General features: G+C 48.4%; 1 protein-coding gene across 1 annotated transcript; it reads right to left on the bottom strand.

Annotated features, from left to right (window-relative positions):
* Positions 1–9,650: 9,650 nt before the first annotated feature.
* CXCL14 (C-X-C motif chemokine ligand 14) lies at positions 9,651–17,577 on the bottom strand. Its single transcript, XM_021701894.2, has 4 exons — positions 17,320–17,577; positions 17,047–17,152; positions 13,326–13,439; positions 9,651–10,806 (listed from the first exon to the last, which is right to left on the bottom strand). Exons 1-4 carry the CDS (start codon positions 17,381–17,383, stop codon positions 10,791–10,793), a joined length of 300 nt encoding a protein of 99 aa, XP_021557569.1. The 5' UTR covers positions 17,384–17,577; the 3' UTR covers positions 9,651–10,790.
* Positions 17,578–70,996: the final 53,419 nt, after the last annotated feature.

Consider the following 70,996-nt stretch of genomic DNA (forward strand, 5'->3'; position numbering starts at 1 on the left):
CCTCTCCTACCTGGGGAGGGTGTGTTTGCAGAACCCAAGCACCTAAACCTGCCTTTGGCTTTTTTTTTTTTTTTTAAAGATTTTATTTATTTGCGAGAGAGACAATGAGAGAGAGACAGAGAGCATGAGAGGGAGGAGGGTCAGAGGGAGCAGCAGACTCCCTGCCGAGCAGGGAGCCCGATGCGGGACTCGATCCCGGGACTCCAGGATCATGACCCGAGCCGAAGGCAGTCGCTTAACCAACTGAGCCACCCAGGCGCCCTGGCTTTTTTTTTAAGGATATGTATGCTTTTTTAGGACAAGCACATTCAGCCAGCTTCCCCTGCCTGGCACCTTATTTTGAAGGAATGCAGTTGAGGCTTGTTTGTGAAACTACAATGCATATATTTCTTTGTATTTAGAAACTTGAGATATATCTATCTATATATATATAAATGTATTGATGTTTTTCAAAAAGGAAGGTTTCAAGGTTCTGAAAACCAAACCGGTTCTATCAGAATGGGGAACAAAGTGAGAACTGCCCAACTTCTGAAAATCTTCCACTGACAGTTTGTGAACTTGCAAGAACAACGTTGGGATGTGGAGGAGAAAAGGGATCCAACATTTCTTCCGGGGATTAAAAGTGAGTCCAAAATTGCAAGGACTTGGGAGAAAAAGGCTCTTGTTGAGTTCCCCTTTGAATAACCGAGCCCCTTTCTCTCTGAGCGCTAAGTGTTGAGATGCAGCGTCCTTACTGCCTAGAAACCCAACAAAGACTGGCTTGGTGGCTGCTTTGAGGTTTCTGTTCTATGTAGAATTTTAACCATGAAAAGACACAAAGATTGGTTTCTTCTGAGTCCTTCACTGAACACCACAAAGAGGGACAATTAGTGGGGAGCTGGGCTGCTGTCTCCCACCAGCTATGCTGCTGCCGTTCGGAACCCCTCCCGGAGCCATGTGAGGTATGCCACCCAGCCCCTCTCTATCTCTCATGTTTGGAAATGTGCCACAGGCTCAACCGTCCAGGTGTGGAGATTGCTGGGCTCCAGAAAGGCCATGTGCTGTGGTGTCGAGAGACTGGGTCTTTATCTGTAGCCTGGTTGTACTACTTGCTGCAAGTCCTAATCTGTAAAATGGGATAATAATGCTGGATTGAAGGCCTGCTCTTAGGATGAGGTGAGAAATCATGGATAGTGTTGGCTTGGAGTAAGAGCCCTATAATGGTAGTCATTTATACAGTATTGTTCTCCCCATTCCAGGCATTATGGCACAGATATCCTTCTGCCTGGCTTTCAGAGCCCTCCAGACCTTTCCCTGCTCCTTATCCTCTGCTGTGACTGAGCAGGTCTCCATAATTTCTCCCATTCATCTTTTTGTTACACATGTGGATAAGAGGCCATGCCCCCGACGAGGAACAAACCTCTGGATCTCTCTTGGCTTCTGTAGAAATGAAGGTTTTGTGAGGTCTCCCCCCACCCCACCTCACCCCGGGAATCATTACAAGGGTTAATGTAGACAGTAGAAACAAAGAACCTGGCTCAGTGCCTGACCCCTGGCAGATGCCGATAAAGGCTCTTTCCTTTGCCTCCACCTGGAACATGAGCTGGAAAGGCTAAAAATACAGAGCACCTCCCACAGAGGTCATGTGCTGCCTATACATGTAACTCAGGTGACCTCATTGCCTCACCTGCTTCATGGCAAGTAGCATGTGTGTGGAGTTTGTATTAGGACTCCTGGATTCAAATCCTTTGTCACTCTAACCAGAAAGGTATAAACTCCTCCAAGCCTTAGATTACGCACTTATAGAAGGGTTTATAAAGAAGTCCGTAACATTTAAATTGTTGCAGGGTGAAATGACCTGAAGGATGGAAAGTACATTGACCACAATAAGAACTCAGTAAATTATTGCTGGTATTCAGCAAGTGTTTGAGTAAATATTTTTCTTTTCTTTCTTTCTTTTTTTTTTTTTTAGAGAGAGCGAGGTGACTGGGGAGAGGGGCAGAGGGAGAGGGAGAGAGAGAATCCTAAGTGGGCTCCACGCTCAGATGCAGGGCTCGATCTCAAGATCCTGAGATCATGACCTGAGCCAAAATCAAGAGTCCAATGCCTAACCGACTGAACTACCCAGGTGCCCCTGAATAAATATTTCTGTAGTTGGTGTATGAATAGGTTGCCTGGTTATGTATATGTAATGAAATTGATGTTACATAACATTCATGTATCCTAACCTTTTGAGTTTGCTGATTTATTTATTTATACCTGTTGTAAATAATGCTGCAGTGAACATCTCCATGCAAGTATCATTTTCCTTGATTGGGATTCTTTTCTCAGGATGGACTCCTAAAAATGACTTTATTGGCTGAAAAGGGTTTATCCAACAGTTCCTGAGGATATTTCCATATTGCCACACATGCTGCAAAGAGAGATTTGACAATACAAAATACTCAGAAAAGGTTCTTTTATACTCAGCAATCACTTCTTGTTGACCTGTTGGTGGAGATCTTTCTTCCCCACTAACTTTATATTTTAATCTATTAGATCAAGATCCATGGCTTTAGGATTTATTGTATCATGTAATTATTTCATTTGAATTTAGTAGAGCTGGTATTAATAGTTATTTGCTTTTAAAAGCCTTATTATAAAGTTAATGTACGCATTATTTATTTTCTGCAACTGGGCTTAATTTTTTTCTTTTACTTTTATAGATGTGTAATGTCTCTTGATTACAAGTGACAGAGACTTGATTCTTGCTTAAGCAAAACCAGAACGAGTTGGCTCCTATACCTGAGGAGCGTGGGTATAAGTTCAGGAAGAGTTTGATCTAGGGGCTAACCCATGTGGTTGTAGTCCCGGCCCTCCATTTCTCTGCCCCGATTCCTTCTGTGTTGGCTTTGTGCTCGGGCAGGTTTTCTTCAAACGATCCCAAATACGACCCGCGATGCCCTGAGTCCATATCCTTATTGCTTGTGATCATAGGAAAGAGAAGCCTGTTGCTCCAGCTTCTCTTAGTAAATCTTGTGTGAAGTCCCTGATTGGCTTTCTTGGGTCATGTGTCCTCGCCTCAGCCAATCAGCGTGCTGGGGGCGTCGGTGCTGGGCTCTGACTGGCCATCCTGGGTCAGGGATGGTCTCTACCGCTGGGCGTGGACACCGTGGTTCACAGTGCCCCTTAGGCTTCACAGGCTGGGGAAGGGGCTTCCCAAGTGAAGAGGGAGAGGCCGGGATGGTGTTACCGCGGAAGGGGTAAGTTAGGCTTGCAAGTTGTGAAGTCACCACAAGATGGCGCCCCCGCTCTTTCTCCTTCACGTGAGCGCCGGGTCTTCCCTGGGTCTGTCTTTCCGTCTGTTAACCCATGTGGGTATCTTCAGTGGGACTCCTGCTTGATAGTTCTCAGAAGAATTAAGACCTTGCAGCCCGTAGTAGAAGGAACAGGCCGTGGTAGGGGTTGTATGCCACGAGAGGGGTGTGTTTGGAAACGTGGTGCTGTGTGGACGGAACCGGTTCGGCACACAGACCGTGGTTTGACACCAGCGGGGCGCTGTTCGGTCATTGTCTTAAGCCTGTTCCCTCGGCCTGATTCCTCGGAATGAAAGTTCTGGGAGTTCGTTCCAGAGTCCATTTCATGAAAAGGAGTGTTTTGAGTTCGTCAGGAACATTTGAGAAGTCTCGAGCCGGAGGCTTCCTGAACCTTCTCTCTGCCACCACGGAGCCCCCTGTGCTGAGGAGGCCGGCTGTGGAGCGGGAGGAGTGGGGGGCGCGCTGGGAGAGCCCCCGGCTGGGCTCGGGTGCAGGGGGGTGTGGGAGGGATGCGAGGCCACTGTTCTGGGTCAGCTTTCCAACGACTGAGTGAATGGATGCCACAGCCCAGCGCGATCCTGGCGGCTGGGGACACGGAACCTTCTGGTCATGCGTGGACATCAACGTATCCTAATGTTCCACAGGGTAGACTAAATGCTCTAAGAGAAGAACCTGAACTTCAGGGCTCAGCCCTGTGACCCCTTTCCTTGCTTTCCTCTTAGTCATAAGACAACTATTCTGCACCAGGCACTCGCCAGGGGCTGGGAATCCGGAGACAAAACCTATTCACTGTTGTCAGAGATCCCACAGCCTTGGTGGAGAGACGGACATACCTCGGAAAAAATGTCATTCGGTGCGGAAAATAGTGTGACTCGGACGGGCCTGGGTCAAAATCCTGGCTTGGGTCTTGGGTACCTGGGTGGCCTTACACAAGTGATAGACTCTCCATCAGACTCAGTTGTGTTTTATGAAACGGGGATGATAGTACAGATGTCAATGCCTAATTCACAGAGTTGATGTGAAAATTTAATGACAACATGTGTAAGGCACTTTGCCTCGAGCTTAACACAGGGAGATGTGTAAGTCTTACTGATTGCCTTACCTTGGATGGGATTTGCAAACGTCTCAAAGCTGAGAGACAGAATTAATACACTGGGTGATAGAATGTGAATTCCAGACACTCCTGAAAGGTTTAGAGTGTCAGGGAAGAAATCAGCGAGACTAAATTTAATTGGGACAGATGTACAGTGGTGCACTTAGGTTCATAAGATCAGTTGGCCCAAAACAGGGTTGGAGAGGGGAGTGTGTGTAGCATGAAACTCTGCTCTTATATGATGAGGCCTTGGGGATCAGGTAGATGCCTGCCCTAATGGATGTGATAAGGTGGCTAAGAACAGTAGCTGGGACTTAGGAGGCGTTCATAAAAGCACAATATCCTAGATAGAGGAAAAGAACCACAGGCATGGCAGGAGGTGGTTTGGGCAGGGTGACCTGGATGGCAAAGGGCCTGGCAGTCGTCCCCTAGAATGGCTGAGAGGATGCACAGGGTTAGCCTGGAGAGGATCAGACGTGTCACGGCCTGGGTCCTGCCTTCCACAAATGCCAAGGGCTGGCACCTGGAAAAGGCATCCTTCTACCTCTGTGTTGCTCCAAAGATAGACCTCAGGAAGCATCTTTTAGTATCCTGGTTCAAGGAAGAATTGTACAACTTTTTAGCAGTTTTTCCAACAACAGAGTGAGCTGCTTTATGAATTGGGGGACTCCTGGTAGTAGAAGCATTCAAGCAGCCTCTTGATGCCCCATCTGGAATGGTCTAAGGCAGGAATTACTCACACAGAATCTAAGGACTCATAAGGATGACATTGGGGGAATCCCAGAATCTTCTGAAATTGTTTGTAAAATAGTCTATGCATTTTTTTTCAGGGAGAAGGAAGCATTGCATTTACCAGCTTTTCGGGGGGGGGGGGGTGCCCAGCATCCAAAAGCAGTTTAAAAATATATAACTTTAAAGAAACTTAGCTACTGGGTACAAGGTGTTTTTTCCCCCCAGATGTAAGAGTCTTTGCTAAATTGTTAAATACATTCTGTGACTAACATGAATTTATTGTTATTAGCTGCCAATTTACTGTGTGCCTATTATGTGCCGCACAAAGTTTTACATATTCTACTTAATTTTCTCATTTAGTGTTTTTCAAAAAATTCTTTGAGACTAAGCATTATTATTATTCCTATTTTATAAGTGATTAACTGAGGTATGGAAGTTCATTGAGGTTCCAATTTCTTTTCTTGGTAGATATGTGCCCCCACATCTGACCTTTTTATGCCTGATAAATGTCATGTTATGTTGGAAATTTTAAAGGTAGGATGGTAATAATAATAAGTAACTGTGTATTGAATTTTTACTTTCTGTCTTGAGACATTTAATGCTCAACTCTAAAGTTGGGCTTGGGAGAAATTAAGTTACTTGTCCATAGTCACTCAGCTTTTAAGGAGAGGAGCCAGGATTTGAATGGGCCCATCTGGCTCGAAGCCTGCATTCCCAGCTCTGCAGACACTTGGGGCTGGAACATGGAGCTGGGGCCCAGGCCCCTTCTGTGATCTATCCCATGAGGGGCGTTTGAATAGATGGGGAAGGGGAGAGGTACAGAGAACCCCTTACGGACCTGGGGCAGAGCAGGTCACGCAGAGCATCAGCTGGACATACCCTGCGGCCTCAGAAGCAGGATGCCAGCCCAAGGGCTAAACATGGAGAGGACAGCTGAGCTGAGTCAGTGAGACTGAAGGGCTTACGTGCACCACCGCTACCGCGCCCCGCCCCCCCCTGCCGCCAAGCTGCCACAGCTCCAGGTGGCTTAGCGAAGTGAGGCTCCAGCATACTCTGAGTCTTGGGGCTCTGCCCTGTCTCTCACCGCAGCTCCTTCCAGGCTCAGAGAAGGAAGCAAGTCAGCAGCCTGTGGTAGGAAAGGGCTCCAGACTTGACCAAAACCGGCGGCGGGCAGTTGGAGGGGAGATGTGCTCAGAACTGATGTGGAGAGAGGGAGTGCACCTTCGGGTCTACAGGGTTTCCCCTATCTTCCTGATATGCTTCAGCCCTCCCCAGGATCCGTGCATCGGAATAAGATGTCAGAGGCCCATATCCCATTACCACTCCTCTGAAGTAGCTAATCCCCCACTCGCAGTGCATGCCAACCACATCATCAAGGAACGATTTTCCTCAGTCCTCTGGGAAGTACAGCTGCTCCGCTGATTTTGTTCTCCTGAAACCAGAATCTGATACTCCCAATTGTCTGGGGAATCTCATGTGAACAGACACCGAGAGGGGGATAGGGATTTTGATTTGGGTCTTCATTGAACAGATGGGTCTCCAGAGTACCATGTGCCTGCTCCCCAGAGATCAGTCCACGGGCGCCAGCTCCAATTTTTATTTAGCAGAGGAGGCAGACCAGGGCAGAACAGGAGAAACCAGGAGATTGCCCAGGAAGATTCTGGGCTAGCTTAGGAGTAGGTTGTTCAAGGGGGGAAACTGACTAAACATTTCTCAGATACCACACAATCCCAAACCCTCTGTACATTCCTTCCAGGCCCTGTAAGTGGAGCAATCACAATTTTAGTCAATCACACTAGAACTCTTTTAAGAGAGCAAAAGGAAACACTTCATAATTACACTGGGACGACAATCAAAGACCAGGCTTGTCTCAGGCAAACCAGGACATTCGGTCATCCTACCTGGAAGTGTCCAAAGATTTAACACTGCTGAAGACCACTTGGACAAGTTACTCAGCTTTTCTAAGCCTTAAGTTCCCCATCTGTAAAATGGGACTACTAAAAGTGTTTGTTGAGAAAGCACTCAGTAAATACTGTCTGTGGTGGTGGTTACAGCTTTTTTTTTTTTTTTAATTTATTTGACAGAGAAAGACATAGCGAGAGAGGGAACACAAGCAGGGGGAGTGGGAGAGGGAGAAGCAGGCTTCCCACCAAGCAGGGAGCCTGATGTGGGGCTCGATCCCAGGACCCTGGGATCATGACCTGAGCCGAAGGCAGTCGCTTAACGCCTGAGCCACCCAGGCGCCCTGGTGGTTACAGCTTTTTATTAAACTTTGTTGCCCCTCAAAGTGCAGGGAATCAGAAGCATTGGTATCTTAGCAGTGATCAAGGAATTGAAGGTTATTCTTTCTCTTGTCATTTTCTCAGTTTATAAAATGTTTTTGACTGTACTAATGCGTGTACTTAACTCCAATCTGCCTTTGCAGACCATTATTTCAAAGGGACAAAAGCCTTTGTAATTTAGGAATGATTCTTGTTCGAGGGCTGCCTTTAACGAAACAATGGGTTGAAAGAAAGAGCCTGTTGCTTCACCTTCCCTTTTGCTCTGGGGAATAACTGACTATGAGATGAGAGTCTCATTTGTATCCAATTAGACATGCCTACTACTCATCCCACAATGTCAGCTCTCATTATGAAGCGGGGCTGATTCTTTTCAAATCCAGCTTTGAGTTAATTTTTGAAACCAAAAATGGTTTCACCTTGTTTCTAGCTAAAATGTTGAGTCTAACTGGATGCTGGCACAGTCATCTTGCTTGTTGAAGCGATTTGGTCGTGGCAGGTAAAGTCTCCAGCTGCTGCTTCTCAAGCAGAATTTGCGTCTACCAGGTGTGGGCCCAAGTAGCGATGGCATGGTGGTCGGGCCTGCTCTGTGGGGTCCATGCTGGAGAAGGGAGGAGCACATGGGGGGTGCGGTCTTCTGCCTCCAAAAGATGAATGAGGCACACTCAAGACAACCCTGGCTAAGGCTGGCTCTCTGTGTGGCGCATGTTGACTGGATGATTAATCTCTCTTCAGTAAACAGGAGGTAAGCCCCGGGTGAGGGCACGGCAGAGTCTCCTGCTGGCCCGAGGTCAACAGGAACGGTGAGACAGTGTGTACTTCAGGGAGCAAAAGCCTGGTTCAAATCCCGTGTGTGTACCGCCTGGTAGCTTTGTGAACGTGGGCAGTGTATCCACCTCACTGGGCCTCGGTTTTCTTATCCATAAAGTGGAGCTAATGATAGAATCCCCTGCTGTGGTTGTCAGCAGGATTCAGTGGGATAAGATGGGTAAGGTCCTCAGCACAGGGTCTGGCTCACAGGCCACACTGACCACTGGTTTACTGCTGTCACTGTGAGGGGGATCTTGAGAGCCCTGGGCGGCAGTGCACCCGCTCCTTGCTGCCCTCTGGTGGCACATATCAGAGCGGTCCGGTGAAGAGGAAGCTGGGAGAGGTTACCGTACAAGTAAGAAAATGTGGGTTTTATTGTTTTCTTGGTGACCTCTGGGAATATCTGTCCAACTTTTCAAAAAGAGGAGGACAGGAAAATACCCTAAGGTTCCTAAGAGCAGGCTGGTGTCTTCCGTGTATAGGAGGTTGCTTAGGAAAGCTGTGGCCGGCTTCCTTGCCCATGAGGTTGGGGAGGCTGGCCCCAGCCATGGCTCACTGGCAGGCCAGACGGCCCGGCAGAGACAAGGGAGAGGAAGAGACATGCATGAAACGGCGGGTAGAGTTTGGAGCTGTGGCTGGTTTCCCCGGATGTTCAGGTGGGGCGTGGCTGGTGTTCCTGATGCCCCTCTGAATTCCCTAAGCCTTCCCGACTTTTCCAGCTCTGGTGCTCCCTGTCTTTGCTGGCCTGTCTCATCACCAGTGGACACAGGAACCACAGGCCACGTCAGAGCCAGGATGGAGTCAGCACTTCCTATAGTTGCCTGAGAACGACTTGCAGTTTGCCATGAGCCCTCTCCAGGTTGAGAGAGGTCTTGGTCAGGGGTTGCTTCCTCCAAGGCTGGGTGAGGTATTTGCTGTGTGTCCCTGTAAGTGTTGGCCGAGGCAGCTGTGCATGTCAGGAAACCATCCTCAGAAGTGACATGCACATGGGTGTCTGGCTCCTGGTTCCTAGGGTAGTGCACAAAAAGTGCAGACAGGTGGAGGCTGCCCCTTTAGGCAGTTCTGTGGCATGTGGGGGACACAGGTGGGCACAGAGAGGCCTATTTCAGGGCCTGGCTGATTTGGGTACAGAGGGATGTGGGGCTGTGGGTGGTTTGTGCAAAGTATAGAGTGGCCTGCTCTTGTGACTATCAAGCGTGCTGACATTTACCAAGTGTTCGTCATGCCCTGGTGTCCTGAGTGCTTTATGTGAATTGCCTCCTGCTTTAGCACCGTAATGGTGTTCCACAAAGGTGACGGTATTTACAGGTATTTGGGAAATGCCAGTTTTCCTTCCTTCCCAATGCATTTGTCCCTGTTTATTCACATTGTGGTAAACATTTGATTGTCATCCTGGCCTCACTGAATAGAAAAAAAGTCAGTAGTCTAGAATTTTGGTACATTTCAAATATATTTTATTACTTTTGTTTTTGTCTTAGAAAGAATATGAAACCTGCATGCAAGGCTAATGGTTTCTGACGTGTGCATAGCATATGACACAGCCGTACAATGAGGCATGTACTGAAGGGGCAGTGTGTGGAGGGGGCGTTCTTAAGAGAATATTTACAGAGAAAAGGGCATGTGGCTGTTTCGGCCTTCAGAAGAGGACTGCACTGTTTAACATTGAAGAATTACGTGGGGAATCACAGATAGAATGCTTCTGTCCTGCCTGTTCTGTTGCAACGAGGGAAAGAAACATGCTCCGAAGGTTCTCCATCATTGATAGAATGTGTGTCTGTAGCTGTGCATTGTGTGTATCTGGGTAGATTTTTAAGTTTTCTTGTCAGGTTTTGCTAACAGTGTTGGGAACTTCACGGGCTTCCAGAGCATTCAGTACTGAAGCAGTGAACCTTTCACAAGAAGGAGAGAAGACCCAACCCCTTCCTTAAGGACCCTATGCTTTGCCATCCCAAAATCTTGGAGATGTTTCCTAGAGTATGTAAAAATAAACTGGGGGGGTGGGGTGGGGATGAAGCACATTTCTCTGGCAGCCAAACTCAAGTTCCTTAAAGAACAGATGCAGAGAGATCGGCTTCTGCTTGCCCAGTGACAGGGGCCACCGTGGAGTCCCCCTGAGGCTGTGACCAACCATGAGCCCAGGAGAGCTCATGGCAGCTGTGTGGAGGCGCCAGGACCTCTGAGCAGAAGCTTCCTGCATTAGCAACGGAGCAATGCTGCTATGAAATGTTTAAACCAAGCTCTGGGTTCCTCCCAGGCGCTTATAAAGCTCAGATGTAGTGATGTCTGGACAAATACAGAAAAAGCTTTTTTTTTTTTTTTTACAAAGGAAAGGCATAAGTTTCCCCCTTTTCGGTAGAAAGCAGTGTGTGATAAAGTCTGGAGCACGAGAGAAGGGTCTCACATCTGGAAGCCTTCCGCACACAGCTATAAAATGTAAAAACTGACCCTTGGTAAAAAGTGCTTTGTAACAATATATAATTTGTGTCTTATGCCTGTGAGAAAGAAAAGGTTTGTTTGTTTGTTTGTTTGTTTTTTTTATCTGCAGAGTCCTTTGCTCCTCTCCCAGCTGGTATGAAGTTTTCCCATGTGGGATTTTTCACCCTACTCTTCGTAGACCCTAGGAAGAGAAAATACCCATGTCAGTGGTTCAGGATGTGACACAGACGATCCACAGGCCAGTGGCTAAGCTGCTTCATCCTTGTCTTCAGGAGCGCCCCTCCCAGGGATTCCGGAGCTTGGGAGAAGTAGCAGTAGGAGTGGGGAACCCTTCAGAGGTCATCACACGGACCACAAAAGCTTACCCAAATCTGGCTTTGTGCATTCTCAACAGCCTCCACCTCCGCAATCCCCAAAGCCCTATGGAGCAAACCGTGTCTATATGTGAGGAAATTGAGGCACAGGGGACTTCAGATTTTCCCTATGAACACTGAATGTCAGTGGTGGGAACGAGGTCTGTTGGCAGCACGAGCAGGGATGCGACATGGGAGGACAGGTAGCCCCTCCTTCAATTTAGGATTGCATCTTTCTTTGTATTTTGCCCAGAGAATGCATGTCCTCCAGAAAAATGCTAGTTCTAGAAGCTGCTGCCTGAAGACTGAAGGGTGGTAGTAGGGCTGGGGCTAGGGCTGTCGGGGAGGCCTGTGGCTCAAGATCACTTCCTCTAGTGGTTGTGGCCCTGTGTGCATTCCCAAGCTGGTCTTTCCCCCTCACCTTCCAGACTGTCTCTCTTTAGGTACTTAAATCCCTTCTCTTCTGCCCCATGGCTGTTCCAGGGCCATGCTCAGATTCCTCTGCCTCCTTCCTGATTCCTGAGTAGGATCACCTAATTGTGCTCTGCCTGATGCGCTGCTTCCCGTGGCAGCCGGAAGCTGGGGGCTCTGAGATGCGGATCTGCTAGTCTGGCTCCATGGGCCTGGGCTGCCGGGCTGGCTTCTCCTTCCTCTACCCTATGTTTAGCATTCTCTCACTGTCTCTGCAAAGGGGACTTCGAGATAGTTCCTTTCTCTCCATTGTACATTCATGGAGACATTTTCAACCTTTTACAGGTGGATGGCAAGGAATTGCCCCCTTCTTCTCCCAGGATGCCTCAGCTTCCCCAGAAAGAGGACGAGCTCATTTTGTAATGAAGTGACGGGAGGCCTGGTAACGGAGATGCTCTCGTCATTGGAATTTGCCGAAATCAAAAGAGCAGGGCAGCATTGTCCCATGCCTGCCTCCTCTTCATCAGAGCTAGGGCCCAGGTGGAGGGCTGAGGGACAAAGTGTGCAAACCGCCACAGTGTCTGCCAGCAGTCTGGTGGAGATGTCCTCAACCCCCTCCACGGACTGGCCCCGAGGTTAGCCTCGTTCCACTTTGATGACGCAGGGCCTGGAGAGTGAGAGTGGAAGGGGCAGGTCCTGCTTCTGCCACGTGAGCCACCTGCCCTGACCAGAAAGAGGGCTTCATTCCCATCAGATTTATAGAAAATAATCTCTCACTCTCATCAGTTTCTATTTCAAGCAACTGCAAACAAGGCAGTTTTGGAGGCAGCACAGAAGGCTCAGGTATTGGGCTTGGGCCCAAGTGTCAGCCAGTGGAGAGCTGGTCCTGGGCTGAGCTTACAGTGCAAGGGCTGGGTGGGACAATGGGAAGGGTAGCTCAGGCACCCACTCTAGGCAGGGTGAAAGTGACCCTGCGAGGCCTGGCTTCCTGCCCTGTGCTCCCAGGGAAGTTACTCCCCACCTCCACTTAGCCTTGGTTTCCCCCTCTGCAGGATGAGGTGCTGGCAGCAGCTCTGGAGGAAGTCCCCTCTGTGTGTGTGCACGCAAGCGCTTCTCGGAACATGCTGGGTAGGTACAGGTGTAGACAGGCCCTGAGTGTGTGAGGAGTCGGTGTGCTCTGGGACAGGCTCTCTTGTATGTGGTATGAGGAAACCAGGAACTTGCCAAACATAGGACCCCAGGAGATTAGAGATAGAAAGTCATTTTCTGATTATGGAGAAACAGAGCCCAGAGAGGACAGGAGTCTGGTTCATGGCTATGGTCATCTGGCTGCTGCTGCCCTCTGAGATTAGGAGTAGCTCTGATTTTAAAGGGTCAAGCCCAAGGTCCCTCCCTGCACCTGCATGGGAGGGAATCTCTCATCTTTCCAGGCAGCAGGGAGCATGCAGCACTTTGAGGGGAGGGAATGTTGCTGGCGAGGCACTGTCCTCATCATCTTGTGTTGTTGTACCCGGTGTTACAGTTAATAAACCCTAGTTACTTGAGTGGTCGTGTTTTACCACACAAGAATCACAGAGAGCCACTCCAGGTGCTTGCTCATTCATTTGACAGAGGGAAACTGAGGATCGGAGACCTTAAGTTACTTTAAAAAGAAGAGGAATTAAGACTACAACTTAAAAAGTTAGCATGGTGCAAACTTTAGTTCACAAAAGGTTACATTTTCGATGCTTACAATTGTCCAAAAGAGGAATTGCCTGCTTTGGGAAGTGGTGAATTCCTTACCGCGTGGGGCTCGATAAGCAGGGCTGGCTATCTGCTTGCTGTGGCTACTGTGGTGGGTGTTCCCCCATTAGATGGGGCTTGATGAGCTAGATAGAGTCTAGGATCTGGAGCTGGGGGGAAGGTGGGAAGGAAGGGGCGAGGAGGTGGGCCGTACCTGCGCTTCTCGTTCCAGGCGTTGTACCATTTGATGAACCGCTTGGTGCTCTGCAGCTTGGGGTGCAGGCAGTGCTCCTGACCCCGGTACCTGGACACGCTCTTAGTGGTGATGCTGAAATGGAGCAGCATGGGGTGGAGGATTGAGGAACCTGAATGAAGCCCCTCAGTGTGGCCTGTGGGTGGCCCTGGTCTGTCCCAGTCAGGACACTGAGAGACTGTGGCCTCCTCCCTCCTTTCATGGGAGCGTGCCCATGTGCTCACTGCCTGGCTGGCTCTTTGGGAGTTTCTGGGTGTCCCCTTAGGCTCTCACTTTTCCCCTGGAGCCCTTAGAATCTGGGATAGTCCCCTTACCCCGTCCCTACCCCCATGAGGCTGTCGTTTACAGGGCTTATGCCTCCCTTAGAGAACAAAGCTCAGGGGACTCTTCCAGCTGCTCTGAACCTGGGATGGAGAGGTGGAGAGGTGGTCTCTGTCTGACCCTTCAAACCCCAGTTCCACTTGATCCTCTGAAGATTGTCCCTGGGCTAGGCATTACAGATCTTGAAGTTAAGTCTTGCTGGCCTTGAAGCCCCTTTTGATTCCTGAGCATGAAGTCCCTGTTGTCTCAGCCTCCGGCAAGAAAGTAAGACCTCCCTTCAGGCCTCCGTCAGCCAGTGTTCCAAGCCAGTGGAGGCCCTAGCCGTGTGGGAGGGAAGCAGGTGGAATCATACAGAGTATGAATCCCAGGTCTGTCTGTGGACCTTGGGTAAACTCTGAATGAGTTTGCCCATCTGTAAAATGGGTCTAATTATATGACATACCTCTTAGGATTATTGGGTGATGAGATGATATAATCTATGGAGAATGCCTAGCACCTGGTAGATGCACAGTGAAGAGTTACTGTCATTAGTATTTGTCATGGAAGATGGGATGGCCAGGGGGAAGGAGAAGCCTTAGTGTGTGAGCTCCAGCCTGGACGGGGAGGCAGGACTGCTGCCCAGAACCTCTACGCCCCTCTCAGCCAGGGCTGAGCTAGGGTGGCAGGATTTAGGAGGAAGCTTCTGGGTGGGTGAAGAAGGATGGTATTCCAGAATGAGGGACCACGTAGGGGACCTGAAAAAGTGGAAGGGGAGAGGGGCCATTCCCTGAGAGGTCACAGCACGAGCAAGGGATGTTCGTGGACTGGGTGCAGGGGAATGAGCTGTGGGGCCAAAGAGGGGCAGTTGGGGGCTGGAATGGGAAGAGCAAGAAGGGAAGGAGAGAGGTCAGCTAGGGCCCCACAGGTTCCCAAAGATAAAGTGCCAGGGCACATGTCAAGTTCTAGATGGGAGCAGGGCCACCATGAACCGACTGTCCCAGTTGACAGGGAGAAAAGAATCTTGCCACCAGTATAGGGGCAGAATATTTCTGGGCAACTTGTTCTCTTCCCTTCTCTGTGCTCTGAGTTTCCAAGGCCCCCACCACAGCCTCAGCTTCCTCGAGCAGGTGTGGATCTTCTGCTAGTGCCTGTGGACTGGGCTCTGCCTTCGCTGGCCTTCCCTGAGACCAGTCATTCCCCTGGTTCTGTCCCTCCTTCTAGGTGTCCAGCACAGGGCCAGGCTTCAGGGGAAGTGTGCTTCTTCTCCTCTCTGCGGTACCTGGTTGCTCTGCGGGAATTTAGCCCACTGCTCTCTGTCTACAATACTGCTTTTGCCCTCCGAAAGAAAGGATGTGGCCAAACCTGATGAAAAGCCCTTCCTCAGTTAGGTCACTGTACAGGCTGAGGATGCCCAGTCCTGAAGGGAGGGGCAGCAGGGGAGGGCACTCGACCCTCCCAGCACAGTCCTCAAATGCTTGTCACAATATTGGGCCTGTGAAAATTGGTTGCGGGGTGGAGACATGAGGATTTCTGTTCCCAGCAGTTACTCAGAAATTCTGGGTCCTGCGTCCTCTCTCCTCAGTGGTTCTGGGTGCCGAGAGTTTTGGCAAGAGTTCAGTGGACATATGACACAAATTGCCCTTTATAAGATCTGGAGTCTCCGGGTGCAAGAACTCCCACTTGCAAAGCTGACTGCCCTCCCCACCCCACCCCCAGCCTCATCAGAGATTTCTGGGTGACTCAGGGTGAGCTGCAAAACCTGCTTTTGTTCAGCTTTTGTGCTGAAAACCTGCTTTGGCAAAAAGTGCTGGCCCCTTGTCTGATCTAGAGACTCTTAGGAGCTTGGGACGGGAGAGGGTGTTTAGCCCTTCAGGGATGGGCGGGGACCTGGGTGTGAGTGAATCAGGTTTTGGAGACGCTGACTGTGTTCGGACCTCCAGAGGCCACTACAAGTTTTCACAAGGCTGCGTAAGGCCTTCCCGCATCTGCCCGCTGCTGTCAGTTTCTTCTCTATTCTAAAAAGTTTTGCCAGGAAAAGGAGTAAGCCTGTTTATTGAGGGTTCTGTCCTTTGGAGATGGCTCTGCACCCCATACCCTGCTTCTCCTTCCCTGAAAGGTCTTGACACCTTGCCTTGGGGGATGGGGTGGTTTTCAGCACTTAGAGGAGTGCAGACCCTGTCATCTCCAGCCCCCGAGCTGGGAACCATGGGGTGGGGGGCTTGTAACTCCTCTCTCAGCTTGTGTAACCCTGGACCTCACCAAAAAGGATTTTCTGGCAGTTTTTCGGGACTTGGGTTTGCAAGGCAAGGGGGCAGGGACAAGAGATTAATTTAAGTGCCTGGGTGGAAAGGCAGTGGGGTTCAGCTCAAGCCTGATGGCTTTGCAAATTCCCCTAACTTGAACCTGACTGTGCAGCCCCCAGGTGGCAGTGGGGGGTGGGGGCTGCCTTTGCATACAATGTGCGGAGGCCTTTGGGCCAGCAGGTCCAGCAGACAGAAGGCACTTGCCCAGACTGAGAATTAAGTGTGTCCTGTTGCTGGGGGAGGGGAAGAGGGGCCAACGGTCCGTGGCAGATATTTGGTAGCTGCTTTGCCAAGGGCTTCCTTCCTGGCCAAGTGCGTATTGATGGGGAAACAGTGGTACTGGACTCAAGTGGTTAATTGGGAAGGCAGAGGAGCAAGGAAACTCAGTGTTCTCTCACTCTGCCCCAGTTTTTAAAATATTCCTCGCATCCCCACTAAGCAGGGCTCCAGCCGCATGGCACGTTAACCCCAGCAGAACACTTTGCACAGCACTGCTCAGGCTCAGGGACCCACAAGAGTCCAGCCGGTGGGGAAGATCAAGGATCAGTCCCAAAATGAAATCGCTAGAAGCCAAAAACTGACCATCTGTGGTCCCCTGATCAGAAAAAGGCTCTGAAAGGAGGGTCTAAGGACTTAAAGACATTTGTTTTTATTCTCTCTCCAGTAACAGGAAGGCAGCACGCCTCCCAGTTTGGGTGCAAGTACAATAGTTCTGGGTGTGTTTTGAGTGCTTTCAATCCGGATTTTCTAAAGTTGGCACAACGGGAGCCACTTAACCCTTGATCATCCCAGAAAGGTGGGCAGTGCAAGCACCTAGGCTGCCCATTTGAATCTTAGCAAGGGTGAAATCCCAGAGGGCTGTTTCCAGAGCACCCGACAGTGACCCTCTTTCCAAACTCTCTTTCACACTGTCGCGCCAGCGTCCCAAGGACTCGCTGGGCAATTACAAAGGCTGGTCCAAGGCCTTGCCAGAGGCACAGAGGAATGTTTGTTAGCCCGCCCGATCCAGCCCCAAGCTGTGCCCCAGCACCGGGTTAAGAGCGGGGCGCACACGCTCACGGTGAGGAGCCAGAACTCACATAACCATCTTCTCCTCGCAGTGCGGGTACTTTGGCTTCATTTCCAGCTTCTTCACGTCGCTGTAGCGAATCTTGGGTCCCTTTCGCGAGCACTTGCATTTGGACCCTGCAAGAGAGAGCGCGGGGTGCCGTTCAGCCGCGCGCGGGATCTCCTGCCCCCGACCTCCCTCGGTGCCCACCCAGAACCTCCAGGGTCCCGGGAAGCCCAGCAGTTGGCGCCTGGGTGCCCCAGCACGGCACGGGGCGGCGACGAGGGACCTCCCGGGCACTCACCGTCCACGCGTGCGGCGCACAGCGCCAGGAGCAGCAGGAGCAGCGCAGCCGACAGGAGCCTCATGCTGGCCGGAGGGGCGCAGGGCGCGGGAACAGGGACTGGGGAGGGCGCCCGGCCGGCTCGGCTCTCTCTGCCCGGAGCGCGCCTCCCGGCTCCGCTCGCTCCCGCTGCGCCCGTCGGTGGGTGCCTCGGCTGCCGCGCTGCGCTTCTGCGCTCAGCTCCGCGCTCTCTCCGCAGCCTCCCTCCTCCCTCCCGGGCCCCTTTTTAAATCCGCTCCTGCCCTCGCCGCAGCGAGCTCATTAATATGCAGAACCACTCGGTGACTCACTGAGATTTCTCAGCGAGGTGGGGGGAGGAGACCTTCCCCGCCCCGGGACCGTGATCACAGCGGCTCTCCCTCGGAGCCACGCGTGCACAAGCACCCTCACACCGGCTGCCCTCTCACTTCTGCGCGCACGCTTGCACACCCGGACTCTAGCCCGCGCCCATCGCCGGTGCCCGGGCTGTACCGGACGCTTGAGAGGCTGCTTAAGGGTCCTGCTTTTCCGATTCGTGTGGTTCCCTCTGGCCAGTCGGGCCGGCTGAGAGCCCCAGGCCCGCGGCCCAGATCTTCTGAGACTGAAAGGGTTTTGGAGCAGGTGCTAGGTGTGGGTGCCAGCAGGCCTGACTCCTAGGGCGTGAGTTGTCCTTGCTGGGCCAGCAGCCTTGGTGGCCAGAGCACAAGGCCAGGTCTGGAGGGAGGTTGCCATAGGTTGTTCAGCAGCAAAGCCATTGCCTGTGGCGGCTGGGGCTGCCTGCAAGGGTGAGTGTGAGGGAGATTTGGTCGCTCTGACAGGAAGGCTTCCTAAAGTGGTGTGTGGCTGTGTGAGCTGCCTGGGGGGGGTGGGGGGGGGAAGGCAGGGGTTCCTCATTGTCATACCATTTTCTAAAGCCTCTGCCCAGTAGGCAGACATGGCAGTGGTAACCATCTGGACAAAGTCCATGTTCCCCACATATGCCAAGCTCTGTGGTGGAGTGGTGTGGGCCAAGGCATGGCAACAGAAAGTCCTGCTCCATTACTTAGAAGTGCAAGTGACTTCACTACTTTAAGGCTTCATTTTGCCTCCTGTGCCTGTCATCGGGTGGCTGTGAGAGCTGTGTAAGATCAGACTTATAAAGTGTTCAACAGAGTGCCTGTCCCATAGCTGGTGCCCAGGAAATGTTACTCATTGGTATCATTATAAGATGTATTTTAATATGTATTCTTTTGATTCTTATAAGTCCTTTTCTAAGTTGGTATTTTAATTCCTTATTTGATGGGTATGGACACAGACTCAGAAGAAGAAATAACGTGGGTAAGATCATGTGGCCAGGAAGCAGGTGGCTAGGCCAGGAGGGGCCCTGGTATATGTGGTTGCAGCTCTGGGACTCCAGTCTCTGGGCTGTCCTGCCTCCCTCAGGCACTTGGGGAAGTGCTTCCTTCTTAGACTCAGCGACAGGGGATGGAGAGTCTCAGGCTCCAAGGGTCCCTGGGCTTGGCTCCCAGGCCACAGCTGAAGCCAGGGCAGAAGCTGCCAGGTTCTTCCAGCTCACACAGCTCTGTGCTGTCAGCTCACTAACTCTCTGGGGGTGCAAATACCCAGAGAGGGTCCTGGGGGGATGGGGAGGGCAGGATGCTGGGGGCAGAGTAGGAAAATGTGTACTGTCTCTTCCCAGTTTGAAACTTTGGCTGCCTTGAGAGGATGCTTGGCCATGAAGAGCCTGCCAGAGCTCGTGAGCTGGCTTCAGGCCATTTCCTGAGTCCTATGCATGCAGTTGTATCTATACTTAAAGCAAGGCCAACAGCTGGACATTTGGGTTTATGCAGATGAGTGCAAGGGAGTGATTTTTTTGGCATTAGCATTAATTTTTAAAATTTCTAATCTTTTGAAATTTTTTCTTAGTACAAAACCAGAACATTTGTTACAGAAAAATCAGAAAACACAAGCAGAAGAAAACATAAAAAAAAAAACCACACACTTCCACCCACTCAGAGGTCTACACCAAGATGCCAACAGTGTTATCTTTTCAAACCCTGTGTCTTTGCTTGCATTCATTTGCACAAATGTGATCAGTGTGTGTGTCCTATTCAATAACCCGCTTGTTTTACCTATCACTGTATCATCAACATTCTCCCATATGACTGGTTTTGCTTCTCCAGTCTCTTTTTAATAGCGTCGTATGAAGTCATAGAGCATCATGCCTGAGAACTTGGTGTCTCCATGTCACACTGCCTGGGTGTGAATCCTGCTACTAGCTGTGTGACCTGGGGCAAATGATTTAATTCTTTTCAATATTGATTTTCTAATCTGTGAGGTGGTGATGACAATCGTACTTAACAGCTTAGGGAGAATTAAATGAGATGGTGTCTGTAAAGCTTTTAATGCAGTCCCTATCACGGAGTAAGTGCTCAATAAGTGCTGTGTATTGTTTTAGTATTTTGGATGCAGCATATTCCACTGTACAGATGTGTCATAATTACTTTAAGTAATTACTCTCTGCTAGACATGTAGATTGTTTTCCACCATATTATTTCAGAAGCAGTGCTGTGTGACAGATATTCTTGTAGCTCAATTTTGGGGCCCTTTAAAAATCGATCATGTCTCAGAATCACTGGGCCATGGATTATGTCCATTTTAAGGCTTTTAATACAAATTGCCCCTAAAAAAATATAATGCATTTTATTCTGCAAAAAGGATTTCTTAGCTACTAAGCTTTCTCAGAACATGTGAAAAAAAATTTTTTTAATTAACAGTGCTGATTAGTTAAGTAGGATCTAACAGCATCCGGGATCACGGGCACTGAGCTTTTATAGGAGAAAGTGGTTGGCCCTAAAAATACGGGCCAGTTTCCCAACTTCCAGGGTGAGACCAGAGGTCAGACAATCTAGTGTTTTGTCCCTAGTTGTATTCCTTAGTCTATGTATGCTCATCTTTGGTTTGCAAAATACAGCCATGTGTTTTGTTTTGTTTTGTTTTTACGATTTATTTATTTATTTATTTGAGAGAGAGAGAGAGAGAGACAGCACACGCAGGGGGGAGGGGGAGAGGGAGAGGAAGAGAGAGTCTTAAGCAGACTCTACACTGAGTGTGGACCCCAGTGCAGGGCTGGCTCTCAAGACCCTGAGATCACAACCTGAGCCAAAACCAAGAGTCGGATGCTTAACTGACTGTGCCACCCAGCTGCCCTAAAATATAGCCATGTGTTTCTGCAAGCAGAGCTCACTCCTGTTCTGTGAATTCTTTCAGGGTCACTGGTACAGGAGAGGATGGGGGCCTTCTGCTGCCAACCTGTCTGTGGGTGATGCCACTCAACTGAGACAGAGGGGGTTTCAACCTTTGACTTGCCTTTAGGGTGCAGACTCTACTGAGCTCATGTGGGGGGTCTTTGAGCAGGTGGATGAGGCAGGGTGAGGTGGATATGGGGAGGCAGTTCTATGCACAGCAACACTGCCTGATTGAAGGGGATCCCTGGAGTGCAGTGAAGGACCACACACATATCCTGCCCTTTGGAGCACAGTCTGGTGTGTGTGTGTGTGTGTGTGTGTAGGTGATTATGCTGGCCTCTGTGGAAGGGGTACATGCAAGGTGTGGGGGGCACAGAGGTGGGAGGAAATATAAGCAGAAAATCATTCCTCAAGGGAGTGGAAAAATTGGCTGAGATCCTAGGAATTTGCATATTTATTCTGTTCACAGTGATTGAGTACCCACAGTGTGCCAGTCTCGTGCAAGGTGCTGGGGATATAAGGTGAGCGGAGGAGGGGTGTACCTGTTCCCAAGGAGTTCAGAGTCTAGTGGGGAAGACAGACATTAATCAGACAACCAGAAATGCACATGAAATTACTGCAGAGCTAGATGTGATGAAGGGAAGCTAATGCTATGGGGCTCATCAAGGGATCTGAGCAGGTTGGGGGGTGGGGGTGGCTTCCCAGAGGAAATGCCCACTGGACTGCAGTCTGAAGGATGAGAAGGTGTTAACTGGGTGACAATGGGAGGAAACCACTCCCGCCCCCTTATAGTCTCTGCTCCTCACACAGTGATCTCCTGGGGTTAACCCCCTGCTCAATGCCTTGCTGGCTCCCGATCTCACTCAGAGTCAAAGCCAGTCCCCTCGTGAGCAGCATCCACCTTTCTCCCCGTGGCCATGCTCCACCAGAGTGCCTTGTCCTCTCCTTCAGACATGCTGAGCCTGTCCCTATCTCTGATCTTTGTCCTTGCGGGACTCTCTGCCCACACCACTGCTCTCCAGGTGTTGGCAGGTGGCCCTCTTCTCCCAAATAGTCACTCTTGAGACCCAGTCACACTGTCACTCTCCTCGTCCCTGTGCCTGCAGTCACTCTGTGCTGTTGACCTATTTTACTTCTTACTTTGTATGTGAAGCAACCTCACATGGTACCATGTTAATGTTATTTGAGAGTGTATTGTGGGCCATCCTCTGTTCTGCTGGTTCTGTGAAGGTAGAATCTGTGTCTTCCTTACTCATCTTCAACCTACTGCAGTGCTTGGCCACATCTTTGAATAAATAAAAGTGTGTTTTAGGCAAAAGCCCAGGGGTGTGATAGAGAATTGCTGAATCCAGGCTGTGTAGACTACATGGTCAGGTGAGAGAGGGAGAGGGTAGGGTAGAGAGTGTGTGTATGCGTGCATGCGTGCATGTAGGGGGTGGATAAGGGTGGCCATTGGCAAGACCATGTTCCCAGAAACGCCAGTTCTTCTCAGCACATTTGCTTCAGAAAAGTGTTTGCTGGGAGGAGGAGAAGGTGAATGAGCAGGAGTGTGGTTTTGCCAGGAAACCCTGCAGGTATCTGGGCGCCACCCCATAGGTCTGCTGAGCAGGTGGATGTTGACTGGTCAAGGCTGGTTTCCTGCCCAGGGAGCCCAGGGAGCCGAGAGACAACACTTCCCCATGGTGGAGGTCTGTGTACCTTTCGCCCAGCGTCACCCACAACCTGTGAGGCCCTGGGCAGCCAGTTGCCTCCTCTTTGCTGGCTTTCCTTTCACACAGCTCTGCATACTGACCCTTTCCCCAGGGCCTTGCTCTGAGGGAGAGAGGGATGCAGATTGAGGTTTCCCGAGGACAACTCTTGGTTTTGTTCTTTATACTTGGAATGTTTAGAGAGCCTGAGAAACTAAGCATAGAGGAAATGGTGCAGGGGCTAAGTAGGCAGTGTTGAATTAGGCTTCAGGCAGCCTTGTAGAGCAGAAGGGCTCTGCCACTCAGGTGGGTAACGGAGGATCCTGTGTGTTGCACCAAACATGCAACAGGATGCTTGCAGCAAATGTGACACACCCACCGTTAGCATTTATCTTGCCATTTGTTTATTCAACACCACCTCACTGCAGACAAACATCTTTACTATATCAAGAACACAAGCAAAGATATTTTCAAAGGGGGCCCTAACAAACGAGCAAAGGACATCAAAGGGCAATTCAGGGGGAACACAGAAAGAAAAGCAATTATTAACCAACTCATGAAAGAATGTGCATCCTCATTAGCAGTCAAGGAAAACCACATTAATGCTGCAGTATCATGCCATTTTGGTTTGGGTCCTACCTGATAATGAATATTTATATTAAAGAGTAACATCCAAAGCAGACAATGGTAAAGGGTGGAAGCATCACTGGTGGAACTATAAATTGGTACAAGATTTTGGGACATTATATTTATGGTATGTACCCGGACGGTTTGAAATAAACTATTTCACCCCATTAACACACTTCAGATCTATTTAAACAGTTGATAAGGGGGAAATGTCACATGCAAATAAGGAGTTAACGGGAATGCCCAGCAGTGGGACGTTGGTTAAGTAAACAACGAGAGCTCTGAATGAAATACTATACTGGTATGAAGACTCCTGATTACAGAATCTGTGGAATTTCGTGGAGTAAATGCTTATGCAGCGAGGACAGACAACACAAGGTCGTGTAAACACCATGATTGCAAGTATGTAAGACAGAAACCACTGTATACAACATGGCAAAGTGAGAGATACAAACAGCATGCTCTTTGAGTGACAGGACTTCGGGCATTCTTAAAAGGTTTTCCCCTTGCTTTCCAGTTTATTTGAACGTTCTTATTCTGAAAGGAACTCAAGAGCATTCAGTTGAGACAGTTGAGAACTCAAGAGCATTCAGTTGAGACAGTGAGGCTGGGCCATCTTAACCACTGTGCAGGGTGGTAGGCACTCCCGTCCTGCAGCTGACACTGCAGTGGCAGCACATAGAGTTCTTGGGGTGCAGGTGAGCCCCATGAGGGCTTGGGCCCTGTCGTCACAGCTGTCCCCACCTTCCGCAGCATAGCTCACGGGCCTGTCCCAGCAGGCCCCACCTGCCTCGTCCTGCTTTGCCAACTCCTGCTCCTGCCAGTCCTGCTTCATGCTCGCAGCAGGGTCCTGGCCTCCCCGCAGGCCTCTGTGAAGGTCCACTGAGCCCTGTCTCCTGAATGGGTCCCGGGAGCTGCCCCTCACTGGCCTGTACTGCAGGGGTGTCCCCACCCCCTCCAGCCACACCCTCTATTCTCCAGTTCCCTGAGAACTCCAACTCAAGCTCCTTGGACAGCTTCCTGTTCCCCTGAAGCCTTCTCCCCTGCCCCTTGGCCAGGCTGGTTGCTGCTTTACCTTCTTAATCTGCAAAGAGGTCATTTTACAGGGAAGCCTTCCATGACCATGCACATCTGCCCCATCCCCTCCCTGCCCCTGTCCCAGTCTGGGAGAGGCCACTGCTGTCGGCCTGCGTGGTCTGTAGACCCATTTTCTCTTTAGTACCGCTCCTCATACCCGCAAAGGCTCCTTCAAGATCTTCCCCATCAGTCCAGGAGCTTCAGAGGACTTTCTTATTGACTCCAGTGTTCTGGCAGGAACCCAGGGCCTGGCACACAGCAGGTGCTCAGTGAATGAATGAATGAATGAATGATGCACGAACTAATGTGGATCACAGTTTACCCCAGTCTAGTGAGTTAGAGTCAGATTTCTTGGTTTAAAATCGTAGTCTACCACGATTTGCCTCTCTGTGCCTCTGCTTCCTCATCTGTAAAAATAGGATAGGAAAAATAGCAGTAGGACTGTGGTGGGGATTAAATAAGCTAATATAGGACAAGCATGCGGCACAGTGTCTTGTCACATAGCCAGTGCTCCACAGATCTCCGTTCTTATTTTATTTTACTATTATTATTAAATTTCCTCGGCTCGCCCCCTTATCTGTGGGTTTGCTTGGCTAATTGCTTTTGTTTTATATTTGTGAAAGGCTTATATAACCCTTACTTTGTGTCAAGGATTGTCCTGAGTGCTATACAACTATTTATTTAATCATCATAAACGCCTAGGGTGGGTGACCCCCATCTGTAAAATGGCGCAGAGACACAGAGAAGGTGAGTAACTTGCCCAACATAACTGGCCAGTGGCAGAGCTGATCTTCACCTCCAAGCAGTGTGGCTGGCTGCAGAATCGTGCTCAGAACAGCCATATGCTGCCCTCTGGGGAGGAGAGAACAGGGGAGCGTGGCCTCCCCACTGCTTCCCTTGCCCTGTGCTGCAGGCATGTGATCTTCAGCTCCTGTCCCTGCAGGGTGTCCCAGAAGTCCCATCTAGCTAGGGTTGCCGGATTGGGCAAACACAAATACACGATGCCCATGCAACATGTGGGGACACACTTACCCTAAAAAGTTACTCATTACTTGTGTGAAATTCATATGTGGAATTTAAGAAACAAAACAATGGAGCATAGGGGAAGGGAGGGAAAAATAAAACAAGATGAAATCAGAGAGGGAGACAAACCCTAAGAGACTCTTAACAATAGGAAACAAACTGACGGTTGCTGGAGGGGAGGGGGGTGAGGGGATGGAGTAACTGGGTGATGGGCATTAAGGAGGGCATGTGATATAATGAGCACTGGGTGTTATATAAGACTGATGAATCACTGACCTCTACCTCTGAAACTAATAATACACTATGTTAATTAACTGAATTTAAATTAAAGAAAAAGTTAAAAAACAAATAGTACAAAACCCCCAAAGTTAACTCAAGTTCCTGTATTTTAAATGACCACCCTACATTCAGCATCAGGGGCAGCAATGTGGTTTTGGGCCAGCCTCCTTCAAGTGGTGGTCTCAGACACAGAGACGTGGAGCCCCCCTCGGATCTGCCTTGGGCACGGCTAGGGAGGGGAAGGATAGGCACACTTGTGAACTCTCTTGTGGGGCAGAGTGGACATTCAGGCTCTAGTGGGGGAGGGGGGAGGAGGAGGCAGTCTGAAAAGGCAGGCATCAAGGAGGACATTCCGGGTGGAAACAGCAGCTTAAGTAAGTGCTCAGGGAAGGGGGAGGTCATAGGCAGCTAGTCAGTAGACTGCTGTGAGGGTAGGGCAGCATCTGGTGCAGGAGGGGGGAGAGCTGGATATGTGAATGAGGGCCATACTGCACAGGGCCTTGGGCTTCACCACCTAGATGATAAGGACCCCTGAACCCTATAAGCAGGAGGGTCCTGTGATTAGGTTTTACCTGTTAGGAAGATCTCTCTGGCTGTCAGTGAAGGAGGCGTGACAGGGAGGGGCTTGGGAGGCAAGAGAAACCTTGGCCAAGGGAAGTCCTAGACCAAAGAGCAGGGAATAAACACTTTGTCTTCTTATTCCCAGAATTCTTTGTCTTCTCCTGAAAAATATAAGTCAGAGATGGAAAATGAAAGATGGTTCAGTCCACTCTGTTAAGGAGAGGGAGGTGTTTGCAGTGCTGGTGCTTTTATTTCTACCAAGCCTTCTATCCGTGGGTCTCTAGCACCCAGAGAAAGGAGCACAACAGAAGGAGGAAGTGATTGGGTTTGGGGTGGGGATGTTTCTAATTTGCCTCTAAATCAGTGTCTCAGCCATGTATAAGGGGACAGGGTCAAAGGCATTGCTCAGAGGATTTACCTTCCAGGTGAACGTTAGCCTTAATTAATCTTGTATGAAGAAAACTTTTCAACCAACTGTCCGAGATACATTGCAAATTTCTGTCTTAGCAACTAGTCATTGCTTCTGAACACAATCACATTCCTAACGGTGAATGATTTAGAGCTGTAAAAGAATTGTCATAAACAGCTCCCAGGAGCCAAGAGCACAGCCCAGATTTTAAGCACATAATGGAATCATATCAAAAGCAAGGAGGGGCAGCAGGACCCATAAATCCTTGAAGTGCAGAATCTGTCCATTGTGAAACTTGTGGGGAAGGGAAACCAGATGTGGATGCTGGAGAGGGGCAGGCGGGAGGGAGCAGGCAGGAGAGGGGGTGTGTGCGGGTGGAGGGGGCAGGTGGGAGGGAGGGTATGCAAGTGGGGAGGATTACATGTGGGGGGGCAGGTAGCAGGGGGAAGGTGGGGGGTAGGCAGGAGGGAGGATGTGCAGATGGGGGTGCAGGCAGGAGGGGACAGGCAAGAGGGAAGGTGTGCTGGTGTGGGGGCAGGCAGGAGGCACGGGGTTGAAGGGAAGCTGGTGTGGGGCAGGCAGGAGTGGGGGGCAGGCAGGGGGAGGGGATGGATGGGCGGGTTAGAGGAAGGGGGGCACGCCCTGTAGGATGAAGTGGAGGAAAGGGCTCCGTGTGAGGAGAGGTACCTCCTGCAGCACTGGCAGAGATGGAGTCCAGGTTCAGGCCCTGGAAAGAGGGCAGGTTTGCCTCTGTGTGAGGTGCCTGGGAGGTCCAGCTTCAAAGGCAAGAGGCAGAGGGGCGCCTGGGTGGCTCAGCTGGTTAAGCAACTGCCTTCGGCTCAGGTCATGATTCTGGAGTCCCGGGATCGAGCCCCGCATGGGGCTCCCTGCTCAGCGGGGGGTCTGCTTCTCCCTCTGCCCTCTTCCCTCTCATGCTCTCTGTCTCTCATTCTCTCTCTCTCAAATAAATAAATAAAATCTTTAAAAAAAAAAAAAAAAGGCAAGAGGCAGAGACTGAAGGCTTACCATTCTTGTTGCTGCTTCTTCAGCTGGACTAACAGAAGTATTTTATAAGCTTTTCCTGAATTTTTGTCTTTGAAGACAACATTTGAAGTAGTTCTTTAACAGTATATTTGAAATATCATGGAAAGACTAACTTTGTTTATCCTGTAGAGGAAAAGAGTAACATGTGGAAATCCCTTTGGATTGGGGTGAAAAGTATGTTTGCCCAAGTGGCCCTCCTTGGCTTGAGATGGAGGATTTATTTTATTCTGATGTGCACAGTCCTTTGAAAACATCAAGGTGAACCCTTGCTGAGCACCACATCTTTTCCAGGGAGCAGGGGCTGCAAAGATGCGGGCAGCTTCGTGACGTGTCTGTGGTGGAGGGGACCAAAGGCCAGCAGTCTGGGAAGATTCCTTTAAATGGGTTCCAGACGTGAGTTCTGGGATTTCAGAGGGTGGCTAGGGGCAGCCCCATTCAGCTAGGGAGCCAAGGGAGCTTTCATGGAGCAGGTAGGCTTGAAGTGGACCTTGCAGAATGAGAGAGATACCCAGGTAGAGAAGGGGAAGGGAAGGCAGAGCCATAGGTACTGAACAGCAGAACAGCCTGGAGGCAGAGTGTGGTGAGTCAGGGAGTAGCTGGTTCCATGAAAAGGTAGATGGGGGCTGTGGGCAACAGGGGCATTGTGGAGAGCCTTGAAGGCTGGTATCAGGAACTTGTAATCAACTTATTGGAAAATTGAATTTGGTGCTTAGGTCTGTTTGATGCCGCTGCAACACTCATTTCTTTAAAAAAAATTTAAGCAACCGCCTCCCGCCCCCAACCAAACAATACAGCTGTCCTGTCCTGAAAATAGTACAGGAGTACTGAAGAGAAGAAAGGGTAACATGGAACCCTCCACCCTGCCAAGAGCCAGTCCTGCTGTCCCATGCAGACTTTCACAGAATTACAGTCATGCTGTATGATCCATGTGCACTTGTCTTCCTTTGGTACACATTATTTTATGAGTCCCCTGTTTGCTCCATTTGATACCCACTTTAAATAGCCTAGGGAGGTATAAAAGGACCCTGGGGTACAATACAGCATTTCTGAAATATGAACAATTTCCAGCTTAGTGGTTTGAGTTTGGGTTCTCCAAAAGTTTCTCTAGTTCATACTTGCCAAAGGTTGGAGAGCCCTTTGGGCTGGCTCCTCCATTTCACTCAACCACGTGCTCCTATATACCAGGGAAAGTGAGCTTGTGTTACTGTGCCCAGGTTCCTGGATGGCCACTGGGGTGACAAAGGCCATGGGGCAGGACGGGGATTTATGGCAGTGCTCTGGGATGACTCTTGCATCTGCCAGGCACTGGGCTTGGTCTGTTAGGGGCCCCAGGTCAATCCTCTAAATAAAAGTCAATATGCTGAAGGACCAAGGTACTGAAATATCAGTTTATCAAAATTTGGTTTCTGTTCACTATTAGTGACATTTATGGGCATTTGGTGTTTTCTTTTTTTTTTTTTTAAGATTTTATTTATTTGAGAGAGAGTGAGAGCAGAGAGGGAGAAGGAGACTCCCCACTGAACAGAGAGCCTGACATGGGGCTTGATCCCAGGACCCCAAGATCATGACCTGAGCTGAAGTCAGACACTTAACTGACTGAGCCACCCAGGCGCCCCGTGGGCATTTGGTTCTTGCCACGGCTGCTCATTTGGTGGTTGTGTTTTGGTATTTGGTGGTTTGACAGGCTTTCATGTATTTTGAATTTTGGATGTCTTGTGTGTTGCAAAAAGATTTTATAGATGGATTTTCAGTCCAGTCTCTTGATTTTCCTGACTCTATATATGCCCAAATTTGTTTAGTGAGACCTGAGAGGGACTGCATTTCTGGGAGTGTGTGGAGAGGAGAGATTTGGGGGTGTTCTCACCCAGGGCTTGCATGTACCCATTCCATATCCACAACAAGAAAAACTGCTTTTAAGGAAAGTCTATCCCTGGGATGTAAGGCCCCTAACAAGAAGAGCTGCAAGAACCTGACTTTCATTGAGCCGGACCTCTCCCCCTCCTTCTTTCCACCCACCTGCAGTAGGGCCAGCCTGGGAGTCTGCCTTTGGAGACCAGTAAGAGCTGGAGGAAGGGCCTTACCCACCCCATCCCTGCCTATGGCCTGGGCCCCGCCAGCCTATTGGGTATAGGAACTGTTCTGTGGTTCCTGAATGCTTTTGCTCTGTGTCTGGATCTGTAAAACCGCTTGGAGCCCCCAAGAATGCACCACACTCCCCTTGCAAAGTCACCCTTCATTTGTAGAATTTTTTTTTTTTTTTACTGAAGGTACCTGGTTCCCTTAAGCTCAGGGCTTCTCAGAGGGCCCAGGGTCTGAGCTAGTGGAGGGGAACACAGCCCCTGCTGGGGGACTGTAAAGCCTGAGCGCTTCCAGGACTGCTGCCGGCCCACCCCACCCCCACCCCAACACCTGCGCTTGCCCCCCCTCCCCCACACTGTTCCATCCAGTGAAGGCGAGTGGGAGGCTTTACAGAAGAGATGATAGCCTGGCTTTGGGGGAGCTCCGCAGACATTCTCTGGCCCTCAGGTAGGGGCAGCCAGCAGAGGGCATTTGCTGCAGGCCTGCTCTGTGCTAGGTCTTGTGTACTGGTTCTTCACAGATACTGTCTCTTCAAACTATCAACCAAGCCCAATGTGCAGCCCTCTCTCCCCCCTTGGCAGAGAGAATAAATGACCTTTCTAAAGTCACCCAGCTTTTGGGCAGACGTGGGCTGCGAGCTCACATCTCAGTTCCAAGGCCCATGCACTTGGCTTCATACTGCCCCCACCTCCCTCCCCACCACCTGATGCTCGAGCAGGAGCCTCCATGATGTCAGGGGGACGAGGACTGCCTTGTCTCCAAAGTTGTCCCCTGCCTATAAGGTACCTGTGATTTTGCTGTTAGACTGTACCTTTCTGGGCAAAGACATGGCCTCTTCTGGCGATGATGTGAGCGCAAAGCATTGGAGGGTCGTACACTGCCCTGCATCCATTTTTGTACCATCTGTAGAGAAAGCATTCTGATCCCCCTTTGGGGGATAGAGGAACTGAGGCCCAGAGCAGAGAAAGAACAGCTTCTGCTCAGGAGCGGAGTTGTTCTCAGATGTTTGCCTGATGCCTAGCACACTACCTGGCATGTCAGTATTGTTGGGATGGTCCTTCTGTGGGATGGAGGCTGACTAAGGCCCGTACTTGCCTGTTGTAGCTGCCTCCCTCAGCCTGCTCTGATTTCAGTGGCAGCTGTGTTGGGCAGTTCCAACTCATCTGCCCCCACTGTGCCTCAACCTGCCTCAAGTGTTCCACGCATCCTGTTGCTTTCTCCCCCAGAGCCTTCTCAAGCCTATAGGAGCTCCTGTTGCCTTTATACCAGGACATCTTGGAAACATGGAAGAGTCAGTGGTCATTTAATGCATCTGGAGGCAAAGCCCAGCCAATGGGGAGTAGGAGTTGGTGGACCAATACTCGGCTCTGCCTTTCAAGGGGATGGTTCTGGGGGGCACTGTCCACGTTTTCAGAGATGCTGGCAGAACGGAGCCCCCATTGCCTGGATCTGTGATCTTTTTTTTTTTTTCACTTTTTTTTTTTTTTATTTATTTGAGAGAGAGAGAACGAGAGACAGAGAGCATGAGAGGGAGGAGGGTCAGAGGGAGAAGCAGACTCCCTGCCGAGCAGGGATCCCGATGTGGGACTCGATCCTGGGACTCCAGGATCATGACCTGAGCCGAAGGCAGTCGCTTAACCAACTGAGCCACCCAGGCGCCCCTGGATCTGTGATCTTGATAACACACCTTACAGTGACCTTTCTCCTCTAGACTCACTCCTGCTCCCTTACTTTTGCTTCCTGGGACTACTTCTAAATAAGCCACTCACACCTATGTCCCCATGTCAGGCTCTGTGAGGGTTAAACCTAAACTAAGTACCCCCACTGCCAACCCTGCCCCACTTTTCAGGGCCATGGGAATGTTCTGGGACCAGGGAATTATAATATGTAGAGTGCCTGGAAGCCACCCAGGTCTGCTTGTGTTATAGCAGAAACTGAGGCCCAGCCCTTCAGACCTGTGGTGTGGTCTCATGAAGGGCTATGTAACTAAGCCCAGGCGACCAGGAACAGACGTTGTCTGTGGCTTCAGGAATGCTCTTTCACTCCAAAATACCTTTGTGTCCTGTCCCTGAAGATCCGCTGTTAGTTGTTCACACCTTTGGTATGTAGTTAAGTGCTCATCAAATGATGAGGCGTGGCAGCTCCAGAATGGATCTGTCATGGGTGTCCACTGCTAAATGCAGATCATCCTAGACAGGGGTGTGTTAGGGGCTCAGCCAGAAGGGCCAGAGGGAATGGGACATGGGAGGAAACGGACATGGACATGAACATGGGAAACAGAAATGGGAAAGGGATGGGCCATGGAGAGGAAAGCTGCAGGGTGTGGTGTGCTGTGAGAAGAAAAGGAAGGCCAGCTGGGAATGATGGAGTGAGTGAGCTTGTGTGAGGGTGAGCATGTGTGAGCAAGCATGTGCCAGTGTTTATGGGTGTGCTTTGAGTGTGAGCCTGTATGAGTGTGAGTGTGTGGGTTGTGAGTGTGTACAAGTGTGAGGGTCTTTGTGTGTGAGTGTGAGAGTGAGTGCACAAGTATATGTGGGTTGTTGTGAGTGTGTATGAATGTGAGGGTCTATGTGTGGGTGTCTGGGTGTGTTGTGAGTGTGTGAGTGAGTGTGTGAGTGTGAGGGAGAGAACACACATATTCCCCAAAATGGTCTAGCCATGGCCCTGGGAAGCAGCAAGGTAGAATGAGGGCATTGGGAGTTTGGGGGAGGAGTTGGTTCCCATACAAGTAGTGGGAGAGTGGGTGGCAGATGTTTGGGGCTTCTAGAAACTCTGAAAGCACCAAAGGCACCAGTACCTGTAGCAGAACTCTCTGGGAGAGTACAGTGGGGGGTCGAGGTGGGAGGGACAGACCTGGTGTAAGCATCCTACTCCTGACAGGAATGCCCATCGCCTGGTCCATTGCCCAAAGTCCTGGAGCTCCAGTAGTGGCCAAGGGAGCACCCCCCACCCCGAACTCAGCAAGACTCCAGATGACTCCAGCGGGACTCCAGGGCTCAGAGTGCTGCTGACTAGGCTCTCAAGGTTGCTGTATACGAAAAGCCACTTTATCCAGCTCTGCTGGTCTCTCCTTCCTCCTCCTCTTTTCTCATCTACCAGTTCCCTCCTTTTCTGGTCATAGCTGATGTAGTCCTCAGTGTCCTCCATTCTGGGGCCAGAAGCCAGGGCTTCTCTGTCTTGGAATTCACAGGGTCAAGCACACAGTGGGCCCTTAGTGAGAGGATGGTCGACCAGTGGGCCCGATTGTTTTGTTCCTGCAGTGGAACATCAGCTGGCTCTCTGTGCTGTGACTGAGTGTCAACCTCCATCACAAACTATGTGTGCTAACCTCAGGTCAACACTCAACAGGTATGTATGTATTATTTCCAATCTCTGCCAGATCTCATCCACAACAGAAAATGAAAAGGGGCTTTGATGGATCTAGGGAAGCATTTGCACTTGATTAAGCAGCATCTGCAATTTCTGGCGGCATAGACAATTCCAAGAGTTTCTTCCAAGAGGCAGATGGAGGAGGCATCTTGAGGGACTGACTGATGAGCTAAAGCCATCATAATGGCCCAGTTCTGTGGGAGTATGACACCCAGGGCTTTGATAGGTAGTCCACACTCCATATATTCTGTCCCAGTTTTATATATTGGTCAGACCCCGTACCCAGATTTTGAGTCTTAGAGATGTGATCCACATGCCTTTGAAGTCTAATCATAGCTGCAGTGACTCAGGCCTCACTTCCAAAGAGTCCCTGGTAAGGCAAGTGGAGTCCTCCATCTTTAGGCAGTGCTATTCTGGTGGGTCCTCTCATTCTCTCACCCAGGTCCACCCTGTTTAATCCCTGTCACTTTTTCCATTTGGAGACAAGATTGGATGGGCAGGATTGGGTGTTGCCTAAATCTCTTGGACACTACTCCCATCGTATGCCATGACATGGTAACCCTGCTCAACCTCATGGACTCCTGGAGATCAGAACTGCTGGCAGTTCTACACTGGATGGGAAGGCTCCCACTGGACGGACACTGTTGACCAGAAACATAGAGCTACCAATGGATTTTCACTACTGAGCAGGGACATAGAGCTACCAGTGGATGGATACTATTGACCAGGGACATAGAGCTACCAATGGGCAGATACCACTGATCAGGGACATAGAGATACCAACAGATAGACACTGTTGACCAGGGATTGCAATGGTTGAATGCTTCTGGTGGTCAGGAGCATTTTCTCATCAGGGTCACCCCAAATAGGGAGCTCCTTCCTGGGAAATTAGGAAAGCTGTCATGCCCCTCACCTTGAAAATTTCAGTTTTGTCCGGCAGTCATGACATCCACATATGTGGGCCTGTCATATGATGGCATCAGAGAAGGGGGTAGAGAGAGCAGCTTCACACTGAGACGGACTTGGGCATAAATCCTGGCTCTACCTCTTTAGCTGTGTGACCTCTCTGAGCCTCTGTTTCCTCATCTGTAAATTTGGCACAATGACAGTAATATCTAGCTCCTAGTACTATGGTGAGGATTACATGAAATATTGGTAAAGTGCACGACAATGACTGGCACACAGTAAACTCTGCATAAATGTTATCTTTCATCATTCATTCATTCAACACCATCGCATCTATTTACACGTAAGGCTTCAGCATAAGGCCCCAGGCAGGCATAATCAATAAGCACCAGGACTAAATGATCACTTACCTGAATGATCCCTCTGAGCATCAGTCACCCCCAACTCTGATACTCCCAGAATGAACATCATCAGGTGCTGGACACTGTTTCCTGAGCACCCCCCACCTGTCACTCAGCCAAGCCCTTACCCTCACCAGAGCAGCCTCACTGAGGAGATCTTATATGCTCACTACAAATTAGAGCTGAAAAAGCAAACTGCATCAATCCTCGAATTATTATTTATAGCCATATGGTTACCCAATTTTATCTATTTTTGTTTGTAGAGACATTTTATATAAAAAAAATCTTAAAAGGTTCTCTGAACATTCTGCATATTTGATTTCCATGATTGAAGCCCTAGGGGTATTTTCCAAGAATATTTTATGTAAAAGAGACAAGTGATAACTGTTTATACTCAGCTGGTAACCATAGAGATGAAACTCCACCAGATCAAAGTATGAAGGTAATTAACTCCCTGTAAATTATAGTTGTTGAACTTATGCACAGAGACACATGACTTCACTTATGGGCTAAGCAGCCAAGGAAAAATCTCTGGGGGGAGGAAAAGGATTAGCAAGTGTTCCTTTGCAAAGCTGTGTCCCTCTGTCCCCATCCAGAGGGAGGGCGTATGAGGAAACTTAGTTTCAGTCTAAAGGGTCAGCCTCTATAGCTCTCAAAATCAAATATCTTGATTCTTTTTCTCTCACTTCGCCATCCAAGTGGTGTCTTTTTTGGCCCTATTAGGCCAGACTTTACAGATGTGGGGAATGAAATGACCGGACAAGCTCAGTTGTGAAGTTGCTGAGGAGTGGTTGTCAGCCCCCTCTTGCTGGTAACCTCCATGTGCCAACCTGCCCCATTTTCTAAGAAGGACAGGGAATTTCCTCATTGGTGTCAACTGCTAAGCAAGCAGAGCTTTATGCCCCACTTTTTTTTTTTAATTTTTTATTTTTTTAAAGATTTTATTTATTTATTTGACAGAGAGATAGCGAGAGCAGGAACACAAGAAGGGGAAGTGGGAGAGGGAGAAGCGGGCTTCCTGCCGAGCAGGGAGCCCGATGTGGGGCTCGATCCCAGGACCCTGGGATCATGACCTGAGCCGAAGGCAGACACTTAACGACTGAGCCACCCAGGCGCCCCTATGCCCCACTTTTAATTAGAATGACCCACCACAGTGTCCTCCCATAACACACCACGATTTTGAAAGAGTGCCTATCCAGTGGGCTCCCCATCCCTCTCCTTCTGTTCTGCCCCTCTCCCAGCCTAATGGAAGCTGGAAAAGATGTGCTCACAGGGCAGCTTCTGGGAGACAGCGTAACAGTGTGCTCCCTATCAGTGCAGTGTACTGTAGGGGCTGGCGGTGCACTTGGCAGTGGGCTGAAATCTGTCTCTGTCACTTACTGTGTAACCTATTGTGAATTGCTTAGCATCTCTATGACTCAGTCCTCTTTCGAAAAAAAAAAAAAAAGCTAACAGTACGTCTGTCGTGAGGGGATAGTGCATATAAAAGCGCAGCACAGTGCCCTGTGCAACACGTCGGGGCTGACTTGGAGCAAGGGCAGATGTAAGGTAGGGAAGGAGGTCCTACAACTCTGTTGGGAGGGCTGGAGGAGCAGCTCACTGACAAGCCCCTGGAAGGATTCCCAGGACAGTTCAGAATGGACCCTCCAGGATGGGGCTGTTTACCTCTGCGCTGCCTCTGACACCAGAATTCAGAGCTCAGGACTCAGGCTTACAGCTGGGATCCAGGTGCCACGAAGCCAGAATGAAGAAATCACTGCTGCTGGTGCCACACACTTACCTCTTAATAACTGGGAAGCTGCGGGAGGAACCCTGGAATGTGCCTCCAAGAAACCCCACATCTCCAGGACCGCGCTTGCTGCTAGAAACAGCTGAAGGACATGGGACTTCTGCTTTCCAAGTCTGATGTGAGTGTATCTGACTGGTGGAACCTAGATCACATCCTGGACCCTAGCTGCAGGAGTCTGGGAAATGTGTTTAGCTTTCCAACCTTCCAGTTAGAAAGAGAATGGAATGGGGGTTGAGACAACGAATCCACAGAATCCAGCACAAAGTGCTCAGTAGTATTAATGCAAGTGCTCAAAATATTTGATATTATTATTACTATTGATATCATTATCATGATTTTCCTGGCCTTCTCAGGCATCCTGGCTTGGCCCCTAATGAACAGTGTTAATGTTCACCTTCCTCTTTGGGGGCCTCCCTTGCAGAGTGTTTTTCTGTGATGCAGCGTCTCATTTAATGGTGTCATCATGTTGTCTTTCACCGTATTGTCTGTGCCAGGAACTTGAACCACTCTGACTTACTCTTCTCTCTCACTGCCAACCTGCTTGCCCCAACCAGCCACCAAGCCTTATAAGACACCTACATGTCATACCTGTCTCTTTACCCATTGCCACAGTCCTTTGTTAAGTCTTCGTTGCAGTCTCTGAGCTGGACAGTGTGACTGCCTTCTCTCTGGCCTCCTGGATTCTAAGCTTGCCTCCCAGGCCATTGTCTGCCTGACAGCCTGCACAGCTTTCTTAAACACAAATCTTTCCATCTTCTTGCCTGCTTTGAGCTGCTGAGTGGCTCCTTGGCCTCCAGGTGGCCATGCTCAGGACCTGGACCCAGGGCATCTAATCTTAGGGCCTCCTGGCTTCCTCTGCCCCTGCCACACTTGGCTCAGCCTTCCAGCATCCCCCTGGCTGCCCAAACATACCATGCACTCCCTTGTACAAGCTTCTGTACTCTTTGTTCCCCCTGCCTGGAATGCCTTTCCTGCCTCTTCCCCTGGGATCTCTGGGTCATCCCTCAGGACTCTCTCAAGGATGCCTCCTGGTGACATCGTCCCTGATCTCCTGTGCGTCCCCATTCCTACCCCTCTGCAGAGCTCCTCTGCCCCTTTAACATCAAATATATTGGCTCCACCACCATGAAAGAGGGTTCGTTAGTTGCGAAACCAGAACTTTCTCATCTTCATCCTCCATCCTCCTCTCCCCCAGTCTCTTGCTGACTCAGCCAGTCTGTCCCTTAAGAAACCTCTTCCTTGACCTTTGCTCCATCTGGCTGGCTTCTCTAGTTGTCCCTTGAGCAGTTCAGCAATGGCCTCAGGCACCATTCTCCTGGGTGCCAGGCTCGGGTAGGGCTGCCAGTGGTGTACCTCTAGGTAAAGTCAAAGTCTGTCCTCTGGGGATGAGCAGCCCCAGAGTAGGGGAGGACAAGTCCAAGTGACAATAAGAGGGAAAGGGGCAATGTCAGTCCCAAAGGCAAGGTGCCACAGGGCCACTGTAGGTGGATGAATGGGGAAGGCACGTGGAGGAGGGGACTTTGCAGGGCCTTCACAGAGCTGGTCCTTCTTGGTGGGGAACTCCCACTCTGTTCTTCCTGCTGGCCAGTGGCCTGCACCAAGTGCGGCCCCACCTTTCCGAACACTTCTACCTCCTGGTCTGGCATTTTCTCAATGGCTGACTCGTCAGCAGTGTTCCAGTTTCTCTGAATTACTTTTTTTTTTTTTTTTAAAGATTTATTTATTTGAGAGAGAGAGAGAGAGTGCAAGGGGCAGGAGGGGCAGAGGGAAAGGGAGAGAGAGAATCCCAAGCAGGTTCCACGCCCAGCACAGAGCCCAATGCGGGGCTCAGTCTCACGACGCTGAGATCATGGCCTGAGCCAAAATCGAGAGTTGGCCGCTTAACCAACTGAGCCACCCAGGCGCCCCTGGTTTCCCTAAGTTATTCATGAAAGAACTGCTCCTTTGACATGCAGACCTCACAGACGAGTAAGTCTTCCTTCCAGTTTTGTTCTCAGCGACTTCATTGTCTGTGTACCCAGTGTGTGTGCAAAGTTTGGTGGTCTTGTGATACAGTGATGGCCACTATCACTATGGTGCCAGGAAACACTGGATGCCCCATACCAGCTTTCAATCTAACAGCAACCCGGGGAGGCAGTGCTGGTGTTCATCCCCTTCTACCGTGGAGATGTCAGAGTGACAGCTAGTGAGTGACAGAAGCAGGACTGCCATCTCAGGACGGCTTGGCTCTGGAGTGTGAATTCCTTAGTGCTGCACACACCACTTTCTTATGATGGCGCTCCTGCCGTGGAGACAGATGGTCAGGGGCAAATGCTGCTGGGAGGTAAGAAGGTGAAGGCTGACGTGGCCACAGGTTGCTGACAGTGACCTTGGCAAGAGCACTTCCAGGGCAGTTGCAGGGATAGAACGAAACTGCCGTTGTTGCAGTGCAAGAGGGCAGCGAGGGTTGTAAGCAGCTCTCTGAGGTAACCTCGCTTTGGTGGGAGGAGAGAGGGCACCAGGTTGGGGGAAGGTGGAGAAATGGGTGGAAGGAGAGTTGTGTCTTCTTTGGTTTCTGGATGAATGAGCAGGACCCAAGCATGTTTGGGGGAGGGAGGCACAGGGAAGGGGGAGAATTGGGAGACTGGCAAGAGGTGGGATGGATGGAAGAGACCAAGCCCTCAGCAGTGAGGAGAGAGGGACCCAGAGCCCATGGGTGGAACTAGCCTTGGGCTGGGAAAAGCCACAGAGATTTGGGGGCAGCAGGCCCTGAGGAGGCCAAGGTACCATGCAGTGCCTTCCCTGGTGGCAGGCATGAAGGGGTTGCCTGTCTAGGAGTTTCTGTCCTCACTCTTAGCATTTTCTCTTGGCACTTGTCACATACTATTTGCTTTATTCGTCTTTTTAATTGTTTGATTCCGCCCAGTTGGCTGTAAGCTGCAAGGATAGGGACTTTTATCTGTTGTGTTCACTGCTATCTCGCCAGTGCCTAGGACAGTGAGTCACACATATTTGGGGTATTAAATCAGAAACTGCTGAATGGAAAATAGGATACCTTCTTCATCATACGGGGATAAATCTGCAACTGGAAGGAAGGGGGTGTTGGTGTGAGGTGGTCTGCGAGAAGAGAGTGAGAAGAGCTGCTGTATGGAGTTTTGACGCAGAGGACTGTGGGAGGGTCACAGGCACCTCATGTGAGACCGCTTATCAGTGGGGCTCTGTGGCGGAGTCCAGGTCAGGGGTGGCTCCAGAGTTAGGGGCTTTCCAGGAAAGTGAAGTGCCCTGAGGGCTGGAGGCCTGGAGCCTGTGGTCAATAGGTGGGGTGTCTGAGTTGATGATCTGGAAGATAGAGCGAGTCTGGGGGATGACAGGGTGCAGGGTATGGGTGTGGGTACCTGGACTGGGGTATGGGCGAGGGCCACCGGTGAGAAGGAAGTCAGGACTGATGGCATCCCTAGAGGCTGAGGTCGCCCCAGATGGCCTGGGGGGAGGACAGTGGGCCTGCACACGGGTCCGCAGTGAGTGAGGGGGTGTGAAGGAGGTGGATGGCAGGTGACCACTGCAAGGAGAGGAGGACCAGCCCACAAAGCCTCAGATGGACAGTAGCTTCAGGTGCGGGCAGAGGAGGGTGAGCTGGAAGCAGCTCTGGGGAGTGAAGACAGCTTGGAGTCACTTGCCAGTGCAGAAGGAAGGAGTAGCCTCCATGCAAGCTGGCCACGGGGAAGCGGTGCCCGCAGGGGAAAGCTGGCTGCAGATAGGGCCTGGGCCAGGGAGAGGGAGAAGATGTGGTGGAGTTGCAGTAACCATTACTATTAATTTAGCTCGTAGAACCATGGTTGCAAAGGGACCGTGAATTTGGGAAGGATCCTTCTTGCACAGGGATGGCCAGGAGGCTTCCACCTGGATGGTCATGCTTGCTTCTCATTTTGGGGACCATTATCTGATTATATGGCTGTGCACATCCTTCCTGGGCTTTCTGACTGATTGGATTCCTAGGCCTAATGGCTACTGGCGGTGTCCCCCTTCCCACTAGATTCTGGTGGCGTGCCTTTGGGGATTTGCGGTAATCAAGCCACTTACTGCTCTCCTTTCTTCTTCTTCACCAAGCACAGACAGGGTTTCTATCGTGCTGTGCCCGGATCTGCAGGTACTCTTGTCACTTATCACCCATGAGGGTCCAGAACAGCTGGAGGCAGGATGGGCTGCTGGGGAAGTTGAGGCTGGAGGACACATCCAATATTGCCAGTATTAATGGTGCTCTTGCCGCTCTAGTTGTAGAGGGCACAGGCCAGCGCGATAGGTTGCTTATCATCCCTTCCCCCCAAAATTTTGTCCAGAAAATATTCCTTGTTGCCACTTTGGGCTAACTCTGTGCAAACTCCCGCACCTGAAGCTACTGTCCATCTGAGGCATCCCCAGGATGGGGCTGCCTCTCCAGGCAACTTTGGGGAGGTCAGTACATGGCAGTGACTTTGGGAAGAGGAGTTTATTCCTGTCTGTCCGTGCCATAACGTATCTAAGAAAGAATCCACTTGTATGTCTGCATACTCCCTTCTACCTTGGCCAACCCCCTCCGGGCTCAATATATCACTCAGCGCTTGTGCTGTGTGAGAGTTGTCAAGGCTCCATCTGCTGGCCTCATTATAGCTTCTCATGCTAGGAACTGTGTCTTTGGGTGTGATCTTTGACTGATTAAAAGTAGGTTAAAATAATAAGGTAGATGAGGCATTTCCAGGGCCTTTACGCTCTGGTGCCTAGTTGGTGATGGCCAGAACATTCCAGGTGGAACAGCTTAGGGGAGTAGATGAGTCACATGGCCTCCTTCTCCATGTGGGCAAGGTCGCCATTCTTGCCTTCTCTGCTGCGCAGTGTTCAAGCCCTGAGGATGTCGGTTTGTCGATCTGAGGGTCTTCAGCTTAGGGACAGTGGTGCCAGGGTCCTCTGAGGAGGTGTACCTGGCACCCAACTGCACTCCCCCAGGTAGAGTGGCTGGGTTGGGAAGGAGCACCTCTTCTCTTCTCTTCTTCCCACAATGACTATCTGTGAAAAGTCATGCGCAAAAGCTATCTCCCTGACCAACCTTCCGCTGGCTCCTTCCCCTTTGTAGCCCCCACTTTTGTGCTCCTTGCCTGCAATCCTTGCCTGGAATGTCTTCCCCTGCAGGGACTGTGTGTTCAGTGTCATATCCCAGGACCAAACACCGTGCCTGGCGCATGGTAGGCACTCAAGTGTCTATTGACTGGCTGACTGACTGGATGAATGAACAGTTATCCCTCCCCTGGCCTCACAGAGTTGGTCACAGAAGCGGGAAGTCACAAACCCAACCACAGAAGAAGACGCCAGAGAGCAAAGGGCTGGCACTGGGGAGGGAGTGACCTCGGGAAGTTCTGACCACTGGCTAGGGCCACCCATCCTGGGGTGGGTAAGTCATTTATGGCCTTAGACACCAAGGTCTCCATCTGTAATTACAACGTCTGGCTGCTTAGTATCCTTGCAGGGCTCTGGGGGGGGGGGGACCTTATAAGAACTCTGCATGGTGTTTTATGTCCATGTGAAAGGCTTTCACTGCTGAGGGCTGCCTCCTCCCCCGGGCACCTCCTGCTGCCGTGCCTGGGGAGTCTGGCTTTTCCTCAATTTCCACCTTGCTGGGCATGCCTGGGAACCTTCCAGGGACAAGTTCTTCTATTCTTGAGCTGGTCATGTGTGTTTGAAGTGTTTGTCTTTACCTTGTCTATACTCTTAGGAGAAAGTGTGGTTCTTCTTCCCTTCTTGACCCGAACCCAGGGGTTAAACAGTCTTTGAAGAAGCTGCCCTCTCTCCCCAAGCTCTTCACTTCCTTACAGCTCCCTCCAGTGGGCTCCCACCCTTTTGCTGCCTCTGTTGGGCCCTTGCCATCTCCCGTTGGACTGTGGGGACAGTGGGCTGCCGAGCTGGACTCGCCCCGGCTTCTGCCCTGCCCTATCCCTCACATGGCTGCCACAGTGAACGCCCAGCTGCGCCAAAGGAAGCTCCATTGTTGCATTCCTGGGGATGCCATGTGTACAGGCTTTGACCTGAGCTTGAATCCAGCAGTGTGCTCACTTGCTCAGTGACCCCAGCTGGTTATGCAATACTTCTGGGCCTTGGTTTCTTCTTTTTGTAAATCTGGGTTAACAACATCTACCCTCTGGGGTTTATTGTGAGGGGTGACTTAGTGTCAATCACCTTGCTCTGGGCCTGCCACTTAGCAGAGAGCAGAGGATTAGCGCTCCTCTCTAGCACATGGCAGGCACCAATCCGTAAACTGCCCGTCTCTTACTTTTTGTAGAGATCGTATACAAAGCTAGGGCCCACTGCCAACAAAGTGAGCTTCTAATGGCAAGAATCATCTCTGATGGACAGAATTAGGGTTATTTATGCCTAGCTCCTTGTGTGCTAGTATGTGCAACTAAGAGGATCAGGAAGACTCAGTGGGGCTAAGCGTTTCCCCCACAATTGTGTTCACTAATGTGCCTTCCATAAACCATTACAAAGGAAGGAACTGAGCCTTCCTTATCCCAGCTTTCCTGAATTCTGGATGAGTGTGTTTTGATTTAGTGAGATTTTTGCTGTAGGTGTGTGGACTTCTGCAGACCTGGGGGTGGACACAGCTTTCAGATTCTCTCCCACGCCCCAGTTCCAGGAAGTCATTTATGCACAAGGGTTTGGCCGCTGGTATCTCTACTCCCTGGGGCTTTTGAATTATGGGGTTTAGGATTCAATTTTAGCTGCTAAATAGATTTTTTTCCTTGTTGCAAAGGATTGCTCCTTCTCAGCTGGGCTTTGTAGCCTCACATGAAGTTTTCTGAGTGAGGAACCATTCCACTCAGACGGGTAAGTTTTTCTGTCTCTCAGTTGGCTGGTTACACAGAGTCACCCTGGCAGACAGGAGGCCACTGCTGTGGGGAGCAGACAGCTGGAGAAACTAAACCCGCAGAACCTTTGGGAACGTGCCTGGGCACGACGGTTTCCTGGGTCAGACGTCCACTGACCAAGTCAAATAGGCTCATAGGGAAACCAGAAAAGACCCCCTATCCTCGAGTTCAGGCCCAGATCCTGGCTTGGGACTGAGGCTGAGAAGTCCCCCTTTTTGCCCTTCTTGGGTATAGATTTAGCTGGTTAGCTCTGACCCCCCAAGACTCCTGAGACCATGCTGGAGGCCCCTTAGGAATTCCAGTTACCAGCGCCCTAAGCCTCCACCTGCACCCTCCAGCCCCACAGCTTCTATGGGATTTTCTTCTGCAGACACTTTTTGGAGGTTGAGGGTGAATGACTTCAGGCAGATGATTAGCCTAATTAAGCTTAATGCCTCCTGCAATTACCATGCTGGCTTTGAGGAGTGTCCTGTTCCTCCCTTGTAGCCCGAGGGCTGAGTGGAAATACTGAAGAGGCAGGCCTGCCTCCCAGCACGCCTGGCCCTGCCTCCAGATTGCCCCTCCCTGGAGCTGGGGGCGGGGGGGGGGGGGTAGTGTCTTTGGGGGGCATACCAGCTCAAAGTCTTGGGGAGCCTTATCACTGGCATCGCTGGCAGGCTGGGTGGTGACAGCCATTTTCCTGCATACCTCACACAGGAACCAAGGACAGGGGCTTTGGAAACAGGCATTCCAGCCCCAGGGGCAGGACCAAGCTCCTCAGAGTGCTTTCCTTTCAAGGAATAGGTTGATTCCTTTAGAAATCAGATGCTAATGACTCTCTGGGGTGCTGGAAGAGGCCTTCAAAGACCCGGTAGTACTCTCTGACTGTGGTGGTGGCCGGTGGCCAGGCACACTGGTCAGGTCTCCTGAGCCGTGAAGTAGAAAAGGGAAGTGGAGGGTGACCAGGTCTCTAACCTCCCTTCAATTCTTGTTGCTTGAGGGTTCCTGTGTCACGGACTCAGACCTGATTGGCGGTTCCCCTGCCCCCTTCCAGGGCTCCACCTTGACAGAGAGACAAATGAACACAGGGGAAAGCAGAGAATGAGGAAAATGAGCTAAGAAGTAGTAGGAAGGGCCATGACTTAGTGAGTCCCTGCTAGATGCTAAGTTCTTTGGCATGCATTATCTCATCTAATCCTCACGGTGGTGTGTGTGGTGGCTGCCATTATGATGCCTGATACACAGATGAGCAAACGAGGTTCAGAGGGCGTAAGAAACTTGCCCAAAGTCCCACAGCTAGGAAATGGCAGGGCCGGGAGTCAGTCCTAGCTTGTCTGACTCCAGAGTCTGTCCTTCCAATCCCAGTGAATGAGTGATTTCCATATAAATCAAGGTATGTTAAAAAAATAAATAAAGCATGTTAAAAAACAAAAGCCAAAAACCAGCCTTGTACTCTACCCAGCCCTGGGCCAGCTTGGGCCAGGTACTTCAGGTTCATCTAGCTGTCTCCTTAAGTCTCTTCAACATCCTGTCAGGCAGGTGAAAGTGCCCCGTGTTAGTGATAGAAAGTGAAACTGAGGTGAATGAGGCAGCCTGCTGGAGCTCCAACAAGAGAAGCAGCCGTTCCCTGGGTACTGGGGTCCGGCCCGGGGGAGGGAGGCAGGGGTCAATGAGCTAATGCTCTTACAATGGGTGTTTCTTTGGCAGTGTTTCCCCCACTTTGCTATATATAGCTTATAGTCAACTGTTGAGGCGACTGATAGCCAGGATCCTCTTCCTAGAGTCAACAAATTCAGAGGCTGGAAGGACCTTGGCTGGAAGGGACTTTGAGGTCTTAAACGTGGCATTGCTCCAATCACAAGGGACCCAACTGGAATATTCTGGAGTCATAAAAAGTCAGGTTTCCAAAGGCTGCAGAGACAGTGCAGCATGGTGGTCGAGGGGGCACGGCCTTTGGAGTTACACAGCCGGGTATGAACTCCAGCTCTGCTACTTGCCTGCTCTGTGTCCCCATCTGCAAATAGGGATGATAATAATACTCACCTCATAGGCCTGCTGTGAGGATTAATGCTCGTGAGGCTCTTAGAATAGTTTCTGGTGCAGAGTAAAGGCTATGTGGGTGTTCGTGAAATATAAACATTGAACGCCATTGGAAAATGCTTTTAAGTAATTTTAGGTGAGAACCGTGGGATGCAAAAATTATGTACATTATGCTTCTAACTATATATATAATATATATTATATATATACACACACACCATGCATACATATATGCATTTATAGAAATGTTAATAATGATTGTCTCTATGTTATGGAAATTTGGATGGTTTTTATTTTCTTATTTATAACATTCTGTATTCTCTCTCTTTTGTGCAATGAGCATGAATTACTTTATAATTTTAAAAAATCCTATTGAAGAATATAAAACAAAGACTGTTCTTTCATGCCAGGATCCAGCCCTCCCAGCCCTCGCTCCCTTTACAAGATGGGTTCTAAATGATGAGGATTGTGTGCCTTTGAAAGGTTGGGGCTTCTTGATTGGAAACATCTGAGGCTTCCTATCTAGATCTGAGTGTGAGGATCTGGTTAGGAGGGTTTGGGAATTGCCTGGTTGGTAGCCTTCTTCTGGCTAGCATGTCCAGTGAGAAACACTAGGCAGGGCCCACCTGTTCCTGGGTCTCTCTTCTGAATGGCCCGTCTCCTGCAGAGATGCTGCAGGTATCCATGGAGACAGTGGATACTTTGGGTTGAGCTTACCTTGAGTATTCACTTTCCAGAAACGTGAGTGCTTAACGTCATCTTCACCGCCATTGCCCAACTTCCTTGCTTGGAGTTTGACCATCCTGAAACACACATCTTTGAAAGTGGCAGTGAACTTGCACTTGAAAATTTGTCGTAAGTTTGGTGCCAATGGAAAGTCTCGGGCTGAGCGAGACTATTCTGTGTGGTCTTGACTGCTCCTTGGGAATGCTGATTTTACCATAGCACCAGAAATGAACTGAGAAAAATCTGTGTTGCGACAGAAGGTGCAAGTTTGGGGAGGTGGACACCTGGCTTAGGGTGGTGTTGTCAAAGAGAAGGTGGCTGTTTGAAGCCAGCATTTCACAAATTACCATATTATTTTCAGATTTCAGATTTAGTTCAAGAAACATGTACTGAGTACCTAAAATGTGCTAGGTTCTCTCCTAAGCAGTGCCACTGCAGAGAGCTGTGAGAACAACTTCGGCCCTAAGGGAGAGAAAAAAAATCTGGCCTTTTAGCAAGGGTAGACTGGCCAAAAAACCTTTACACTGCAATTGTATTGACATGCAGTTAAGTCAGGCCCAGACCTGTGTCTGGACCGAAACCTGGTTGTTTGCGCTGGCTCATACTCTACCAGCCCTCCATTTTTCTTCCACATAAAATGTTCACACTTTCAGTTCTGGGGGTGGTGGTCTGAGGTATAGGTCATCTTGACAAAGCTGGGGAATATGTTAATTTGGGTTAAACTCGAAATTAATGTGAGGCCCTAGAAATGATGATATTTGCTAGGATCTAACTTCATTTTTCAGTTTTTCTTTTAAAATATTTAAGGGATGCTTGGGTGGCTCAGTTGGTTAAGTGTCTAACTCTTGATTTCAGCTTGGATCAGGATCTCAGGGTTGTGAGATCGAACCCTGTGTTGGGCTCCACATTCAGCATGAAGTCTGCTTGGGATTCTCTCCCTTTCTCTCACTCTCCTTCACCCCCCTCTCCTTGAGTGCTCGCTCTCTCTATCAAATGAATAAATAAAATCTTTAAGGTATTTGAGAAACATTTATCTGCAGGCAGACCATATGTGATTTTTAATCCTCTAAATAGTTGACACCACTGTCCATGTGCAGAGCACTTCAGGGTCACCAGGTGGCCACTTGTACTCTATGGCAGGTTCTTTACATCCTCACCAGGCCTATGACCCAGCAGCAGTGTCAGGGTGGTTTAACAGGTAAGAAGCCAAGGCTCGGAGAAGGTAGGTGGCTTGGCTGAGGGTCCCTGTCTAATGAGTGGCAGACCCTGAACTGTATGCCAGCTCTTTTTGACTCCCAGACACCCAGGGTTCCTCTGTCTTCCCAGGTACACAGGTCATGCTCTCTCCCAGGGCAAGTGAAACTTCACTGGGGTGTGTACTCAACACAAGATGGGTAAGGAAGTTCCTTAGAAGAAAACATCACCATCTGAGGTGCTTTGTTTCTGTGGTCTCTGAACAAACTTCCCCAACCCTAAAGGAGAGAATTTCCAGGCCTGGAGAAGCTGCCTCAATGTGTATTTAGTTTGCTTTTATAGTTCAAAGGAACAATAAAATGGATGAAATTACCACTGTGGCTCATGAGAGAGTGAATTAGAATTCCTTGCTGGTGAAGCCCATAATTCTTTTCAGTTCTCCATGTTTCCTGCCCCCAACCCTGACCATGTATCCTGCCTTGACCACTCCCACGCTTGGCCTAGACCCCAGGACCTCTAAGTGTCCAACAAGTCAGCTAGTTCGCTTCTCCTTCTCTTGCCCTCTGGCTGCCTTCAAAGCTGCTACTTCTCAGAAGCTCAGGTTCTTGTGTTCACTATACTCACTGGTTTGGGTTAGGATGTTCTCCAATGCCTTTCCTTCCCTTCTTTTCTTGCACGATAGCACTTGAATTATCAGTGGGAAAAAAGTGGACGTCAAAGGTCAAACTTAACTGTGACCTACTTAATCACGTTCTGATAGATCTGTAAATATAGCTGATCCCCCATCAGAGGAGACCAACTCATTTCCAAGCAGGCATGCATATGTCCAATGTCCATGCATGTACCTATCTGTATATGCACTCCTCCATCCATGCACCCAGCCATCCTTCCATCCATCATCCACCTACTCGTGGACTTCATGAGCCCCTGCTCATGCCTGGCCCCATGTTAAGAGGTAGAGCATAATAGTGATGAAGATAGCCCTAATTCTCATGTCTGGGAGGAAAGACCCAGACCCCGACAACACTATGGAATGAGATCTGCTATGATCACAGAAGTATAGATTACATATTCTGTTATTACCTTTGGAAGAGGAATATACAAGCATCTCTGAGTGTATATGTTTCCCTGCTTCTATATAAAATAAGTTAAACCTGCTGGAAATTTTATTAGATAAAAAGAGCAATTTCTTTAGCTCAGGATTTCTTACTGAATAGTGACTTGTTAGTTCCTAGAGGAAGCTCATCTTGTGCCTTCAAAAAGGGCCCTTTTCTATTTTGATCATTATGTAAATCAGCACTGGTGGACAGTGGAGAAAGGACATGGAATTGGTTTATTCACTGGACTGCAGTCAGGGAATTTGAGTTCTCGTCCCATCTCTGCCACTAACTTCTGTGGGATCTTGGCCATCTCTTTACCTTACCATGCCTCTATCTTTGTTTTTAATGTGGAGATTATACTTGTTTTTGTAGTTCACAAAAGTATTACGTGGATGTGAAATGCTTGGGAATAGTTTTATAAATGCCAGGCAGTAAAGGATGTGCAGCTGGAAGAGTCTGTTGGAAGATGGGCCAAGCTCAGAGATGTGTTCAGGGCCATTAGAAACAGCAGACTTGTTGCCATAGTTAGGGTGAAATATGCCAGGTTTGCCTGGAACATTCGTGGTAATGCCTGAAGTCCTGGTGTGAGTATTAAGGGTACCCTTTTTATTTTTAAGACTGTCTTGGTTTGGAAGCTAAGTCTTATGGCCTCTTTATCTATAGAGGATGTAAATCAAGCAGAACATGAATGTCTGCCCAAGTGGCAAAGTTTTGCTGTTACCTTTTAGGTTCATCTGATGGTGGTCAGAGTCTGACTAGGACCAGCCATGAAGATCAGTGCTTGATTCAAGTCGGAGAGGAGCCAGCTGCTGTCTAGGGCAATAGCCCTGTTCTCACCAGGAGGAGAACTCTGTAGTTGGTCAGGAATGTCTGCAAATGGGCCAGCTAGTGAGGGGTTCCCAAAAAGCCCAGCCCATTTGAGGAAGAGCAGATTTCCCCTTGGGGCCACGTGCCCCTTCTCCCCACTCTGACCTTGACTATGCGCTACAGGGCACGTGCTGAAGCATACAGGTCTGTAATGACTGGGGGTGCAGTAGGTGAGGGACCTGCTCCATGGTGGATAGCAAACTGATCGATGGAGGTGGTAGTAGGGGGGCTAGGTCAGAGGTGGAAGGGGCCCTCTCATCCCAAGGCTGGCCATGCAAGTGTGAGAGGAAATTCCTGGGTTCTCCCTGGGATCCCAAATCCCTGATAGCTGTCAAATGTGATGAGGACAGTTTGTGTCCCTTGAGGGACTAGCTGCTTCCTGGGGTGGCCTGGGACACATCCTTAGATCTTAATTGGAGGAAGGAGTGTGAGGGATTTTGGCCCCTTATCTGTGGATAGCGGTAGAGTTAGGATCCTACTTGAAAACAAGGACTGGCATTTTGGAAGCTGAGATTCGATCAGTACAAATTGGCATTTTCTAGACATAGAAAAAGCATGGCTCTTGAATCACGATGTGTGAGTTGTAATTTTGGCTCTGTCCCTGACCCACTTTGTGGCCTCAGACAAGTTGTACTTCCTCTCCAAACCTGTTTTTCCATCAGTAAATTGGGGTTAGTTCTTATCCCCATGATCTCATACTGCCCCATCTATCCCTCACTTGGGAAACAAAGGAGCTTTGTAAAGTCATAAGGTTATTTTATTTTCTTACCCAGTATGCACGGAGCACCTGTCGTGGGCAGTGTGTGCTGGGTACCAGGAGAATGACAGTGATCGAGGTAGTCATGGTCTTGGCACCTCATGGAAAGGCTGTTTCATGGGAAGAGACACATGGTGAACCAATAAATAAATGGGCAAATGAGGTAGTTGAATACCCTGTTAACTGGTATGAAGAAAACATACAGGGTTCGGAGAGAAGAATACATCTGGGTGGGGGTGGCAGGTATTTCTTAGATAAGGTGACCCAAGAGGACACATCGCTGAGGGTGACCTTTAGGCTGAGACCTGAGTCTGAGGAAACTGCTGTGCCAAGTTGCAGAAATGTGTTCCAGGCAGAGGACACAAGGCAAGTCCTCTCACCACTCCTGCTCTGGTTTAGAGATTACCTTTCCTTCCAAGGGTTGGGGGGAGTCTGAGCCTGTTGGGTTAAGGATTAACTCCACCTCCAAGATAGATGATTAGATGGGAAAAGGAAGACACAGAACAAGGTGTCTAACTATCATCTGTTTAAAAGGATGTGTATTTATTCATGTATGCTTGTACATTTGCAGAAATCTCTAGAAGGGTACACTAAAAATTGGTGGTTGTGCCTGAGAAGGGAGTCTGGGGGATTGGGGTAAAAGAGAGACTCACTTGTAACTGCATGTCTACTTGTATTGTTTAATTTTTGTTTTAACCACATGCATATATTACTTTTCAATGCAAAAACCCAGTTGTTCAAAAATATGTATGCTTACTTAAAGGAAATGTTTGTAGGCCATTTGGCAACAAAAGTAAGACTGGCATATGAGGAGGGGTATGTGGGATCTTTGGTGCCAGAAAAACAAGCCAGGTGTGGGACTGAGGATGGGCCTGGGCCAGCTCCAGCCTGGAGAGCCCAGGAGAGGGGGGTGACCGACCCCAGGCATCCATTCCCACAGGCTCAGAACTTTTTCCGTGGCCTCTTTCTCACTGCATGTGACAGGAGTGCCTGTTTGATTTTCTGACATTCCTACCTAAAGTGACTGTTTCTTTGAATCTGATAATTGCAGCCCCAGCTCTCACACGTGTGCTGCCTCTTACTGTAATCATTTGTGTGCACTTTCAATTCTCTTCCAGGATTATGTCCCCCCAGAATTGCTAGCATACATAGAACTTCGTGCAGTGTCAGTACTTGAGTAAGCGTGGAAGATATACATATATAAAACAAAATTCACTTGCCCAGGTAGATTATTTATTGTTTCTCTCCCATGCTCTTTCCAGGTAGGAAGGCTACTGATAACAATAACTTTCATCATGTGTTAGGATGAAATCTTCCAATAACTTCATAGGAAGCCTCTTGAATGATTGTAGAATGAGGTGTCTCAGTTAACTTAATTTTCTGTTTTACTGTCTGCTTTACTCCCGTTTTGTTATTGAAGTTCTTAAAGCATATTTATGTTTACTTCCTTGCCTCTAGGGGTAATAATGCTCCCCCTACCTGGAGTCCTCTCTCCCTGGAGCAGGGCTGATAACCACTGAATACAGGGAGCAGTTTAAAAACAGCCAAAGTGGCTCAAGGTTTATTTGTAATACTACTCATTCTTACTCATAAAGAAATTGCTTTCTCAGAGCTTATTCTCACTTTATATATAGCTTTAAGAATTAGAGTTTTCTAACTTAGAAGTCTACTATAACGTATGTTTAAGAGGAATAGTTAGAGACACATGCCTTGATATCAGGAGGAAATGACAACTTAATAGCACAGAAAAGAAACATAAGCAGAGCCCTGACTTCAAGAAATATGGTGTCAGGAGACGTATTCTTGTAGAGGCAAGAATGTTTGTGTGCCCCAAAACGTTACAGTAGTGGATATGCAATCAGTGATTCTGAATCGTCAAGGAGAATTATGCTCTGAATCTTTCATTTAAAGAATGGGGCGCCTGAGTGGCTTAGTCATTAAGCGTCTGCCTTCGGCTCAGGTCATGATCCCAGCGTCCTGGGATCGAGCCCCGCATCGGGCTCCCTGCTCCGCAGGAAGCCTGCTTCTCCCTCTCCCACTTCCCCTGCTTGTGTTCCGTCTCTTGCTCTCTCTCTCTCTGTGTCAAATAAATAAAATCTTAAAAATAAACTGTTTACCATGTATATGTATTCCCCATTCAAAAAAATTAATAAATCTATAATATAAATTACTTTCAAAATAGGGGAATTAAGTCAAGAACTGTATTTAAAAAAAATAAAAATAAAGAAGACAGAAGTCAATAAATTTTAGAAAGATTTTTGTCAGAAATAATTAACATTTAAAAATCCTGTGATGCAAAGAATGTTTAATAGGATAAAGAATATTTGTCTAAACCAACATCCAACTTTGTAGAAAATAGCAAACAGTAGAGACTTCCCATTAAAACCAGCAATATGATAAGAATGTTCCCTCCCACCTGACATTTAGTATGACTATGCAATAAGCCATGAAACCAGAAAACAAAAGGTATAGCTATTGAAAAGAAGAAACAAAGTGATCATTATTTTAAAATTGTGTAATTACCTTCCAAGAAAACTTAAGAGCACTAATAGAAGTATTATTAGCATTAATAAGAGTTCAGTAAGATGGCCAAGCTGAATAGATACTTTATAGTAGTTTTCCCAAGTATTAACAATAGCTAGCTGGAAATGTTTTTAGTGCAAAAGATCTTATTTTAATTTTATAAGCATATAAAATATCTAGGAATGAGTAAGCAATATGTTGACCCTCAGAACACTACTCAGAGTAATAATTAAAGATGAATCAATGGAGAAGTGTACCATGTTCATGAACTGGAGGACTTGATCCTTTGGAGGTATGTGAGACACCGCTTCATGAAGACTACATGGAGCAGCTTACAGTTAAATTACCCTGATCCAAGTGCTAGCTTTACTACTTACCGAATGTGAAGTCCTGGTCAAATTGCTAAGTATTTCTGGGCCTAGGTTTTCTCATCTCTAAGATGGTGACAATAATAATAATTGCCTCATAAGATTGTTGTGAGTTGTTATGGGGCAAGAGTGTAGAGTAGTGCCTGCTACATAGGAATGGCTCAATAAATAGGAGCTATTATTTTTATACTAATTCCCCTAAATGAACGTTGCAGTTTATGGGAATATCAACAAAAATCTAAAAGATATTAGACCCAAGTGGATATTGGAATGTAATTTGTTGTTTAGTACTTCACAACAATTGGTAAGGAAGGGTTATTCCATAAATAAGCTGGGGAAATTCACCCATTACCAAAAAATTTAGCCTCTCACTCTGTATCAGTGTTTTTCAGAGTGTGGCCGCAGCCATCAGATTCCTTGGAGCACTCTTAAAAGGCCGATTTTTTTTAGAGCGTGGGGGAGGGGCAGAGGGAAAGGGTGAGAGAGAACCTCAAGCAGCTGAACTCAAAGGTCAGACACTTAACCGATTGAGCCACCCAGGCATCCCTTGAAATGCAAATTTTTAAGGTTTACACTGAGCTTCACATTAAAATGTGGGAACTGCTGTCCTATGCCACACATCAGAATACATTCCAGATGAATTACTGGGATAAATGTCAACATCGCCATCTAAAACCAGAAGACAGGGATAAGGAAATATTTACATTATCTTACGTATTTTCAATATAAGATCTTTTACAGTTCAGTAAGAAAAATAGGAGTGTGCAAGAGTAAAAAGGGCAAAGGATATGAATAACCAAACCACACAAAAAAAGGGAAAAGGCCAATAAGCATATGGAAAACTGCCAAACTTCACTAACATTCAAAAAATGCACATTAAAACAACATAATTTTTCGTATTTCAGGAGAGGAAATATTTTAAAAATGATAAGATCCAGTGATGCTAAGGATACAGTGAAATGGGCATTTTGATATTCAGGTGAGGGTGGGGATGCGAAAGCAGCTTTCTGAAATGCTTTGTATGAAAAGTATGAAAAATATCTATACCTAGGGGCCAAGCTATTCATTTTCTATGAATTTATCTTGGGGGAGAATCAGAGATTCATATACAGACTTATGTATGCAGGTATCTATCAAAGCATTATTTTAATAGAAAAAATTGGAAACAGCTGAAATGTCCAACAATATGGTAACAGTTAACTCAATCATGGCTCATCCATGAGACGAATACTCTGTGGTCATTAGAAATCATGTTTTTGAAGAATCCTGTCATTAAATTACCTGAGAAAATGCTTACAATGTATTAAGTGAAGACATCAGGATACAAGCTATATAGAGCATGATTCTTTTTTTTTAATTAAAAATAATCACAGACCTAGATAAAAGATGGAAAGAAGGAAAGAAAATATACCAGCATTTTACTGGTGCTTACATCTGGGTGGTTGGATTTGAGCAATTTTTATGTTCTTTATACTTTTTAGATTTTCCAGTTTTGTGCAATGCACCCGTTTGTAAATGTTAGAAAAATATTAGTTGAAACATAATCAAACAGATGAGACTGGCTGAGAGATTTTGAAAGTGAGTTATATTTTAAAAAGGTAGTAATGAGAAGACGGTGGTCCTGGATTTAATAGAATGAATCAAGGAAGGAGAATGGATACATCAGAATCTGATTGTTTTGGAGGGGCAGTGCAGCATGAGGGTGGACAGTCGGGCTGGGGGCAGAGTGTGTGGGGCCCTGCAGGGTGCCACAGCTTCTCAGAGAGGCTGAAGCCCCTCTGAGTAACCCCCATCCTGCAGACTACCCTGACCAGGCACAAACAAAGCCCGCACCCCCGAGGACTCATTGCAGCATAGCAGGTGCATCCAAACATGCCACTCAGGCAAAGACCTATGGTGTGTGGCCAGTTCTTTCTTCTTATTGGATTTTTTGAAGAAGATTTTTACTTATTTTAAAGAGAGAGAGAGAGAGCACAGGAGCAGGGGAGGGGCTGAGGGAGAGGGAGAGAGAGAGAATCTCAAGCAGACTACAGGCTGAGTGCGGAGCCTGATGCAGGTTCAGTCCCACAACCCTTAGATCATGACCTGAGCTGAAACCAAGAATCAGACACTTAACCAACTGAGCCGCCCAGGCACCCCCCTCCCCCGATTCTCCTTTTGATTCTGCTACTTTAAAAGGAAAAGATCTCTGGTATAAAGAGTTTGCTCTTGAGATGCCCTAGGGTTGCCAATACAGTTCTCTGGCTGAGCTTTCTTTCCTCTTACTCCCATCTAGCACCTAGCCTAGCTCCAGGAACTTGGCTGCTTGCTGGCCCAGAACAGTGGATGGGACATTCTGGAGACAAGTGTTTCCCCATTGGCATGGGGCGCAAGGCCTGGGAGAGTGTAGTCTCTGTTGGCCACCCCAAAATGGACGGTAGTGTCATCTGAGGACGCCAGAATGGCCGGGAAGGTTGGTCTCAGGTAGGTTTGGGGGAGCAGCAGAAGGCTCATGGGCGTTGAAGCCCTTTACACTGGGGGTGGACTCCTGCTGTGGGAACTCAAAGAAGCTGCATGACCTTGGGTGTGACCATGTCCCTTCACTTCAGTGGTCAGCCTCAGGCCCCCCCTTTATAAATAAAGTTCCCCATCGGTAGTAAGTACTTTGAGGGGCTGTGTGAGCCTTAAGTAAGCAAATGTATGCAAAGCATTTATCTCAGCCCGACACAGAGGGAGGTGCTCCATAAATCACAGTTATGATTCCGGCCTTTCTGTCTTCCCCCAGCTAGGCAGCATGTGGGGTATGGTGCCAGGTACTGGTAAAATACACCTGGCATCTGTGCAGCAAGGCTTCAGGGGCTGCAGGTTGTCATTATTATTACTGTTGCTATGGCCTCTGCCCCTGGGCACCGAGTGAGGAGATGGCAGGGCTCGTCTGTCTCATCAGCAAGGCCTGCAGCTCGTGGGTCTTTGTGAGAGCAGACTTCCTGCTGGTTCTCCGTATCTGCCTGAGCTGTTCAGAGGATGGAGAGCAAGTGGGTGGGAGCCTGAGCGGGTGTGGTTATTCCCCGAAATGAGCACAAAGCCTGGCTTTACCCTCTGCCTTCCGCTTTCCAGTGTTTGCAAACTTTGCTCACAGTAACCTCCTTAACTGGGCCCTGGGGAGCTGCTGGGCAGGGTCAGTGGGCAGTCAGCCTGACAGCCCGGGAGCCAGGCCCTGTAACCACTGTGCCAGGTCCCTGATCAAGTGGAGCAGAAGTGTTGACGTTTTGGTCCGCAGCATCAAAAGGCAGGCACGGCCAACAGGGGCCACCCCCTGAGGTGGCCATGCTCGACCTGAGTGGGAGACAAAAAAGTTTTCTGTTGTGCACAGACTTTTGAAAGTGTTAGTCGTTTTGTGTTTGGCTTAGTGGATATTAGGAAAAATAAACTGCACTGAATGAGAAAAGCTCAATTTGAATAAAAGAGAGTCATTTTAATGTTAATATGAAGAAAAATATAAAATTAATAACACAGATGGTAAGTGGATGATGGCAAAAATTATGACCATGGTGGGGATGAGCATTAAGAAGTGCTAGCCCAGGGGAACTGGAATTCCATGTTGTCTTTTGTCACATGAGTAAGCCCTTCTGATTCATCCATTTTTATGGGTTATCTTAAATGAATAGTGGCAAGGCAGGGGATCCTTTAAATTTGTCCAAACCTAGGGGAGGCTTTATCAGAAGTTACCAACTTGGTGCTTGTTGGAAGCTTGTTTGAGTCTGTAGATACGTGGAAAACACAGAATGCATTTTTGGCCGCTATGGTTGGCTTAGCATTTTCTTGGCTGGATCAGATAATAGAGGAGATTTCTGTTCCTTTTATGTCTGCGGCCAATAGGTCAGATATGTGGAACAGAATTGTCCATCCAAATCAGGTGGGGAAGCATGGCTGATATGATTAAGTGACATGGCTTCTCTTTCTGTGAACTGAGTTGTGGAATCTAAGTGTGCCTGGTGGAGGGCTGTTGACACGTTCCTGAGCCCTGTCCCCATTGAGTTCCCTGTCCATTGGGGGGTGAGGAGCCTGGGGAGCTGAGGTTGAGACCAGAAGTGGTGGTTGACCTGGTCCTTGAAGGGAAGGTGGGGAAGAGCCTTATGGGAGGAGGAGAGTCTCGGGCAAAGGCACAGGGACTGCCAGCCTAAGAAGCCCCAGGCTGTGTGTCATGAAGATTGAGGAGCCACAAGAGCCAGATGAGGGGAGTGTGGTAGGGACAGCAGGAGATGAGGTGTGGACTGGACCCAGGAGACTACGATTCCCTCCTGAGAGGTAAACTTGTCTAGGGCATTACGTGGGTTCTGGTTGCTCAGGGTCCTTCTTACCCAGCTTGGGGCTGCTCACCCTAAGACTCGGTGGGACATGATGAGGCCTCCAGGCAGAATGGGGGCCCTAACCTGTACCACCCATCCCTTCCATCTCAACTTGGGAGTTCTGCTCTAGAGCTCAGGGTTCAGTTCCCTGTCAGTGTGCATCTGATCCTAAGATGCCTGATGGCAGACCGGCATGTAAAGGCCTTTTGGGGTGCCCCCAGGTGGAATGGGGGAAGAAGGCCATTGAGGGGAAGGCAAGAATATGGGAGATTAACCTCCGCAGACTCCCCGTCTTGTCCGAGTTGGCTGTGACAATTGCCTGGCAGGGGACCGTCCAAGTCTCGTGGGTCAGCCTTTACTTCCCGGTGAGGGACAGGGGCTGGCAAACTCTGGACATGTGTCTGGTTCAGTAACACTTACCCTGGCCACTGAGAGGGTGGATCTTCCCAGGCCCCAACAATGACTTTGTCTGTATGAGCTGAGCTGCCACCCCTGGCCTTCAAGTTTCTAACTGCCCCATCTCTTCTGGGCTTAGAAATAGCCTCAGGGTCTCTCAACGTCAATGGCAGACCCTAAAACCAAGGCTAAACCTTGTTGCAGAAAACCTCAAGGTTGGGATGGAGTGGGGATAAGACCACTTGGAATTGTGAGGCTGAACTTCGGGAGCCAGGGTCTACCTGCCCTCGTCGGTCCTTTTCCATTTCTCTGATGAAAGTTTGGACAAGGTGGGTGGTAATGAGTTTATTTAACATGTCAGATTCCTGAGGCAGATGCTTGAGTATAAACAAAGCTTTTAAATACCCAGCTGTTTCTCTGCAAAGTGGGATTTTTTCCATATTTTCCTGTAAACATTCATGGGCGCGTGAGCTCTGCTTAAATGTCAGAGTTGGTTGTTCTCGGCATTACTGGTCACTGGCTTCGAGATTCTGCAGAGCAGCCTTCCTAATTCCTCCCTCTTGTGGATCAAACCTCTGGTGGCTCTCATCAGAATGAATTAGAGGGTGGTAGCCAAATCCATGTCTTAGAGGCATCCTGAAGCCCCAAGAGGCCAGGTCAACCATATGGTCTTGAAAAAGTTGGCTTTATGGACCCATTGGGTTGGGGGGGAGGGCTCTTTGTGAGTGGGGTGAGGGAGCTGGGCAGTTCTAAGTTCCCCTGGGCCTGTCACCAAGCTTGGGTGATTCCCTTTGCCCGACTGCTCCCAATCCTGACTGGCCAGGACAAACCTGCCTGCCTGGCTTCCTTGATCAGGGACTGATCATCCAAGGTCCAGTCAGCCTCCCTCACTGGCCTGGCTGGTTGTCCTCTTGGAACAGACTCACAGAAGCAGCCCACGCTCATGGCCTGGTTTGGCATGGCAGGGGAGAGGTTGGTGGTGGGAGGGATATAGACAGAAAGGAGAAGTCAGGACCATGGCAGAGGAGGAACAGATGCTTATGTTACAGAAGAAGCAAAAGAAGAGAAAAGAAGAGCTCTTGGACTGTTGCTCTCAGATCCATTTCACCCCCTGCTCCAACTGGCATCACAGGAGCAGTCAAGGGCTCAGGTGGCATTTCTCAGGCTCCCTTACCTTCTGGCTTCAGGCTGTGTTTGGTCAATGGGAGGCACCAGTCGGAAACTGGAGGGCAAGAAACAGGCAGAAGCCAGGGTATGTCTCTCCCTCTCTGTTTAGGGCAGTGCCTAGGGCAGTGGCCACATCTTCTCTATGGTTGCATTTGCTACAGCCAGCGTGGCCCTCTGTGCTCCCAGATCTGACTGGTGGCCTTCCAGTGGAGTCTAGCTATGGATGGTGATGTCTAGGTTGCCTCATTGTTCCCTGTCCTTGGCTACTTTGTAACTTGTTTCTTGTACTAAAACCCTTCTGTGAAAGTACTTCCTGTTTTTTAACTGGGCCCTGGATGATCAAGGGCTCTCTGTCCCTCTTTCTCATTACTTACTCTTCCTTCCTTTCTCCTGCCATCTCCATTTTGATGAGGAGTCGTCATCCAAAGAAGTGATGTCATGTGGGGCAGGGAAATGTCATCTGCCCTGTGCTTTCTTTTTGCCACTCTTGTCATGGAGAGACCTAAACAGTTATTTCTTTGCCCATCATCTTCCTCCAACATTTCCTGAGCACCTTTTTGCAGCAAGAAGACTCTATGCTGATGGGGGTGGGAGCTGGGGCCTGAAATGAAGGGGCAGGCCTACCTCCCAGGAGCCTGCTGCACACTGAGAATGTGGGAGCTTGCACTCAAGTGAGGGTAACATGGAGCACCACCCAAGGAGGGAAGTACAGGGAAGTCTGTAGCATGAGAGGCCTCCTTTGGCACAGGGAATCAGGGAGGGCTTTCAAGAGGAGGTGGCATTTGGCTGGGTTTTGAAGGAAGGGTAGGTTGTGCGGAGATGATTATAGGGAGACATCCAGAGGTTAAAGGTGGAGTCTGAGGCTTCTAATTCCTCTGAATAACTGCAAAGCTCTCAACAGAGGATCTATGCCTTAGTGAAGACCCCTAAGCCCTTTCCATGGAGGTACTACAGCCACAGAGGGGTTGATACACACCCAGAGGAACTTGGGGACAATCCCTAACATGTTTGAGGCAAGTGTAGAATTTCCAAAGGTGCCTCTTTAGGGCTGGGTTATCCTCTGATGGAGAAGCCCATTTAGTATTTAGTTTGTTTTCCATATATCTGCTTGGAGAGAGAGACCGAGGTAAGTTGTCGGAGGGGAGGAGAGTGGAAGAGGAGTAAAAATGAGATTTGGGCCCCAGGCGTAGCCTGGGAAGAGCATACCAATGGGTCTGGACTAGCTTAAGACAACCTGAGGTTACTGGGACCAAAGGGAGGTGAGATTGGGCAGATTTAAATCAGTTGGTGGTTGACAGTCCCTTCTGTGGGCTGGGGGTATTGCATGAGACCTATCTCACTGTTCCCAGGGTTCTGGCAAAGAGGCTGGTGCTTGTGGACAGAGAAAAACGGAACCTCTCTCCCTCTTTCACTCCCACCTTCCCTCCCTCTCTCCTACTTTGGAGGGATGACAGAGGTGTCATTACTGAGATAGAGGGTAGGGTTTGAAATATATCATGGATTTAATAATGGAGATTCGTGGGATTTCATCTTGCATGCCTCAGCCCCCTGAGGCCACCCCATGTCCAGATGAGCATATGTGTGAAGACAAGGATATATGTCTGCAGGCTGGGGCCAGGAAGCTGCAGCTGGTGCTAGGTTAATTTCCAAAATTAGGCTGTGGTCTCTTTTCATAAAGTCCCCAACAATTATAACAGCCGTTAAACTGTGACTTTCTAAGGGGAGGGGGATATTTCATTCTGTTTCCAGTTCTGCCTTGTAGACTGTTGCACAAATACTCAGCATTGGAGTGAACCTAAAGGGGCATCCAATGCCAGAATCCCTCGTGGTATAGCCTCTTTAAAGCAGCCCAGTTTAAAGGAAAAAAAAAACTTCTTGGCCTTTGGATATACAGCCAAACACCTGGGTTGGAATCCGACTGCATAAAACAGGCATGGAATGCCAGGAATGCAGCACCTGTGGATAAGCTATTGACTCAGAGGCCAATGTGGTCTCTGAAGACAAGGACTCTGCAAGTGCCCCTCTCCACTATCTGTCCCTGGGGGACAGCTGTGAACAGAGGGCTGGGGGTGATTGTCAGCTTGGTGCTATGGAAAGATCGGGGGTTTTGGAGTCACATCGATCTGGCTTCTAATCCCAAGGGACACTGGACGGTGCAGGGTGGGGAGTGAGGAAGCAAGATCGAGAAGGGAAAGAAGCCAATAGAGGGTCCAGTGGGTTACTCTGTGAGTGACTGAAGGTGCATCAGACTCAGGAGCTCTGGGATACAGTGCAGAATGTGCTCAGAGTTACCACAACCAGGGGGTGAGAGGGCTGGGGTACTGATCCTGTAAGTCCCATCCATCAGGGGTTGAGGGCTGCTGCCAGTGGTGAGGGGTGTTGACTCCCTAGTACTTAGGCTTGCTCTGTGCATGGGCTGAGCAGGTTCCACTGGCCGGAGAAAGCCCTAGGACAAAGACTTTCTCCAGACCTTGTCGTTGGAAGCCATGCAGTTGACATGCTAATGGGGGAGCGGGGGTAGGAGCAAGGCACCAGCAGTGACTGCAGCAGACCCAGAGATTCCAGGACTGATCATTTCATCTCCATGACCCTGCGGGGAACCCAGTGGGTGATCCTCTCCACGGGGAGTGGGGGGGTGAGTTATTCTTACCCAGGACTTGGAAAGGATCATGCTTGTAGGAAAGAATGTTAGGGTTCGAAGCCGACGGCCAAGAAAGAATTCTTGAGATGTCTTTGGTGCAAAAGGGTGGTTTTATTAAAGCACTTGGACAGGACCCATGGGCAGAAAGAGCCGCACCAGGTTCATGAGGAGTGGCCCATTATATACTTTCAAGTTGGGAGAAGGTTAGGGACAGCCTAAGTCTCTAAGGAATTTGGAAGCAAGGTTTCCAGGACCTTGAGGGGGCTAGCTATTTTTGGGAAAAGGTCATTTATTACCGTCTAATAAAACCTTAGTCACGAGACCCTTCAGATGTATATCAGTGGGCCATATGCTTGGGGGGGGTGGCAATTGTCAACACGTATCTTGGGGGGGTTTAGAGATAAAGGAAATTTCTAAAGGAATTTTTATGTTAAAGTAGACTCACAGGATCCTTGGTGGGGAGGGGATCGGGCTAGGATTATCTTTTGCCCTTAGCAAAGTATTAACATCGAGGCAGTTGAGTCCCTAGAGGAATGTCACACTGCCTGTTTCAAGGACTTGTCAGTGGGCTCTAGGTAGTAAGGGAATTTAATAATTTCTCTTCCGCCTTTGTTTCCCACATCAATGCTTATGCCAGGAAATGAATGACTTGGGTAGAATATGGCAGGTTGCTGAGAGTTTGGGGCAGGCAGGCCAGTCACCTTTCTGCAATGATCTTCCTGCCAATGAGGAGCCAGCCTGGACCGGGCAGTGCTCTTGTGTTCAGCCAGCTCTCTCAGACACAGAGGCATGTGACTTCCTCCCATCTCTGCTGTAGTCCCATGAGGTCTCCTGGGAAGGTTTCTTCTGTGGCTCTTTCTAATGAAAATCTCTTCCACGGCCCTGAGAACCAAACACCTGGCCCCATAGGAAAGCTTGGAGAATATTGTTGCTGCCATGTTCCTCATTGTGGGGATGATGAGACCAAGGCTCTGGTGAAGATAGGGCAGAGCCTTAACTTGAGTATCCTAGGTCACGGGCCTCAGGCTGGAGCCAATTGATGGAGTTTTAGACATTAAACATGTCTCTCCCTTCTGGGGCTGAGAGTAGAAGGGAATGGCTGAGTGCCATTCTCACGCAACAATGTTGGGAGCTAAGCCTGGCCCAAAGGGGGCAGTACCATCTCTGCCCTGCTGCTGTGTATCCCCAGAAGATGGCCAGGATAGAAGACAGGGCCTGTGGGTGGATCCGGAACCCTTCCCTTCCTCACTGGCCCTGGAGTTCAGCATGAAGCCTCTAGTTAGAAGCATGTGCATCTTTCATCTGGAGAAGTGGACGGTTTTGTGGCAGGATGATTGATGATTGGAGGCCTGCCATGCAGAGTGTAGGGTTCTCCAGGTGGAATTTGGGGCATGGTTTGGTTAGGAGAGTGGAGAATAGAAAATGAGGGAGGAAAATAGACTGAAGAGTCTCAGCTTCCTTGTGGTGGGGTTTCCTTTCGTGGGCTGACGAATTTCCTGAGAAGTGGGCTCAGGTTATGCTGTGACTTTGGTGGCCAAGGTATGGAGATGGAGCCATGCCTTGTGCCTTTGAGATGCTTGCAGCCTTTCATCTCTACGTGGGTCCCATCTGTTTGACACTTGAATGGTTCTCATTTTAGAAAGATTTCAGGTCGACTTAATGCTCCAGGAGACCAGATTCAAAGGCAAAAACTCCAGGGTGACCCAGCAAATGCCTGATTTTCCAGAACTAATCTTTCCTCCTCGACTTGTCTCCTCACCTCTCCCCAGATCAGCACAGCCGTCAAAGTCATTCTCATGTTGTACAAAATGACAGCTGTAATTGCAAATGAATGATACGGGTCCACTCTGGAGAGGAGAGTCTGTGTGGAAGATGAATCATTCAAAACATCCTGTGAGGTTGCTTTGTGCTTTATTGCCCATATGAAGAACAGCCATATGATTTAAAGAGCTTCTCAATCCAATCATTAGTGTCGATTTTAAATGGGCCTTACTTCTCATAGGGTATTTTTGCTCTTTATCTGAACCACTGTTTGGCAGAGGAATTCCTTTGAAGTCAGACCCAGGGAAGGGAGAGGTCTTTGAGACCATACCAGCCTTCTCCCTGCGTGATTTAGATGGCTTCTGCCTAGAAACAAGGGCCTACACATTGTGTTTCTTTTCTTTTCTTTTTTGTTTTTTTAAAGATTTTTATTTATTTATTAGAGAGAGACAGTGAGAGAGGGAACACAAGTAGGGGGAGAGGGAGAGGGAGAAGCAGGCCTCCTGCTGAGCAGGGAGCCCGATGGAGGGCTCGATCCCAGGACGCTGGGATCATGACCTGAGCCGAAGGCAGACGCTTAACGACTGAGCCACCCAGGCGCCCTACACGTTGTGTTTCTTAAGATCCCGTCTACCTGTGTGGTTCTTGTCCCTCGAGCGTTAAGATGAAAGACTAACCTGAGTGTGACATCTCTTGTGGCTGGAGGCCTGGCCCATGGGGACATCATGAGTTATCAAGGGGACCAGTCACAGAAGGCCTTGCATGCCATACCGCAATGTGTAGGCTTTGTCCTGAGGGCTATGGGGGGCCACTAGAAGGTTTCATGCAGGAAAGTGGCAAGGAAGCTTAGTGCCATAGAAGGATGGCTCAGGTTTCCGTGTGGTGGATGGATGACAGGGGAGAACCCAGGGGAACTGAGACTTCGTGGGAGGCAGGTGTGTGCCCAGGTGAGAGAAGACATGGTGGCTTGGACTCAAGCAGGGATGGAGGGAGTGTAGAGGAGAGGCATGTTTGCACATATCCAGGAGATAAACCTTAAAGTCCATCAGGATGGATTGTGAGGTACTAAAGGAGGAAAAGTCTAGTTCCAGCCCTGGAAATAGCGAGGACACAGCAAGAAGGTTGACTTTGGCCCCTCATTCTTGGGAGCGTGTTACTGAACACATGGGTCTCCAAGCCACTGGGAGGGAAACCTTGTGAAAAAACAGAGAGAAGAGCCTGAGCAGAAGGAATAGCGGGAAGGAAATTCAAACCAATATTTTGAACTATTTTTTTTATCATCATTTCCCAGACAATGTCATTATCCTAATTTGAAAGAGAGCGATTCTATTCATTTTCTCTTTGTGGTTGCCAGCCCCATGAATACTTGATGGTTTTGGATTACAAAGCTTCCAGCAGTGGCTCTCATGCGGTCAATAGAATGGAGGGCAAGGAGAGGCCCGCGTTGAGGTACTGATAGGCTGTGTACCTCCTCATGTGTCTCCTGCTTCAATAGCATCTATTTTGAGCCGAGTTCTTTCTGAAGCTCTGGCAGAGTGCGGAAAATGAGCATTCTTCCTGCTTCCAGGGCTGGCTGTCAGAGTTCTGGAAATGATCTGCTGTGACAAATGGCAATGGCTTCGGGTTATGTGGGAGGACTGCCACCTCAGATAGGTAATTATCTCTGCGGTTTAATGGTGATTGCAAGGGGATGGGGGAGCCGATCCGAGTAATGGAAACACGACAGACTAGATGAAGTTATGTTTTTTCTTTTCATGCGTTGTTGTTGTTTAGATTTCTTGTAAGACAGTGGGTTGTATTAATCCTAGACATGCCTACCAGGAGAAAGATAAGTGGTCTGGAAGAACTTGGAGACATGGCAAAACTTGTCACAGACATTGCTATGGACTGAACTGTGCACCCCTCAAATTCATGATCCCCCAATGTGACTATAGTTGGAGATAGGGCTTTTAGGCAGAGGTAGTTAAGGTTAAATCAGGTCATAAGGGAGGAGTCCTAATCTGTTAGGATTGGTGGCCTTAAAAGAAGAGAAGGAGGGAGAAAGAGAGATGCCTCTATGCACACACACTGAGGACAGGCCACGTGAGGACACAGCAAGAAGGTGGCCATCTGCAAGCCAGGAAGGGGGCTCTCACCAGAACCCGACCATGCTGGCACCCTGATCTCTGACTTCTAGCCTCCAGAACTGTGAGAAAATAAATTTCTGTTGCTTAAGCCACCCAGTCTTTGGTGTTTTGTTATGGCAGCCCAAGCCAACTAAGACAGGTAGATGTGAGGATGATTCAATCATAGTATTTATTTGAACAAAACAAATCTGCTCTCGTGGTACTAAGTTTGGAATCAGCAACAGAAATGGATTCTCCTGGATTTAGATTTTTGTACAATGAAGTAACAAATATCTTGCTCAGTTTTAGAATCTGCATAAACATTATGAGCTCTAAAAAAATTTAAACTTAATTTAAATCTGAAGTTGGCAAATGGCTGACATATTCCCCATATGACTTCTGAATTCTTTCAGGGAAAGTAAACCCATTTCTCCCCAAGTTTGAGTTCTTTTCTGAGAAGACTAAGTTAGAATTGGGGAAGGCCAAGTGCTTCATGCTATTTTCGTTTCTGTTCTGTGGGGGCACTTTGCTCATAACTGTCTTTTAGTCAGTCCAATTTTCTCTCCAAGAGCAAGGTAGGAAGTCAGGGCCAACTCCATGTCACCTGGGTCATGAGGGAGTGCTGAGTGTGCTTTTAGCCTGTGGGCTCTGCTGCCTCCTCATTAGGGAAGTGGCTGCCATTTCTGTCACCCTCTGGGGAGACATTGCTAGCATGGAGTCCATTCTGCAACCCAGAGAAGAGACCAAGAGAAGCAATAAAAAGGGAGGGATAAAATATCTTCTAGATCTGATCTATGATCCAGTGATTGGAGATCCTAGCCAATGACCAATAATCATGGGACCTTGAGACCCCTGACGTTGAGCTAGACACCATAGAAGGACACTAGAGAAAGAGGAAGCTTGGGTCCTGCCCTCACGGAGCTCATGGTCTCCTTGAAGAAACAAGACCCACAGAAGCCAAGACAAGTCCAAGTAGGGGTCTTCACAGACTGACTTCCACTGGGGGAGTTTTTGAGAAGGGAAAGTAGTGATTTGGGGTTCAGACCTGGGTTGGTGGCATGCTCTAATACCAGGGTCTGGGAAGGCCTTCTGGAGGAGATGGACTTGTTCTGGTTCTCAGAGAGAGATGAAGTCTGAGAGGCGTAAGGCAGAGAATGGTTGCTAGTTTGCTTATTCAGAAAATATTTTTTAAGTACCGACTGCCTGTCAGGCCTGGGCTGTGTCATGGAAAGGAGAGAGCAAGTAGCCACATAGGCATGGGGGATTTCTCTAGGTCTGTTGCAGCTTTGAGGACCAAGAGAGCTGAAGCCAGATGAATTCCTTATTCATGGGAGGAAGCCAAGTGTCCCCATGCACCGAGTGCTGCCATTGTTGCAGCTTTGTTTTGTGACAACTGCTAATTACCTTCATCTGTGTCTCCTGTGACTCCAGGACACACACCCTCCCAGTGGCCCCACATGACTCTCGACCTCATGGGGACGGGATCCCTGGGGCAGATCTCGGAAAGCACACACTGTCTGCAAGAAAATGCTAGTGGCCCTGCCCTCCAGCCTCTGCTTGTTCATGAGCATGTGGAGTCCAGGGCTATTCCATGTCTACAGTGGAGCTTGGGGAAAACTCTCATGCCACAGAGCAGGAAATTATCCCCAGCAGTATGCCAACTCAGGACTCTGAGCAGGACTGCTTGTCAGGTGCTGAATCTGCGTATTTTGAGCCAGGGTCTGGTGGTATTGGTGTTGGGGAGCCAGATCTCTAGCTAAGTCCATACAAGTTTAAACGGGCGAGGTGACCAGGCCTGGGAACCTTGGTGGTGGGGTCAACAACAATGACAACCATCCCAGGCATGAGGTGTCTCCAGATAGGGCAAGGGATGCATCAAATAACTTGGTGCTGGTGGAGGCCTAAGATGTTACCTTGCCAACTGTGTTTCAGAGTAGGATCTCATGTATAAATGTCCTCAATATCAGGCATTGAACCTTTAATCAGTGATGTGCTGGTAGATGTTCAACAACTGGCTCTCTGGGGAAAATTCAAAAGTCTTGGTTTGTAGTTAGCCAGTTTCCATGGTGTAAATACTCCCACCATGGCTGATTTCAAGCTACTCAATATGACATCTCTGAACACAGAGCTGGGAAGATATTTATAGCCAGCTGTCTCAAGGAAGTACAAGCCAGACCCTGCACACCATTGCCTTTAATGAAATACCTCTAGTGACAGGAAATTTATTACCTCTTGATGTTGCTCATTCCATTCATCCTTCCTTCTGTCTTGGGCCTTTCAGATTTCATCCTCTTATGAAGCCAAAACAAGTCCATTCCTAAGCAAACATTAGAAAATTATGTCTAACCCAAATCTGTCATTCTTTTATATTAACCAGTACTTCACGCCCCTCCCCCAACTCTCATTCCTGGTTCCCATTTCTATAGATACTTAAGAAGCAGCCTGGATTTTAGGACTAGAGGTGAATGGTTCTAGTAAAAAGAGTAATTATTACTCACTGGTCTTGGATAATAACCTTCTGCTGAACCCCTGATTGTCCCCTTACAGGTTACTTCATATCTAGCACATTATGTTTCTAATTGATTTTATTCAACAAACACAATAGAGAATCTACTTGGTGCCAAATCTTGTGCCGGGCACTGTGGGGAAGTAATGAATGAGACACATTCTCCTCTTGAGGGGCTTAGTGTTCAGTGAGGGAGAGAAACAAGTCAGTCAGTACTCTCAAGTGCTTTGTTCTTTGATGAGGGTAGGAATGTGCTCTTGGCTTTCCCATTATGAAAAGGTCACTTTTGACTCAATGGTCAAAGAAGATGACATGAAATTTTAAGTCTCAGTGGCAGTCATCTGTAAATTGCTGTGGTGCTTGTGGTTTGCTGTTTCTGGTGTCCATGCTATGGAAAGGGACCAGTTAGCGTGGCTGACTTCTTAGGGCAGAGAGCACTTTCCACAGGAAGCTCTGGGCAGCTTCTTGTCACACACATGTCTGTAGGAATCTGCCCATGGTTCAATGACAGGATATTTAACAGCACCATTGTTAATCTGATCAATAGCTCAGCATGTGGAATGCAATGAGTGCTTAGTTCTTGTATTAGAAACATCCTCTGTAGCAACTGCATGCACAGTAGCCAAAGTTTTTAGATGTTGGTCTCTGGTGCCAATTTTCAACTTCCATTACCCCTGAGGTTGAGCAATACCATATTCACACACGGGGAAACATGTGGGCTGTTACTCATCATGCCAGACTTTGTTGTACATCTCTGTTGAAGTGTGGTCTGCTTCCCATGGGACTGAGGAAGAATTTTCCAAGTTCTGTACTGCCTCAGTGTAGAGAGAAAGAGAGTGAGGCAGAGTGAACATCCACTAGGACTGGGAGTGAAAAATAGAAAAGATGACCTTTAAAAGCCAGCTCCTTTTAACAAACACAGTTACTCATGGCATCTGCGTTGACTGGCATTGCTTAATAGCTATGTGGATTTGGAGTTGATATAGGGTGAGTTGAACCGATCCCATCTCTGACCTTCCTTCAGAATTTGTAATTTATCGTCAATGTGGCCAACCCAAATAACCAACAAGTAAACTTTCTATCACATGCTGGTTATGAACTGGCAAAATAACCAATACAACCCAAATGTTTGGCTTAGTACTGCCCATATGAAACCGTACCCTCCTGTTGGAGTTGAACCAGCAAAGAAAGTTATGTAAAGTGGATGCTGCAGGATTCCCAGGACTTCCAGATGAATTCATATTCTCTCTCTTGCTCTCGCTCTCCACCTCCCTCCCTCTCTCCCTCTCCCCCCCCCCCCCCCGCCAATTGCCCTCTCCTGCCACTTCTTGAAAAGGAAAACTTACCAAGCACACAGGGACCCAAAGAAGAGCAGCATGTTACCAACTTAAGGAGCTCAGGCCTCTACAGCCATTTAGGGACAGTTGGGTGAAAAATTGTTGAGGAGTTCTTCTACTCATGGTCCCTAACTCATTAGTTTTTTCACGCTAAAGGTCAGGGTAAGGAGTACAGCAATTTTATTTAATCCAGGAGGAGTCTCTTTTGGCAGAAGTGTTTTTTCATCACATGTTTCTCCATCAGGAGAGAAATGTGAGTGCTGAAAAGTCTGTTTGCAGCAAAGCAAAGAGAATTCCTTTCATAAGCAACAGAAATGGTGGTTATCAAGTGGATTAGAAGTCTCAACTCCCTGTTCTTGGTTAAAGCAGCATCCTCAACCTCCTGTCAATTTTAAAGAAGCCATTTGCGGCTCTCTACGGAACAGTTTAGGCCACAATGACAGGGACCGCAAAGGATATTTCGTTTTATTTGTTGTTGTAACAAAGGACCTTGATTTCTAGTTCTAGAAAAGCCTAAATCTACATAAAGAATGAATACATTTTTCATCACGTGCTCCATTTCATCCATTTTAAGATGCACATTTTCTCTGTTTTTCATATTTTAACATCTCTGTAATTCATGGCATGGTGCAGTTCCTGTCAGCCAGGGAGCAGTCATGACATGTCATCATCTATACATGTGAAAACTTGGTCTTAGCCGTTCATATTTCACTTCAGTGAGTTAGGAAGTTATATACATTTTGGTGCTGCATATGTTAAGTTTCATTGACATTTAGAATGTTTTTTAAAAAGATTACATTATGCTTTGTTATTGAAACTACAAACACAAAAGAGCAAAGGTATGTAAAATTGCTATAAATGAAGCATATATCGGTCATTGGAGAAATGACCAAAATTCCATATTTCTTGCAGAACAACAACCAAGTACTTTATGAAAATACTTCTTAAACTTTTAATGTGCAAACAAATCATGTGAGAATCTTGTTAAGATTATTTAGTTGATCTGGGGTGGAGTTCGAGGGTTTTGTTTTGTAACTAGCATCCAGGTGATGTTATTAGTACAAGTCCAGACCATACACTGAGTAACAAGGCTTTACCAAAGCTATAAAGAAAGTTAGTTACAAATAAATGAAGGTGCTCATTTTGTTACTGGATTGTATACAATGGATTGTATATCACTTGATGAGCCATGCTACTAAAGGCATGATAAATACCAAATCCCCAGGAATAGGATGAAAGAAATTTTAAAACCATAATGGTACATCTGATTTCTTGTGTCTCACAAGGCTGTGGATGAAGGACCATGTCATAGTTTAATTGAGGTACCAAAAATAGTAAGTCTTATAATCAAATGGTCTTAGATTTAATGAAATACAGTGATGTACACACATCATTATCCTTATATAAATCATGAAGCACTTTGTTTCAATTCTGAGTACTATATGGATTCTTTTTCTGCATCTTGTCAAGAGAGCCAATGACATGGTATTATGTTCAGAAAACAAAAACACAACAAGACAGGGGCGCCTGGGTGGCTCAGTTGGTTAAGCATCAACTCTTGATTTCAGCTCAGATCATGATCTCAGGGTTGTGAGGTCAAGCCCCTGATTAAGATTCTCTCCCACTCCCCCCCCCCTTAAAAAAAAGACAACAACAAAACAGATGACACAATCTTAAACATAAATGACTTAAATTTCTTTCAAATTTCTGCCCTCTCTTTTCAATCTACCCTCTTCTAGCAAAAAGAATAAGATACTACAACTTCTAAATGAGTAGGCAGAGAGGCAAAGGAACTTAAGTAGCATCCAGTCTCATAGCAAAGCTGTCTGGTCAAATAACCAGATAGAATACGGAAAATAGGGGACCAAAAATAATGTTTAGGTACCAACAGGTGTGAATAGCCCATTTAATATGCTAATTCAGACAAAGGTTATTTGGCAAGGCCCGGGCTGTTAACTACCAACTTTGTCTTTATAATGATCCTAAGAGCACCAGAAGAGAGCTACTTCTGTGTACCAAGGGCTATGGTATAGTTAGGTAGATGCCAAACAATGAGAATTTCTAGTCTTAGCTCTCTAGCTCTCTGTGTTATTCAGAAAGTTTAATATTCCACAGACATCTATCACCAGCTTTCTTTTTTCCTGAAAAAAACATAGCAAATTAAAGTAGATTGATGAGGCAAAAATCAGAGTTTGGAGATGCTGTGGGGCAGGCTATTGGAGGGGAGAAAACTGCAGAAATGGAGTGAACATAATGAGCTCTTCAAATGTTCAGTTATTATTCTGGAAAGATCATATTTTAGGAATAAGGATCACTCCCTAGATTGAGGACCATAACTTGAGATTAAGGAAAAACAAACAAACACAAAACACAAACATAAAGGCAAAACTGGACCAGCCCCAACAAAGAATAAAACAAAAGTCAATAGGATCAAGATACATTATTTAACTATCTTCCATAACAACAGCAATACCCTTTAAAGAAAGATGACATTATTCAGAACCTTATAAGGC

Source organism: Neomonachus schauinslandi, chromosome 7, assembly GCF_002201575.2.
Source record: "Neomonachus schauinslandi chromosome 7, ASM220157v2, whole genome shotgun sequence".
NCBI classification, from domain to species: domain Eukaryota; kingdom Metazoa; phylum Chordata; class Mammalia; order Carnivora; family Phocidae; genus Neomonachus; species Neomonachus schauinslandi.

Excerpts from the sequence above, each read along its gene's own strand:
- CXCL14 (XM_021701894.2), bottom strand. The coding sequence starts at position 17,383 with ATGAGGCTCCTGTCGGCTGCGCTGCTCCTGCTGCTCCTGGCGCTGTGC. Across the intron at positions 17,153-17,319 it reads GTGCGCCGCACGCGTGGACG|GGTCCAAATGCAAGTGCTCG; the intron begins GTGAGTGCCCGG and ends TCTCTCTTGCAG. Across the intron at positions 13,440-17,046 it reads TGCGAGGAGAAGATGGTTAT|CATCACCACTAAGAGCGTGT; the intron begins GTGAGTTCTGGC and ends GCTCCATTTCAG.